This window comes from Acinonyx jubatus, chromosome B1 (assembly GCF_027475565.1).
Source record: "Acinonyx jubatus isolate Ajub_Pintada_27869175 chromosome B1, VMU_Ajub_asm_v1.0, whole genome shotgun sequence".
NCBI classification, from domain to species: Eukaryota; Metazoa; Chordata; class Mammalia; order Carnivora; family Felidae; genus Acinonyx; species Acinonyx jubatus.
The window spans coordinates 43683227-43749820 of NC_069382.1; the positions used below are offsets into that span (position 1 = coordinate 43683227).

The 66594-nt window shown below is 45.6% G+C and overlaps 2 protein-coding genes, 2 long non-coding RNA genes and 1 other non-coding gene across 7 annotated transcripts; 3 read left to right on the forward strand and 2 right to left on the reverse strand.

Moving 5' to 3' along the window:
* Window positions 1-473: 473 nt before the first annotated feature.
* PLPBP (pyridoxal phosphate binding protein) lies at window positions 474-19194 on the reverse strand. 2 transcript variants are annotated; one of them, XM_027070378.2, is made up of 9 exons: window positions 19036-19169; window positions 18594-18826; window positions 16712-16819; window positions 16598-16633; window positions 15893-15968; window positions 6082-6216; window positions 4031-4173; window positions 3534-3632; window positions 474-1916 (listed from the first exon to the last, which is right to left on the reverse strand). In XM_027070378.2, the coding sequence occupies exons 3-9, from the start codon at window positions 16760-16762 to the stop codon at window positions 1785-1787; spliced, it is 672 nt and encodes a 223-aa protein (XP_026926179.1). In that variant the 5' UTR covers window positions 16763-16819; window positions 18594-18826; window positions 19036-19169; the 3' UTR covers window positions 474-1784. The 2 variants fall into 2 exon arrangements, with proteins under 2 accessions (XP_026926179.1, XP_026926169.1); XM_027070368.2 differs by lacking the exon at window positions 18594-18826 and having other exon boundaries at window positions 19036-19194.
* On the forward strand, window positions 16207-16279 carry TRNAT-UGU (transfer RNA threonine (anticodon UGU)). The gene has a single exon. It is a non-coding gene; the product is annotated as a tRNA-Thr (tRNA).
* Window positions 19170-23524, forward strand: LOC113602666 (uncharacterized). The gene is made up of 3 exons (XR_003424134.2): window positions 19170-19831; window positions 20442-20552; window positions 23448-23524. It is a non-coding gene; the product is annotated as an uncharacterized LOC113602666 (long non-coding RNA).
* A 23-nt stretch (window positions 23525-23547) lies between these two features.
* LOC113602664 (uncharacterized) lies at window positions 23548-32900 on the forward strand. Its single transcript, XR_003424133.2, has 4 exons — window positions 23548-23627; window positions 29068-29146; window positions 30475-30917; window positions 32737-32900. It is a non-coding gene; the product is annotated as an uncharacterized LOC113602664 (long non-coding RNA).
* ERLIN2 (ER lipid raft associated 2) lies at window positions 24212-42214 on the reverse strand. 2 transcript variants are annotated; one of them, XM_027070349.2, is made up of 12 exons: window positions 42059-42214; window positions 40747-40868; window positions 39157-39238; window positions 37906-37952; window positions 35962-36023; window positions 35682-35807; window positions 31523-31596; window positions 31305-31363; window positions 30678-30769; window positions 29785-29874; window positions 28050-28129; window positions 24212-27657 (listed from the first exon to the last, which is right to left on the reverse strand). In XM_027070349.2, the coding sequence occupies exons 2-12, from the start codon at window positions 40851-40853 to the stop codon at window positions 27463-27465; spliced, it is 1014 nt and encodes a 337-aa protein (XP_026926150.1). In that variant the 5' UTR covers window positions 40854-40868; window positions 42059-42214; the 3' UTR covers window positions 24212-27462. The 2 variants fall into 2 exon arrangements, with proteins under 2 accessions (XP_026926150.1, XP_014931574.1); XM_015076088.3 differs by lacking the exon at window positions 42059-42214 and adding an exon at window positions 41779-42044.
* Window positions 42215-66594: the final 24380 nt, after the last annotated feature.

Consider the following 66594-nt stretch of genomic DNA (forward strand, 5'->3'; position numbering starts at 1 on the left):
GGCCACTAGCCCAGGTAGCAAAGACATGAGGCATCTGGAAGAACCTAGCGGCGCCGCAAGAATCAGTCACATCACTTGGAAAAATCGTGCTCTTTGGCCTCCACTCCTGCTCTCTGAAGGGGTGAGACTAAGGGTGAGGGGCCCCTCCCAGGAAATTTGCTGAGCTGGGAACCCCAATGCTTGCCCACAGGTTAGCCAATGTCGCCATCTAGAGGCCACTTAGAATACAGGTTCTTGCAGGAAGAGGTTAGTAAGCTCTTGATTTTGGTAATTCCTGAAATGCCAACATTTCCTTTTCTTGCCTTTAGAAGTTCAGAATTGCTCTCTCATCCACTGTGTGGCTTTGGCTGCATCTGGGACTCAAGGGAAGCCCTCCTCTGAAGCCAGGCTGGCACAATGTCAAGTGATGGGCACAGCTGCTACCTGTTGGTTCCAATGCCCCGCTCCTGTTAATACTCACTCGTTACACAGGGTCATAAAAAATAAATCTTTTAATTGCTTTGTAATTGGCACAGATGGTATAATTCAAACTCACATTTTTATTTACTAGACTCTGAGACATGTTATAGCTCTGACTGAAACAGTGCAGGAATCATAATGGTTTAAGTTTTACAAAATTACATTCAGCAGCAGCAGCATCATGTTCTGAAAGTTATTTCATAAAATGAAGACTGGGGCTTGAATAAATAAGGAAAAAAACATCTAGAAAATAAACCACCCAGACGGAAGTCATCTGTTATGGATATCTGAGAATTGTGCTTTCTGGTGTTTGAAGACCTTGCTGCTACTTTATTAACAATCAAGAAGTTGCCAAATTCTGGCTTATATATATAGCAGGGCAGTGGGGACGAGGAAGGGCTTTAGAGGTGCCCGGAAAATGCTCTGCAGGAACAGGAACCTCAAAGCCAGGCCTTGTTGGAACTGTGGGCCTGAACTGGCCTTAAAGGAGTTTCTGGGGAGCTACACTCACTGTGGGGCTGGTCTTTGAGGCTGCCTAGAGATTGAGGAGTCACTGGCCTTTGAGATAAGAAATCACCATTAAGAGGATTAGAGTGGAGAACAAATCATAGCATTTAATTCTCATTGAGGAGAGCCCTGTCTCTTCAGGAGGATATTCGAAAGGCCCAAGTCCCTTTATTTTACCCCTGTAGTTTTCAGGGTCCACAGGGACCACCAAGGTAACCAATGACATAACCTCTGATCAATGTGATTTGAGTTTGCAGCACTACCTTGAGCCAGCTCCTGAAGTTACCTGCACTGTCATTCCAGAGTAGGGACAAATATTTACTGAGTGGAGTCAAACCTGGGGGCAGAAATCACTTTGCCCCAGAGCAGCAAAGGTGATTACTCAGTAGGGGGTCTGCATGAAGGGACTTTCCATTAACGTGGATGACAAATGGGAATCCCTCTCACTTTGGTGATTATAGGCATGAGTGACCACATTTTAACCTGGGGAAGGCATTTGTGGGTTGGTTGGTGCTCCTGGGCAGGATTCAATACTGAACTCGATTCCTGGCTACTGATTTGATACCTGTTTTGCAGAAATGTCTGGATTTCTCAAACCCAATCCCAAGCCACTACCTGAAGTGAGCTTCTTATGACAGATCCCAAGTACACACAGTTCCCATCAACACCCACAATCATTAGCGCGCTCTCTCCAGGTCACAAGGAGAGCATGGCTGTGCTGTGACACGGGGAATACCAAAATGGAGACCAGGTAAGTGCATAGTTAGTGTTCCTGGACAGGCCCACGGGCCACGAGCCACGGCTGGCTGTGCCTGGGCTCAGTGTGCCTGGGCCACCTCCACTGGGGCCTTCAGGTCAGCCGGGGACTTGTCCAGGGCAGGTTTCTTGGAGTAATCTCGCTCTCCAAAAATGGTGCTTCCTATTCGGACATTCGTAGATCCTACTTCAATCTGTGGGAAAGAAGAGAGAGTATCAAGGGCTGAGTTTAAAATCATGCAGCAAATGCTGAAGTCCCGCCTCTCGTTCTGGCTTTGGAGGGGCTTCTATGAAGAACAAGGATGAGGCAGCTGAAGAGGGGTGCAGGGCAGGGGTTCCCTTTGGGACAACAGCACCTCCAGGGGTGTGTTTAAGAAGTCAGGATTTCCTTGGCTGTCACAGTGACTAGGGGACATGACTGCCATTGAGTTGGGGCTGTTAAGACGTGTCACCCTGTGTGACTGAGACACAGTGGCACAACGAAGGGTTGTCTGACAGCCCACACCCCTTTCTAACGTTCCACTGTCAGAAGAAAAAACCTCCCTGTAATTGTTTGAGCACAGGACCGAATTCCAGTTCACTTATAAACACAAAGCATTTTTGCACCGTTTTGATATATATGATTTTCCGAGACTGCAACTACTGGATACACACAGTGACGTTGACACTTTGGTTTTTAGAACTTGATCAAGTTATTTACTGTTCCAGAGCCACACATCTCTCTCAGCATATAGTTACAGCTGTTGTGAATCTACCCGTAAGATGAACTCCAGACTATTTCATTAGGACTCGCTGTCACACATCCATGCCCAAACATTTATACGGTGCGATGCTTTTTAAAAAAATTATAGTTTAGGGGCCTTTGGCTGGCTCAGTCGGTACAGCGTGTGACTCTTGATCTCAGGGTCATGAGCTCCAGCCCCACAGTGAGTGTAGAGATTACTTAAAAACAAAGAAAGAAAGAAAAATAAGAAATTAAACTATAATTTTAAAAAGTCTATTTAAAAAAAAATTTTTTTTTTTTAATGTTTATTTATTTTTGAGACAGAGAGAGACTGAGCATGAATGGGGGGAGGGTCAGAGAGAGGGAGACACAGAATCCGAAGCAGGCTCCGGGCTCCGAGCTGTCAGCGCAGAGCCCGACGCGGGGCTCGAACTCGTGAACCACAAGATCATGACCTGAACTGAAGTCGGACACTTAACCGACTGAGCCACCCAGGTGCCCCTAAAAAGTCTATTTTTGAGAGCACGCACGTGCGAAACAGTGAGCCAGGGAGGGGCAGAGAGAGAGGGAGACAGGATCCAAAGCAGGCTCTGTGCTGTCAACGCACAGTCCAGACTCACGAACCATGAGATGGCAACCTGAGCCAAAGTCGGATGCTTAACCGACTGAGCCATCCAGGTGCCCCAAAAATAAAGAAAGAAAAATAAGAAATTGAGCTATAATTTTTAAAAGAGTTTATTTGTTTTTAAGTAATCTCTACACCCACCATGGGGCTTGAACTCACAACCCAGAGATCGAGAGTCGCATGCTCTAGCAACTGGGCCAGCCAGGTGTCCCTTCTGATTTTTCTTTAGAATCCCCTTAGGGAATTAGATGGAGTTTAGGAAAGTTATGTGTCAGGCTGTAATTTCTATACATCTCATTTCAGAAAAGAAGGGGGTGGGGGATGTTGGGACAGTTGAGGGCCACTGCTGTTGGCTGCTCTATTGCCATGATGAGGCGTTTCGAAGGTTTCTCCGGCAAACATTGCTTTCCTGCGGCCTTTCGGGCCCTCCCCTTGGGCGGACAGGGCAAGGAGGACACTTACCGCATGCTGGAAGTCCATGGACATGCCCATACTCAGCTCAACCTGCTCAGTGGGGACGTTGAGCTTTTTACACAGCTCCTCTCGGAGGGACAGTAACGCCTAACAGAAGGACAAGTGTCACATTATTTCCTCCTGCCTTCTCCAAGGGTGTCTGAGAGTGGCTGAATCTGAACATCTCTGACAAAGACTATTGGTTCTTCGTGGTTTCAAGGCCTGTCCAAATTTCCAGAAGTTATCTAAAGTTTTTTAGCAAATGCTCCTACTTTCAAAACAATGATCAGTCACTGGAAAGGAGGAAAAGAGCTCATTTTCTCTAGAGACTGTGTTTTAGCCAGGTTCAAGGGGAGTTGAGGAGAGTTCAGAAGAGGGTCATAATACCCGACAGGCAATATCTGGGAGGGCTTTCAACTTTATTACAACAGCCAGCCCTGCAACAGCATTTCGTTCAGATGCTTCTCTAGTGCATGAGCAATCCCGCCATCCTTGGACCCCAGTACCTGGAAATCTGGGTTTGGTCCTTGACTAAGATCATGTCCAAAGCTTCCTATGGTCATCAGCCCCACGAACTCCAGGCTGGGGCACTTGGCATTTATGTGTTCCACCATGGCTACTGTCTCTGAAGGCAAAAGGCCATGTTTACCTTCACAAAAAGAAACAGAAGACACTTGTACCAAAATGTTTTAAGTAGCCAGAGGAAGGCTCAGTTTCCATCCCTTCCTTGTAACAGAGGAGGTGACTCTCGGACAAGAGGACTTCTTGAAAAACACATATCCTCAAGTCCTAAAGAGTAACCTAATTTTTGAGGTCTTTGTCTACGTTGCTTCCCTTCTGAATAATAACCATCTGAATCTCAGTGACATGAGCCGAGAACAGCTAAAGTACAGGGAAAAGAAAAAACACTGCTTTTCTTGGGACACCAACAAGACTCACATTGCCAAACACCAGATTTATCTGAGGATTCTTTTCCTAGTTCTGGTATTTCTGTTTCATTAATTTATTAGAATTGTAAACATTTTAAATTATTACTTTTTTTAAATGTTTATTTATTTATTTAGTTAGACAGCGAGTGCAAGTGGGGGAGGGACAGAGAGAGAGAGAGAGAGAGAGAGAGAGAGAGACAGAGACAGAGAATCCCAAGCAGGCTCCATGCTGTCAGCACAGAGCCTGATGAAGATTATGACTTGAGGCAAAATCAAGAGTCAGACTCTCAATCGACTAAGCCACCCAGGTGCCCCAAGACTGTAAACATTTAAAAATAAAGTATCTATCACACGGATTTCACTATATATTTTCAAAATTTAATTGAACTTGCCAATTAACAACTAGAGGAGGAATCTGCAGCAAATGATTATTTGTTATGCAGTTATAAGGAATATTGATATCCTCTTTCCCTCATTTATCAAATGGAGATGCTAAGAACATTCACTTTAATCTTTAACTATAGCAAATTATAGCTAATTACCAAGAAATGATGTCACAGACTTGACCTGAAGTCAGTTTCAGATTTACCTATATTGGTAATGTAAGATATAATCTAGATATGTGTAGAAATAATGATAATTATTAAAATTTACAGAACACTTCTCTGCCAGGTACACATGCCAAATCCTAAGAGCCTTTCACTTAATACAATAACTATGAAGTAAGTACTCTTACTATCCCCCTTCCACAGATGAGGAAACTGAGGCACAGGAAAGCTAAGTACCTTTTCCAAGGTCATACAACTAGAAACTGTGCAACTGGGATTTCAGTCCGGGAAGCCTGACCTGAGGGCCCATCTAGAAAATAGCCTTGGCACTGTGCTCCTTCATATTACGGTTTGATGAACACTGGTCTGATGGTCATAAGCAAACGACTAATCTGTAAACACTCAATCAAGTGGCTAACAAGTGAGATGGGTGGGGTTCTATGCCAACAGCTTTGCCCGCATTAAGACTTATAATCCTTACAACACCCTCTGAAGTAGGCATCATTATGACAGCACTGTCCACCAGGGAAACTGAGGTACAGAGAGGCTAGGTAACTAACCCACAGTTATGACGGACAGTGCTGGAGGTTAAACCCAAGATCTGATTTCAAAGCTCCAGTTCTGTTCACTAGGTTACAACGTTAACGCAAGCCCCTTGAAGGTATTCATTAACGGGTGCTCACGGGATTTCTTCTGTTCTCTCCCAAGATTATGCTAAGTAAATTTTTTTTAACACTGGAGAAGTGTTATACAGGTAACTATGCCGTCTCTTTTAGGAGTGATGGTGACTTTTGGGAATTTTCTGGATATCAAAGTCACAATCCCCTTCCTGCCTCGTCCAATTTTGGGCCACCAAAAAATTAAGAAATAACAACCCATGATGTTATGAAAGAATTATATGTGGATGGGCTTAGATGTCACTGTGCCTTCTAGATCCTACTTACAGGCATGAAACATCTTACTTACGGGCCCATGATTTCCTTCTATAACCTTAGCTATCAGATACTTAGGCCTGCCATTCTTGCTGACCTTCAACCATCCTAAGGGAAGAAAAATCTATAGTTAGGTCTGGTCACTTACTCTCCTCTCCACTGGTGTTAACCTGCACCATAACCTTTAACCTTTCAGGAGAACCTTTTTTCTGCCACGAACTGTTCACTTTGTCTGCCAACTTCACAGAATCCACTGTTTCCAGCATGAAGAGATTGGGCACAGCTGTAATGAGAAAGAGGCAAGGTAATTCTCTACTCGTCCCAGTGTGGCAAGCAACGCGCAACCAATATTTGCCTTGGCAGATGGGAAGACAGTTTTCCAGAAAAAGAACAAGACAGTTAAGTCTCAGTTCTGCTAAGACTCACGTGACAGTTTTACTAGATGTGAGTTCGGATGTCGGCCCATTGCTATCTAACCAGAGAAGACGAACAGGGGGAACGCCGACGCACCACAATCCGGCAGCGTGCCAACTCTAAGAGCTTCCTGAGGGTCGGGAATTGCAGAGATTCCTAATAGCAGGCTTGATCCGACTAAATCGCAGCTCACACAGCGAGAAACAGGTCAAGATGACAATAAAGAGAGGATAACCAATGGAGGCCAAAGTGCTTCCCTGGCATGCTAACACCATGTTCTTAAACTGTGCACTGGGGTGCTCTCATTCAACAAGGACATCAGAATGACCTCAATACGGAGAGCTAAGGGAGATGCTGATGTCATCAAAGCCATCTTCTTTTCCAGAGATGCATGTGAAATGAAGTATTAGTCTTGCCCAGATAAAGAACGACAAAGACAGAAGCAGCATCAGCAGCTTGCATTTATAAACACTGAAATCCCCCAGGCAATTTGCTAACTGTTGTATATGCATGATTTCTTTTTAATCTTTTTCTTAATTATTTTTTTTTATTTTTTAAAAAGATTTTATTTTATTCTATTATTTAACTTTTTTAAATGTTTATTTATTTTGAGAGAGAGACAGAGAGATAATGAGCAGGGGAGGGGCAGAGAGAGAGGGAGAGAGAACCCCAAGCAGGCTCTATGCTGCCAACGCAGACCCCGATGGAGGGTTCGAACTCATGTACCATGAGATCGTGACCTGAGCTGAAATCAAGTCAGCCACTTAACCGACTAAGTCATCCTGGCTTCCTAAAAGATGTTATTTTTAAGTAATCTCCACACCCAACGTGGGGCTCAAACTCACAACCCTGAGATCAAGAGTCACATGCTCCTGTGACTGAGCCAGCCAGGTGCCCATTTCTTTTTAATCTTTATCATGGTTCATGAAACACTATTATTACCTCCATCTTACAGATGGGGAAACTGAGGCTCAGAAAGGATAAAGTTTATTCCAGTTTACAAAATTAACAAATATTAGAGCTGTGACTTGAAATGATGGCAAACTGACTCCATGTTTTTCATACTGAATTTGAGTTCAGGCTACTTCACTTAAAAACTTACATATATTTTAAAGAAGAGACTGAAAGTACGCATGCTTGATGTTGGAAAAAAAAAAAAAGAAGAAGCAATATACAAGTAAAAGCAATATATGCAGTAAAAACTCCAAGCCTCTCACCCTAGAAACTATCACTATTACCGCTAGGATAAGGATTCTTCCAGATCTATTTTAGTGTATTTCCATCCAAACGAACACACACACACACACACACACACACACACTCCCCAGACATAGAATTTCCTGTTATTTTTTGAAATAACATACAAATTGGCTCCTACTAAACGTTTTATGGGTTGCTTGCTTCCAGTTAGCAATACATGTTGGAGATTTTTTACATCAGTACCATAAACCCACCTGTACTTTTAACAACTGCATCGTTCCCCAGAACAGATGATCACAATTTATTTAACATTGTTCTTGTTAATAGACATTGTTTCTTTTTCACTATAAACCCAAAGCTTACACACAGGCCTTTGCACACTTATACATGTTGCTATAGGCTGCATGAGTCCAAGAATTGAAATTACTAGTTAAAAGAGGAAGCACAATTTAAATTGTATGGGATATGAGAAATTCAAAAAAGCCCTACCATTTTAGAGTCCTCCTGGCAAAATGTGGAGTGCTCACTTACTCATGCTCTCAAAACATTGCATGTTAGCAGCTTTTTAATTTTTTTGCAAACCTGACTGGTGAAAGGTAGAATTTTTTATTGTGTGTTGCATTTCTCTTATTGAGGTTAAGCATTTTTCACTTGATTCCTGGATTTGTATTTTTTATCCTTGTAAATGACCCGTTCGTTTTCCCCTATGTTTTTCTCATTGATTAAAAATATATACACATGGTTCTTTATGCATTATGGACATTAACCTCTTTTGCTTTTAAAAACTATTATTTTAATACCAATCTGTGCTTTCTTTTTGCTTTAATTTTTGTGTAAGCAAATGTGCTAGTTGTTTCTTTTATGGTTTCCAGACTTTATGCTTTATTTAGAAAGGCCTTTCACCAGCTTGAAAAAATAAAAATATTTTCCTATGTTTTCTTCTAATACTTGTTTATTTTTAAAGTTTATTTATTTATTTTGAGAGAGAGAGAGAGAGAGGGAGAGAGAGAGAAAAAGAGAGAGAGAGAGAGAGAGAGAGAGAGAGAGAGAGAGGAGGTGCGTGTGAGTGCGTGAGCCCTGGAGGGGCAGAGAGAGGGGGGAGAGAGAATCCCAGGCAGGCTCTACACTGTCAGGGCAGAGCCCAATGAGGGGCTTGATTTCATGAACCATGAGATCACGACCTGAGCCTAAATCGAGTTGGACACTTAACCGCCTGAGCCACCCAGGTGCCCCTCTTCTAACACTTTCAGGGTTTTGATTTTTCACATTAGGATTCTTTAATCTAGCTGGAATTTACACTGTGAGGAAGGGAAGCTAATTTAATTATTTCTCAAATTAAAAAGCTGATTGTCTTGCTGCGATTTATTAAATGTAAATAGTCTCTCTACTTCCCCCATACCTAGTGTGAAATAGCTTTTAAGAATAATGTAGTAGACTTCTGCTTCCTGACAAGATGGAGTAAGTACGGGGACCAGAGTGACCATTCCACCTGAACAACCAAATGGACAAAATGTGTGAAACATATATGAAACAATGGTTTACAAGACCTGTGTATCATAGAGTGAAACATAGTGATCTCTGAGACATGAGAAACACATGAAGTGACTGCCCCACCTCTCTTTCCTGGAGAGTTTCTAGAATGTGTTGCAGAAAAGGGGAAGAGAGGAAGAGCGTGGGCCTTAGGATGAGGACATGAGCTAAGAATATGGAAAGACTATGCAGCTAGAGTTCACAGGACAGAATTTGGGAGAGGAGAGAGCTGCATACAGAGGCATCACCGGTGATTTGAAAAGGGCTCCCCTCCAGAACTCAGCTGGGTACAGACTGGCACGTGCATCACCCAGGGCTGGGGAGGGAACTATTTGAAAAGATTAGAAGAAACAGTACCTGATGTTCACAGAGGGCATGGAATAGTGCCCGTTTCCATCAGACAGGCTGGAACATTCAGGATTCATGGGGCACTGGCTAGAGTATACAGAGGGCCTTGCCTCAGAAATGGGGAATAATTAACCCTGAACTGAGCTCTCTCCGGTCACACCAACTAATCTTAAAAGCAAGACCTAAAAAGATCAAACTGTTCCCGAGTAACTTAACTGTGTTCCAAAAAAGCTCAAAAATATTTATAGGAATACAAAACTGACCAGCCCCCAACAAGAAAATTCACGTTTGGCTATCCCCCCCCAAAAAAGAAGGACTGAAAGACTCAAAGAAGCAGAAAATATGATATATTAAATCAATCTATTGAAACTGTTCCAGACTGTCAAAGATGATAGAATCAGTAGACAGCACATTAAAAGTTACCATAACTGTGTGGCATCTATTAAAAAATAGACAGAGACAGGGAAGATATTTAAAAAAGACCCAAATTGAACTTCTAGCATGAAAACCACACGTAGGAGATGAAAAATCCACTGATGGAATTAATGGCAAATTAGACAATGCTAAAGAAGATCAGTTACTTTGAAGATATTATCCAAAATGAAACAGGAAAAAAATCATAAAAATTAAAAGGGCATTAGTGAGCTGCCGAAACACCTCAAGCAGATGAACAGGTAACCGGAATCCCCAAAGGAGAAGAGAAGTTGTGGTGGGGAGGGAGTGGGGAGGCAGAACATATATATGAAGAAACAGTGATTGAAAATATTCAAAACTTGATGAGAACTATAAACTCCAGATCCAAGAAGCTCCATGAACCCCAAACACAAGAAATGTGGAAAATATTACACCAGGAAACATCATCATCAAATTGCTCAAAACCAGTGATCATGAGAAAATCTTGTAAGTAGCTAGAAGAAAAAAAAACACGTTACATACAGAGGAACCAAGATAAAGATGACATCCTATTTCTCACTGGAAACAATGTAAGTGAAGAGAGTGACATCTTTAAAGTCCTGAAAGAAAAAACCGTCAAGCTGGAATTCTATAGTTTGAGCAAACATTTCTCTGAAAAATAAAGGTGAAGGTGCAAACAGTTCAAAGGACAAGAATGAAGTTGCACCTCCCTCTTCCTTAGGCTATACATAAAAATGAATTAAAAAAATCCCAAAAGTGAGAGCTAACACTATAAAACTCTTAGAAGAAAACAGGAGTAAATCTTGGTGACCTTGGGGGCACCTGGTTGGCTCAGCTGGTAAAGCATGTGATTCCTGATCTCTGGGTAGTGACTTCAAGCCCCACATGGGGCATAGAGATTATTAAAAAAAAAAAAATCTTTGTGACCTTGGATTTCCTAGCTATAACACCAAAAGCACATGCCACACACACAAAAAAGAGACAAAGTACACTAAATGTACTTTAAAATGTCCATTTTACATTAAAGTGTACATGAAAATGAAAAATTTCTGTGCTACAAATGATACCATAAAGAAAGTCAAAAGACAATCCATGGAATGGGAGAAAAAAATCTGCAAATGATATACATCATAAAGGCCTGCTACCTAGGATATATAAAGAACTTTTACAACTCAATAATAAAAAAACCCAATTAAAAAATACACAAAGGATTTGAATAAACATTTCTCCAAAGAAGATGAACAAATGGCCAATAAGCACATGTTCAACTTCATTCGTCATTAGGGGAATGCAAATCAAAACCACAATGAGAAACCATTTCACAAATTTTTTTATTATTCCAGTTGATCTCCTTTGCTGACTTATTAGCTATCATTCTCTGTGTTACTGGTTGCTTTATTTTATTTTTTAAATAAGTTCTACATCCAATCTACACCCTGAGATCAAGTCATGGGCTCTACTGACTGAGCCAGACAGGCGCCCCTATTGGTTGCTTTAAAGTTGAACTTATGCATAGTCTACCTTAAAGTGGTGTTATACTACTTCATATATAGTTTAAGAACCTTATAATTGTGTACTTCTATTTCTTAACTTTCCATTCTGTATGCTATTGTTGCAATGCATTTTGACTTTTTCATATGTTATAAATCCCACAATACATAATTATTTTTGTTTATATAACATATACTAATAAAACAATAGAGAAAAATTAATGAAACTAAAAGTAGTTCTTTGAGAAGACTGATAAAACTGATACACCTCTAGCCAGATGGATTAGGGGAAAAAAAAAGAGAAGATACACATTACCAACATCAGGAATCAGTTGACATCACTACAGATCCTACAGATATTAAAAGGATAATAAAGGAATATTACAAACAACCTAATGCTCACAAATTCATTATTTTTTTTATTGCTTATTTATTTTTGAGAGAAAGAAAGAGAGTGCGCGAGTGTGAGGGAGGGGCAGAGAGAGAGAGGGAGACACAGAATCCGAAGCAGGCTCTAGGAACTGAGCTGCCAGCACAGGGCCCAGCATGGGGCTCGAACTCACAAACTGCAAGACCATAACCTGAGCTGAAGTCGGATGCTTAACCAACTGAGCCATCCAGGTGCCCCATAAATTCATTACTCTAGATGAAATGGACAAACTCCTTGAACCTTGAAAGCTCACCCAAGAAAAATCAGATTATATGAATAGTCTTAAATCTATTAATAAAATTGAAACTACAGTTAAAAACCTTCCTACAAAGAAACTCCAGGATTCACTGGTGAATTCTACTAAGCAGTTAGGAAAGAGACAATACCAATTCCACAGAAACTCTACCAAAAGACTGAAGGGTTGGGAATACTTCCCAACTCATTCTATGAGGACAGCATTATCCTGTTATCAAATCTACAAAAAGATATTATAAGAAAAGAAAACTACAGACCAATGTCCTTTGTGACTACAGATGCATACACTTTTTCTTAAGTTTAGTTATTCGTTTTTGAGAGAGAGCAAGAGAGGGGCAAAGAGAGGGAGAGAGAGAGAGAGAGAGAGAGAGGGAGAGAGAGAGAGAGAGAGAATCCCAAATAGACTCCACACTGTCAGCACAGAACCCAATTCTGGGCTTGAACCCATGAACCATGAGTTCATGACCTGAGCCAAAACCAAGAGTTGGGTGCTTAACTGACTGAGCCACCCAGGCGCCCCTAGATGCAAACATTCTAAACAAACTTAACAAATCAAATGCAACATTATAGTAAAAGGATAATACTGCATGACCAAGTGAGCTCATCCCTAGGAATATAGGAGTAGTTTAACAATAGAAAATCAATAAATGTAATTCAACATGTTAATAAACTGAAAGAGAAAAACTGTAGGATCATTTCAATGGATGCAGTAAAAGCATTTGACAAAATCTAACATCTACTCTTGATAAAGCCTCTCAGCAAATTAGGATTAGAAGCGAAATTTCTCCTTCTGATAAAGCACATCATGAAAAATATGCATGTAACACTCTTAGCCCTTCTACTCAATATCATATTGGAGATATTAGCTAGTATAATATGGCAAGAAAAAGAAATGAAAGGCATCCAGATTGGAAAGGAAGAAGTAAGTTGTCTTTGTTCATAGATAACATAATTGTCTACGTAGAAAATTATATGCAATCTGCAAAAAAAGCTACTAGAATAAGTGAGTTTAACAAAGTTGCAGGATACAAGATGAATATACAAAAATCAACTGTATTATATATTAGCAACACACAATCAGAAATTAAACAGAATCAATAACAGTATAATAGATAGCATCAAAATATAAGAAAAACAAAGATATAAATCAGGAAAAAGATGAAGAAAATCTGCACAATGAAAACTACAAAATATTACTGAGAGAAAATAAAGAAGGCCTAAAGAACTACTGAGCTATACCTTGTTAATGTGTTGGGAGGTTCAATATTTTTAGTATGTCATTGTTCCCCATATTGATCTATAGATTCAATACAATCCTAATTCAAATACCTGGCAGGGCTTTTGATATATAACATACATACATATATATATACACACACACACACATATTTATATATATAACATATATATAACATACATATATACATAACATATATACACACATATATATATAACAAATATATATATATTTGGTAGAAATGGACAAATTGGTTTATATGGAAATGGGGAGGATCTAGAATAGCCAAAATGACTTTGAAAAAGAACCAAGCTGGGGGCTAACAGTACTCCATTTTAAGAATTATTATAAAGCTCCATAAATCAAAATATCATGCTATCAGTGTAAAAGTAGATAAGTAGATCAGTGGAACAGAGTAGATAGTCTAGCAATAAACTCACAGATAATCGATTTTTGATAAAGGTACAAAGGAATGCAATGGAAAAAGGACAGACTTTCCAACAAGTAGTGTTGGAACAACTAGATATTTATATGCAAAAAAAACCCCCAGAAAACCAAAAGAACTTGGAATCATACGTTGCACCACATACAAAATTAACTCAAAGTGAATAATGAAGCTTAATATAAAACTGAACACTATAGAACTGCTAAGAGAAAATCTGTGACTTGAACTATAGAGAAATATTTTTCAGACACAACACGAAAAGCACAGTATTGATAAACTGGGCTTCGTTAAATTAGAAACTTGGGCCCTTCAAAAAACACTGTTAAGAGAATGAAAAGACAAGCAACAGAGTGGAAGAAAACACTTGCAAAGCATGTATCTGATAAAGGACTAGTCAGAATATATAAAGAATTCTCTTGTCTTAAAAGTGAAAAAATCCAATTAGAAAATGGCAAAAGACTTCAACAGACACTTCACCAAAGAAGATAAACAGATGCAACCATGTGAAAAGATGTTCAACATCATAAGCCATTAAGATAATGCAAGGACACTACCACATACCTACTAGAACGGCTAAAATTAAAAGACTGACTGTGTTAAGTGTGGGCAAAGATGTGGAAGAACTCGAGCACTGCTTGTGGGAATGTATGACGGCACAACCACTTTGGAAGATGGCTTGGCAGTTTCTTAGTTAAACATACACGATGGGTACAGGGTTTCAGTTTTGAGAGAGGAAAACAGTTCTAGAGGATAGAAAGTAGTGATGGCTGCAAACAATATGAATGTACTTAATGCCTTTAAACTGAATACTTAAAAATAGTTAAAGGTGATAAATTTTGTTATGTGTACTTTCTCAGAATTAAAAAAAAAAATTAAACATATACTTATTGTGAGATTCAGCCATTCTACTCCTAGGTATTTATTTTAAGAGATAAGAAGAAGTCCATATGGGGTGCCTGGGTGGCTCAGTTGGCTAAGCATCTGACTTCAGTTCAGGTCATGACCTTATGGTTCATGGGTTCAAGCCCTGCGTTGGGGTCTGTGCTGATAGCTCTCAGCTTGGAGCCTGCTTGAGATTCTGCGTCTCCCTCTCTGCCTTTCCCCTGCTCGTGCTCTGTGTCTTTCTTCTTCTTCTCTCTCTCAAAAATAAATATTAAAAAAAAAAAGAGTCCATACAAAGATGTTCATAGCAGCTTTTTTTCCGTCACTGCCATAACAATTTTATTTGTCATGGCCCCACATTAGAAGCAACCCAAATGTCCATCAGTGGGTGAATGGATAAAGCAATAAAAAGGAGTGAACTACTGATACACAAATCAACATGATGAACCTCAAAATAATTATGCTGAGTGGAAGAAGTCAGACAAAAAAAAAGTACATACTTTATATTTCCATTTATATAAAACTCTTAGCAAGGTAAACTAATCTACAGTGACAGAAAGCAGGTAAGTAGTGTTGGAGGAGGGGAGTGGGGAGGAGCGGAAAGAAGGGGTTATTACAAAGGGCATGAGGAATCTTTTTGGGGTGATGAATGTGTTCACTATTTTGACTGTGGTGATGGTTTTACAAGTACAAACATACATCAAAACTAATCAAATTGTGCACTTTAAATATATACAATTTACTACAGGTCAATTATACTTCAAAAAAGCTGCTTAAAAAAATACAGGTTATTTTAGAAACCTTTGAGAGAAGTAAGTATTCAGTTCCTCAGACAGATCACCACATGTCATTGTCATATGGTTAAGTTCTTTTGTAGTTAATTCTTAATTGTACTTTACTGTATATTGTATTTTATATACAATATATACTGTATTTGATTTACTGTATATTATTATATTTCATTTACCATAGTCTTACATCCAGAGGGAAAAGGAGAAAAATGTCTCCCTTGCCCACTGAATAATTTTATGGGCTACAATTCCTTATAACTTATTTGGAAGACTACCAAATGATACCTAACACAAAGTAGGGTAGGTTTCCAAGTACATACAACCCAGTCAATGGTGAATTCATTCTGTTCTTGGTATGAGGCTTTTTCCTTATACTAAGCACTTAACATTTTTTTCCCCAAAACTCCAAAACACAAACGGTGAATTAGGACTATTCTAAAAGCTGTTCTCTTTTTCACAGAAAGTAGTATAAGTAGTATAATGATAGAGAAATTTTGTCTTCATGTTTAGAATTTTATCTTACCCATCAATTTGTTGACATTTTGTTTCTGTAGGTGGCCAATGAAGTGCCATTTGATCTCAGGACACGAAGACAGAATCTGAAGGAAAAAAGGTAACCATGTCTGACTCAGAATTTATGAAGGCCATGCCGGCTCAAATACCTTACACACTCCCTTCTGACTTCTCATGTCTATGCAATAAACTGCTATCACCCTCTTCAGCTGGGCTCCTAAGGATACTACTACCTAAGGCTTCTGCTCTGTTCCTCTTCCTTATTCCCATTAGCTCCCTCCATCTTTTAGATATCATCCATTAAGGGCGAACTGATTATGGGGCACCTGGCTGGCTCAGTTGGTAGAGCATGCGACTTGTGATCTCAGGGTCATGAGTTCAAACCCCATGGTGGGTGTGGAGACTTCTTTAAAAAACAAAAAATGAAAAAAACCCCAAGAAAGATGAACTGAGTAAAGCTTTCCAATCTCAGAGGATCCAGGATTATAGCAAGCTCCTAAATTACCATATCCAAAAAGCTGCAAAGGAGATGACTATAGTCTTAGTTTTAATAAAGAAAGAAAATCTAGCTGAGATTTATTTGGAGCTCGAGGTGAATGGAGACATTTCTACTGCCAGTCAACCTTGCTATAAAACCCAACCACCAACAAGGGTCTAACTTTCAACTGCGGAGCCAAGATTAGATGCAAACTCAAGAATTCAGATATTCACTTACTTTGGGATTTGATGCTTTTTCTAACAGTTCTTGAACCTGAAGGGTAAAAACAGAACAAGTGAGAAGCCTGGCAATCACAACTCTTCCAAAGGGAGTTTGGAAAAGGGATCTTACGTAGTTCTCCCCGAAAGTGCGCTGGCCATGACTGTAGGCTTCAATCACCATATCTGCAGGTTTGGTTTTGCTGACTGCTACTAGTCGGGGCTGGATGGCTGGGAGATCCTGCCAAGAGAGAAAGAGCCCAATGGGTGAACGTTTAGGAATATTATTCCAGTGAGTTCTATAAGATAGTCCCTGTAGGATCAGTTGGCATAGGTCTTAACTTGACATTTGGTAAGCTCCATTATTCTTATACTGGAGGGGGACCAGTATCAAATAATGTTGATCAAATGTCTTTCAAATGCATGGCATCCAAATCTAATATGGTAGCTACTTTAATACCTGGCAAAACACAGTTCTCTCTCAGGAGACCTGGGAAGGTAAATAAAAGCAGTATTTCCTTAAAATGCGGTCTTTGACCAACTGCATCAGCATCATCTGGGTACCACTCCAGACTTACTGACTCTGAATCTCTGGGGCTGGAGTCTAAGAATTTCCTTTTTTTTTTAATTAAAAAAATTTTTTTTTTTTTTTTTTTAAATTTGAGAGAGAGCACAAGTGGGGGAGGAGGGTTAGAAGGACACAGAGAGAATCTTAAGCAGGTCCCATGCCCAGCATGGAGCCTGATGTGGGACTCGATCCTATGACCCTGGGATTATGACTGGAGCTGAAATCAAGAGTCGGACTCTCAACCGACTGAGTCACCCAGGCGCCCCTGAGAATCTCCTTTTTAAACAAACTCTTCAGATGATGCTCTTGCAATGCCAACGTTGGAGGTTTAAGAATCAGTTTGTTAAGGGAAGGCATTGCTCTCTGACTAGAGGGGATACCACTTCTGGCTTCTGAAACCCCAAGGTTAAATTTTGGAAACTCATTCTGGTCCTGGTATATTCAATAATATTGCCCCCCCCTCCAAAAGTGGCCTGTGTAGGGTAGCTATGTAATTTATTGTTCAATCTAATTAAGAACCAGCAGCAGAACTGAGGCAAGGACACCACAAACTCTGGACTGAGGGTTAGGCCCATATGACCCTCTTACGGCCATCACGTAAAGAGCAGGGCTTCCCTGAACTCTGCTGCAATCAAATCTATACAGAGGCAACAAGAGATCCACCTATCCTCACATAGCTCAGTTTTCACACAGCCGATGACCCTCTGCAATTTTTACAGAATCACTGTATTTTCAAAGGCTCTAAAGATTCAGATCCATTAGCAAAAAGTTCCAGCTTCCTTCTGAGGGATGATGCATCACCAGCCTTTTATGAGATCACGTCATAGCTCCTAGGATTACGTTGACGAATTGATGACTTCCAGAGAGAAAAGTGGAACAGGCGGCCCATCCACCTGTGGAGTTATGCTGGGAGAACTTCCCAGAGTGATGTTTATTAGGGAGATCCCTAGCTTTCCTTGGAGAATCGCCGAGAATCATAGAACATTAATGCCAAGGGTGGGCTTAAAAGGCAGTCAGAGCTCATTCCGTTGCCTATCCAGGAGAGGAAACTCCGGGCCAGAGCAGTTGAGTGACTTAGTTCAAGGTAAGCCAAGGAAAGACTACACTGATACAGATCTTCTGTCTCCAGAACAGCATTCTGAGTTCTGACACTATAAATGCTTGATGGGGGAAACTCTGACCTCTCTGTTCAGTTGTGTCTCACTCCACACCATTGGCTTAAACTTGCAGTGAGGGGGAGCAGACACTGACCCTTGATCTAATGAAATTCCCAGAGGAGACAAAATATATTAGAAGGGGCGGGGGGAATCTCCCTCTAGACTGCTTGGGATTGGATGTCAGCCCCCCTCGAGTCCAAACGTGCTATGCAGCTCTGGGGTCTCCAGAACCCGGCCCGTCCACCGTCTCTTTCACCTCCGGGTGGAGCTGACTGTTCCTGAGCACCTACTAGCAGTCAGACGCTGCCACACACGTGATCTGGGGATCTGGCCTCCTCTGGGTGCTCCTGCAGTAAACGTCTCCTCCTGTAGCCTCTGGGCACGGGACTGGCGCTGCTCCTGTCCGCTAAGGCTGTTGGCCACGACACGAGGTGGGACGGGCAATGGTCGCGCTGCTGGGGGACTGGTCATTTTCCCGGGTAGTGGATACCTTCTGCTCCAACTAAGCCAACCTCCAGAAAACCTGACAGACTCACGGCGAGGTGGCTGGCTGAGGACACCGTTCGCTAAGCGTTTTGGGGGCTCTGCAACCCGAGCCAAAGTCAAGGCGGAAGGACGGCTCCCGCCCCTCCGGGAGACCCCTCTGCGTCACCGTGACGACCCATTCCCACGCAGGTGTTTCCCCCTCCTCAAAGCAGCCGCCCACCGTCCCCACGCTGTCCCCTTCCTCACCCGCGGCCGCCGCGCCACCGCCTGCTGCACGCGCTCGTTCACTGCCCGAATCGCGAACCCGACTCCCAGCTCCGCCGACATGCTGCCAGCTCTCCACATCCCCCGGGACGAACGCAGAGCCCCAGACCCGGGAGCCCCCCCCCAGGCAGAGACCACCTTCCGGTCCCGCCCAGTTCACGTCTGGTGTGACCCAATCGCAGCTCACCACTGAGTCGTCTCACCCAATCGACACCGGGCAGCGCGGGGGCGGGACGGGGGCAGTGTGGCGGGAGGCCCCACCCCGCCGCGGCGGCCATCTTGGGGAGGTCGTCCCGGCCTTACTGGGGACAGCCTGGCTCCGCTCTGGAGGCGGCGCTCCGGAGGCGGGGGTGGGTGTGGGGAGGCCGGCCTGACGTGGTTCCGGTGCCCCCTGGCAAGCCTTGCCAGTCCTCCTGCCTGAGCCACGGTCCCCGTCCCCGCGGGAGCTTCTTGACGCAAAAAACGCGGCCTGTTCCGGGGTCCTGGTTCCTTTCTAAAAGACCCACATTTTTGCCGGTCCCTGGCGTTGAGAGAGCTGTGAGTTAAGATTTCTGTGCGCGGGGACCAGGGTTCGAAGCTGCTAGAGCCGGAGACATGGCTGCTGGTGTCTCAGATGAGGCTCGTGAGGAACCCTTAAGAGACAGAAAACAGTTTCTGGAGGAAACGGCACGATTCACTTATATGGTTATTCTTGTCATCCTTGTCACCAGTGCTGTCAAATAGCAATATGATGCGATCCACACATGTATTCAAAGACTTACCAATAGGCGCAGAAAAAGTAAGACATTTTAATGAATACATTAAACACCACGTTAAAACCCAGTACCTCCAAGGTAAGGTTTCGGTATGTAACCAATAGGAAACCTTACTGAGATCTTTTTAAGCGTACGTAATTTACAAAACCCGGTGCAGAGTTTTGACTTACCGCATGCCCCAGTTCGGGCTATCCATTATTTCAAGAGATTGGTGACCACCTGCGGTAGCGCTGCCTTATCAGAGGGCACAGGTGGCCTTGGACCGCCTAGCATGAGCTCCGCACACATTCAGTCCAGTCTTGAGTGTCCTTATGTGTCCAGCTCTGGGCAGTGTGAAGGTCATAAACATGGCGAGGAGCCAAACAATGTAAAGGCTAACACAGTAAAATACGAAGTTTAATAGATGGTGAAATAGTAGGTGCTGTGGGTGGGTAGAGAGAATTCTGTTACGGAAAGTGCTTTTGGCTGTACTGTTTAAAGATTCTCAAACGTTTCAACTGGCTGGAGTGGGACGCTATTATGTTGGAGAAAGAGCCAAAGGGCGTCCCCCAGGTTGTCTTGGGGTGACTGGGCTTACTTCAAATCTTCAGGAAATAAAGGGCAATATTCTTTCTTCTATTACCATCTCCCCAGGCCCCAGGAACTGAGATAAAATTTCATATGTTGTGTTCCGGAAAATCACTTTGAGCAGAACCGAGGGTGCTTGCCATCAAGAACTACTTTGGGGGAAGTTTCTGTTTACAGGTAACTGGGGGTATCTGTAAATTAGGGTTGTCAAAATGGCTCTAGACTTGATAATTTCTACTCCTGACAAAATGATAAAAATTTTAAAAATGACTAGAATAATTATTCATGGTGTGTATATAATAGACCCTTGCTCTAGAGAGATGGAGTTGAAAGGTCTGGGGCTAGGCAGCGGTCACTGGTGAAACAAAAGGGATTACAGTGATGGAGATCATGTTGAAGAGATGTATAGAGGAAGCATTGGGTGAACCTGACATAAAGTGACACGCTATTTGGAAAACATTTAAAAAACCATAAACACCTCATCAGAGCTAAAGGATGTACAATCCAGGTGATAGGTTATTACGATAACAAGTAGGAGTAACTTCATAGGTCAGGTGTCGTCTTTGAATTCTAAGGTCAACCTCCCCCACCCCGGCCTCCACTGTTGAATGTGTGCATGGCTCCCAAAAAGGCATCAGGAGAGTGATTTGAACTTTCAAGTTAATAAGGATAGTGGTGCCAAGATTGGGTAGTGGTGGCACAGGATTGACACACCGAATTTTGGTTTCATTGTTGAACTGGCATCTTGGATAAGTTACTGAAGTTCTTAGTTTTTCTTTTATAAAATGGAGTCACAATCTCCTTCAGAGCTGCAGGGGGGGATCAATCAAGATAACGTGTTAACACCCTTCGTAGAGTGCTCTGCCAAAGCGAGTGCAAAAACGTTCAACACGTGAGTTCCCCCACCCTTCTTATCTATTCAGTCAACATTTATTGAGGCATTTCTCTGTAAAGGTACCTTTGGAGAGACCAGGATGAGTAAGACAGGCTTTACTACGGATTCATTTCTAAGATGCTTTTCATCGCTAACCTTCTATAACTCTATGGAAATAAATGGAAGTAAAGGCAAAAAGATCAAGGTGACCCCGGTCTCATCATTTCACATTTTCCAATTTCTTTACTTCTTAGCTATGCTTTTGAATGAATTGTATTCCACTTTTTTCTCCTGGTTTTCCTTTTTAATTTCTTCTCTTCCTCTTTCTGGGACATCAACCATGTAATTTATTTAACCTTTCATTCTTCCCTACCACCTAATCCTTAAAAAATGGAAGTCCACAATCACATCATCACCAGCAACTGTCTTTACATTGCTCTGACAGTTTGCAAGGATAAAGGGGAGAAGAGAAAGATTAAAAAGCCAAATACCCAGAGGAACAGATTATATAATTTTATAAAAATCTAGTATACTTATTCATCCTAAAGGCCATCAAGTGTTTAAAAAATTCACCTCTATAGTCTGAGGCCCTGAATTATGGGAAATGCATTCATGGATTTTAAAACTGTTTCCTTCTGCGCATACTGTGATTCTTTCGGGGATAAAAAGAGATAAAATAATAGAAAATTAATGTTGCCTGGTTACTTGGCTCTAAAGAGAAATGGAGAAATAATGTCTGTGCCCCAGTTTAAATGAATTGAGGTAGAGAAACCATGACAACAATCCCTCAGCAAACATACTGTCACATTTGGCTTTTGAAATGTGAATATAGATTCTAGAACCACAGACCTAGGGAGGACCTTTAGAGATCATTTGATCTTTCATACAGAATTAGAATGACATTTAAACCCTCCAAACAGCATAGAATCTCCCCAATTTTTGAAAAGCATCAGAGAAAATGTTATTCATGTTAATCCCTGGATTTATTTCCTATTTGCACACAACTACTTTTCTGGATTTCAAATTTTAGCCGGTCTTATCTCAAGTAGAATCTTTTAAAAAATGCTTCATTCTACAAACTAATTTCCTCTTCTCTGGTCTCTGGCGAGCTAGAGGATACCTAGCCAACCATTATGCAACTTCTATGAATGTGAAGTCGCTGAATTCCCCTTATGCCTTTTATGGGGTCAACCCATGGGCTTTATTTTCTTACTTTTTACATTTTGGTCTTAGCATTTTGCTTTGCTAGCCTCCTCAACTCTTTTTATTTTTTATTAAAAAAATTTTTTAATGTCTTATTTATGAGAGATACAGAGCTTGTGCGTGGGAAGGGCAGAGAGAGAGGGAGATCGGGAATCCGAAGCAGGCTCCAGGCTCTGAGTTGTCAGCTCAGCGCAGAGCCCAAAGCGGGGCTCAAATGCACGAACCAAGAGATCATGACATGAGCCAGAGTCAGATGCTCACTACTGACCGAGCCACCCAGGTGCCCCACCTCAACTGTTTTTAAATCAGAGAACTGGGAGTTCTCCATAGGACCAAACCTACTTACTTTTTACATATGCCATTTCTGTAGAAGCTGTATTCTTAATACTGTTTGCTGCATTCTAATATTGTTCCCCTTTCCCTCTCTGTGCCAGGCAGTCTGTAATCTTATAGTGGTACCCACTTTATAGTTGTATGCTTCCTAGGCCTGTTTTTCCAAATGATTGAAAATGTTATTTCTGAGCACTTACCCACAGTAGGCACAGTGCTAACCTCTTCACATGCGTTATTTCATTTCCTCCACTCACCCCATTTTATAGATGAGGAAACTGAGGCTCAGAGAGGTTAAAGAATTTAAGGCCATACACCTAAAAAATGGTAGAGCAGGGATCTAAATCATGGCAGTCTAACGCCAGTAACTACATTCTTAACTTACCTGTTCAATTGTAAGTTCATAGTATTTGCGTAGCAGCTCTGAAACCAATAGAAAAAGTTTGGGAGCATCATTAAAAAAAAAAAAAAACTCAGAAAGCCTGGGCTAGGGTTGCCAAGTTTGGCAAATAAAAATATAGGATATCCAGTTAAGTGTGCATTTCATATAAATAATATTTTTTTAGTGTGTCTCATGCAGTGTTTGAGACATCCTTACACTAAAAATTATTAGTTGTTCATGTGAAATTCAGACTGAACGGAGCACCCTGTATTTTGTTTGGCAGCCTTAGGCTGGGCGTCTTTCCGGAGTAGAGACTGTGACTTTCTCACTAAATTGATATCAAAATGAGTTTTGGCTCAACTCAAGGTATCTCTTCCCTTTGGGGAAGTGCAGCCGCTATGGATTCTTTAAAATCAGCAACCTCTACAGCACCTACCCAGAATCATGCCAAGTTTACAGATTAGTTGTTTACTGTTTCTACATTGATGATGGGGGTATTCGTCTGAATATATTTATGTATATATATATTTTTTAAAGTTTACTTTTGAGAGAGAGAAAGCACGTACAAGTGAGGGGGTGGGGGGAGGGAGGGAGGGAGAGACAGAAAGAGAGAGAGAGAGAGAGAGAGAGAGAATATGAATCCTAAGCAGGCTCCATGCTCAGCAGAGCCAGAAGGGCCTTGATCCCATCATGAATCTGGGGTCATGACCTGAGCCAAAATCAAGACTCAGATTCTCAACCTATTGAGCCACGCAGGTGCCCCACTAGTTTTATTTCTTTATATCACCTATCCTAACATGAGCTATTGCTGAATTTCACTTTAACAAAGAAGTAAATACAGGGGCACCTGGGTGGCTCAGTCAGTTAAGCGTCTGACTTCAGCTCAGGTCATGATCTCACTGTGGGTTTGAGCCCCACGTCGGGCTCTGTGCTGACAGCTCAGAGCCTGGAGCCTGCCTCGGATTCTGTGTCTCCCTCTCTTCTTCCCCTCCTCTGCTTGTGCTCTGTCTCTCTCAAAAATGAATAAACGTTAAAAAAAATAAAAAGTAAATACAAAGACTTGTTTTATTTAGCAAGACTGAAAATAAAACTCAGATATAAATTCACACCTTTAGTGTTGTCTAAAACAATTCCTCCAGCTATCAACCTAAGGCAATTAATCCAGCATATAATTTATAGAGTTATTAATATAACAAGAATCATTTCTCATTTACAAAGGGGGTCATTAAACTGTTGGGGCTCTTTCAAAGTAGAGTTTGTTTGACTATTCAATTACCAGCTTACACAGAAATGGAAATACAAACACAAACTGATTGGCTATTAACTCTTTTCTAAGGAAGCAATAGCAACCGTGGCTAGAATCCTACTGAGCACTAAAGTAGAGGTTAAGTTCATGGACACAGAGCAGCCACTAGCCAAGATACAGGTTTATTTTCAACTGAGGGAGGTTTATCTTCAATCAAACTTAGAGAAGTCAGTAAATACGGTGATCTTACTTTCACTACTTACTCTCTGTAAATGGCAAAGTTATCAATGCTGAAAGATACACATACCCATAGAAATTACAACAGATCATGTATAAAACAACTTTTTTTGGATCAATATAGTGCTACATTTGTCAATTTTTTTCCTCCTTCAACTGAATATGACCACAGTTACCTTCAGATTTATGTTATTTTAGTCTTATAAAAATTATTAACAAACTTTGGCTTCCTTGCAAATATTCTGTCCTTATATTAAAAAAGTGATTAAAAACAGTACCGAATATGAACCACTTCTGTAAAGTTTAGTGAGAAACATTCAGCCAAGGTGACTTTTCCTTGGAAAATCCTACAAAAACTGAATTTTATAAACAGTTACTTATTTTGATAGAAGTTCCATTTATAAATAGCAGCCATGACTTTGCTGCCTACAAAATTGTAGGCTGTCACATTTTACATGTTTAGAACTCAAATGTTTTAAGATCGGATTTTCTAGTGAGTGTTAAAGAAACAAAGTCGCACAGACAGACTGGTTAGTCCCATGCTGAGGAAACCGCTGACCTCCATGATTTCACCATTTAGGCAGGTTATAGATAACCGTTGAATTTGAACCGAGGGCTACTGCAACATTTATACTTTGTGGTTAAAGAGGAAGCAACATTAGCAGTGAGGGGGGCAGGTGCAGCAGACTTTACTGAGGCTCTGTTGTGGTTAAAGTGTATCTAGTGCAAGGGACAAACTATCACAGAATGTTGGTATTAGGGAGATTTTCAAGTTAAGAACCTGAGCAAACGTACTGTTCAGAGGCTGAGACATCCTTGCCTTGGGTTCTGTTAAGGTAGCGTTTTCTGAGGCCGAGGCGGCAAGTCTCAGGGTAGGGGGAGCTGACAAATATGAAAACTGGGGATGCTGGATGTCATGTGTCCTGCTGCTCCTAACAAGGGATCAATGGCACCGAAATGGAGGAGGGTGAGTATATCTTAATGACGGTTACCCTGTTGGCCTCGGGAGACTGTCTGTCTTCTGCAAGTGCCTGTGAGCACGTTAAAACCCATCATTCCCACAAACATGTGGTTGCTTGCACAAAGTGTGACCAGGACCGGTGGTTTGAAAATTCTAAGTCCCAGAGATAAGAACAGAGAAGGGCAGCATTTCAGAGGAGTTCACATTTTGTTTCTACCTAAGCAGGCTGATTGTTCCCAGGACCCTAGACAAGCCTAGTGCTACTTGGGAGCAAGCTGGCCTGAATTTTGGGGCCGTTCGATAAACCAGGTCTGGGCATGGGATAAAAAATGAAGTGGGGATCCGTGCCAGAAAGTATCATTCATAGTATCGCTGAGGGGGTACAGTGGTAGTTTCTTTGGTGGCGGGGGGAGGGGGGGAGGCTAATAGCAAGGCTGAATCCTCAACCAGAGCTTGTCATGGAGAATACCAACGTGTTTGCAAGTTAACTCGAGACAACCTAACAATCTGGTGCACGACTCGTGGGCTACATAAGCTGAACGCCACCCCACCCCCCGTTTCAGGATAGAAGAAAACCTTTCTTTCATGTTTGTTCTCCTCCATCTCAAATCTCCCAGAGTGACTCAAATTTTTCCTACTTAGAAATGGAAAAACAAAAACAAAACTAAAACCAAACTCAAACATTTGAACAGATTTTGATGCAGCCCTTCCAACCCAGGGGCCGGGGCAGGGCCTCGGGCATGTACCCCCATCACTGTCTCTGGAGATTTAGCACTCAGTCTGACCCCTGTGTGGCTGTCAGTGACCTAGATTTAAAAACACGTGCTACTTAGAGAATGGGCTCCCTTTTTATCGCTGCATCAGACTAATGCCAGCACAAGCTAGAAGCATTATGACTAGGAGATCTTCCAGGGGACCGTCCTCCTCCCCCACAGGAGCTCTTCAAGGTAGAATCCCCACAATAGAAAAGACACGTGATCTCAAGGAACATACGCAGTTTGCCAAGCAGGTGCCACGGTGGCTGAGAGAGATGACGACCCCACGTCAGCAGCTATTAAGACACTTGGGTTGTTTGTTCCTGTCTTCCTGATGCCGAGTGGAATCAATGAACAGACGTGAGAGGAAAAAACCAAATCACAGAACACGTGAAAAGTTTTAAAAAGAAGCGTGTGGTGGTGCCCAAAGCCTGACTCTGGAATGTAGTTGGAAACCACCGCTCTTTGAGCCTTGGGGCAAGGAGGGCAGTGGACAGAAAGGTCTGCAGAGCCGACAGCTCAGGTTCTTCCTTAAGAGGACTCCGGAAAAGCGTGCCAACGTGACTCACAGACGCCCCGAGAGAAATGCCAGCAAAGCCCAACATCCCCTGCAGCTGTCCCCCCACAGCTCTGCTGGCAAACTCAAAAGCACACATTTGCTCAGCTGCTGGACCTCACCCCCAGGTGTCTCCCACCTTGGAGGCAGGGGCGAGAAAACTGGACCCCGTTTTCCCAAATAAGGGAAATCAGATCACCTGGAGGCAACACCCTATGTTTCTCCCACTCTGTAATGACTGAGTCCCTCCTTAAATCTGCTTCAAAGGGCTAAAATTAGTGTCTAGAGGGCAAAGGTCAAAGCCATGGTTTCCCAGTCTTAACAGAAGTCATCTGACCCACTTACCTGAATAAAACCCCAAATCATCAACCCCTTCCCGTCCTTCCCAGGGAGGGGATCTATTTAAATCCATTTCTTCTTTTTTTTCACCACTGAATGTGGGAGAGAGTCAAGGCAGGTAATGTGGGAGGGAGGAGCATCCTGGTTCATCATTCAAAAATAAAGATCTCTTTTAAGTGTCATTTGAGGTCGTATACAAAAATTTCAATTCTCCTCAGGGTCTGCTTCCAAGGGGTCATCATCGAAACTCAGCTTGTCAGCTAGCCCCTCGAACTGCTTGCCCAGACCGCCTGCGGAGTCCATGAACATGTTCGGGATGTCTTTGCCAAAGTAAATCTTGCTGTTGGAAGCAATGGCTTTGTACTTCATCAGCTGCAAATACTCAGGGGTCAGCTTCAGCTGTAAGAAAAAAGGAAAGGCGGCTATGTGGAGGCAGATTCGAGAAAACTCTGGGTGGCACCCTTCACTTTTCACAAGGAGAGGGTCTTTGTCGAAGAAATGTGCCTTCCCTACCCCTTCCTGGTCTCACTGTTCTGTTAGTAACGGGTACTGATTTCCAAGGTCAGAGCTGCAAGGGAGTTTTAGGGAGTTTCTGGGTTTAGCACGACAACTGAGCTTCTATTGAGGCACGGCTAAGGAACAGGGGAGCACCAGGCCCACACAGCACGGCAGCCAGCACGTCTGGCTAGGAGGGGCTTTGGTGGCAGTGGCCATCCAACATCACGAGCTCTCAAACCACATCAGCCCAAAGCCAAATATACCCTCTCGTCACCAGGTGCATTGGGCTTTACCTTGTTTGCTTCAGCGATTTTCATAGCGGTGTAGCACTCGGCATCAGCCTTTGCCTTCTCCCGGGCCAGAAAGGCAGCATCTGAGGGCAAGAACGCAGTGAACTGCAGTGTAGACGTTACCAGAACCCTGGGCCCTGTGACGTTCCCCTGGTTGCCTCTGTGACCTTGGGAGACTGCTCTTTTCTCTCTGTGGTTTGGTTTCCTGTTCCGTGAAATGGTGGAAAGAGGCATTTTTTCCTACTTCACAAGTCGTTGTGAAAATCAACCATGGGTGAAAAATGCTCTGAAGGCATCTCCGGGTAGTGGGGACCAACTCTGAGCACGTCTGTTGCTATGCCCAGCGACACTTACGAAGGCAGTCTCGGGAAAAGTGCTGCCAAGGGACACTTCCTGTGTCCACAGGCTGAGTCCTTGTCGCTCCGCGTCTGGGAAGACAGGGGTGGGGCGCCACTTCACCCCTCTTGTGCTGCACAGCAAGAGCGCGAGGAGCCCAAAGAAGGCTCTAAAGACAGCCAGAAGTGGCTCCCCCTAAACCTGGATGCCACGAACATGAAACAGCTCGGTCCCTCTCCACCTTCATTTCTCTTTTATTTCCACTGACCATTTCAAAAAGATTCTAGTTAACACTGGTTAAGCTGGCACAACTCCCAACAAGAGAAGTCCATGCCATGGTCCAGACTAACACCTGTTTGGATGAAGACCTACTTAAACTTCCACCATGCAAGCAAAACACTTCCTTAATCTGCTGAGACCAGCTTTCTGTCAAGCTGATGCAAAACTTTTGATGCTTGCTCCCTTGCCTTGGGAATGCGGCCAGCCTCGTGTAATATCTGTAGCAAAAAGTCTGGAAGAAAGGTCAGCCTGTGGGTGGGTTCTTACTGCACACCCCCAGCACGGCCCTGGGCGGAAAGAGCGCGCAGTCTGGCAGGGGCGCTGGCTGCATGGGGCCCACTCAAGTGGTCTTAGCACCTGATGACATGTTTTTATAAGGAATAAAAATGCGTTGTTTTGCAGAGAGCTCCCTAACAAGGAACTGCTGGCCTGTAAAATCCCAGCTGGCTCCTCACTGGGCCCCTGCAAAGCCTGAGAGCCCCATGGTGAGTACAAGTTGACATGGCATTTCGAAGCTGGGCCTCGAGGTCCTATTTTTGTCCTAGAATTTGCTTGATATAAGGCACCACGTGAAGGAAAGGGCAGGTGGTGGGGATGAGCTGAGGGCTTAGGGGCAGGGAACTGAAGGTGAATAATATTCAGAAAAGCCAGTCAAGAAAACACTTTTCTCCAGCTCCAGTGTTGTTGGTACCAAAAAGGTGTCTTTTTCAGACCTGCCTCAGTATCTACCATAGGGATACTGAGAACAGACTTAGAAGCCACAGCTGTGGGGGGTAGGCACGGCACAAGGAGGGGCTGTTCTGCCTAGCCTCTGAGTTCACTGCCACTGAGACCCTTGCCAGACAGCAGGGATTTACACAATTTCCCTTTTTCTTACTCCTCACCCGAGAGCACCTAACAGCACTACATGGACATTTGTTGAATGAATGAACGCTCTCTGAAGTGGAAAACGTATGCCAGCCTGGCCCAAATCTCCCCCAAACTTGAGTCAAAGCACAGAGGAATCAGGACATCTTAGAACAAAGGTTAAAGAGCCAAGGAAAGGGCTCTCCCGACCCTACCCCCACCCAGCCACACAGTGGGGTGTGAGGAAAACTCAGGCACTCATTTCAGCTTTGCTCACCTTCAATTTCCGAAATCTTTTTCTCGGTCTCCTTCTCCATCACCTTCTGCCCATAGGTGATTTCTGCCACCTGAGCCACTTTTTCTGCCTCTGTAGTGACGATATTGAGAAAAGGCTTAGAGCACTATGGATATCTCACAGGCTAGACTAAATCCCACCCTTCCTGTGATCAGAGTCCCTGATGCGGGGATGTGGATGTGTTCAGAGGGAGGGCCCCAGAGGGTGACCACGGCGGGCACGTGTGGACTGCACCCATGAGTGCAGTACCCCGACATCGGCACGAGACAGTCAGCCGGGAGACCTGGGCCCTCCCACGAAAGCGAGGAATGAGTCCCAACCTCTCTCCTAAGTCACAGGGGTGTTTCTCCCAAAAGAGTATTTTAAGGAATACGGTAGTGCCTAAAAAGGTTCTTCCTGCCACTTGACTCTGGGAAGCAGTCAGTAGTCGTTGATGATCTAGTGCAGAGGTTAGGAGCTGGGTTCTGGCCAGGGTCTCTGCGGGTGAACCCATTTCCACCACTTACTTGCCATATGACACTGGGCACGTTAATTAGTCCCTTCGTGCTTGTGAGGAGACAAGTCACATGTAAGTGCTTAGAAAAGTGCACGGCTCATGGTAGGTGCTTGAGAAGTATTAGCTACTACTGTTATCGATTAAGAATTAACTAGGAAGGGATCCTTTCATTTCAGAGATAGGGGGAGACTCAAAGCTCACCGGCCCTGCCCACCATCTGACAATTTCAGCATCGCTTCCGGGAGTACAAGTGCCGCTCCTATGCGCGGCCAGGGTTTGCAGGACCGTGTGACCTAACCGCGCCCGAGGCTTCCTCGCCATCTGCCCGCCTTCCCCAGCCCTTCCGCCCTGAGAGGGGATCCCAGAACCGCATCCAGACCGATCAGGGCCTTCTTGCGCTCTGTCTCAGCTTCCTTCTCCACCACCTTCTGTTTCTGGGCTGCAATGAGCAGCTTTGTCTTCTCGCTTTCCCTGAAGGGAAGAACAGTATGCAGCCGTGAGGCGGCTGCTGAAAACGCTTCCGAGGAACTTCACTGTCCCCTGGAGGAACCAAACTTCTGCTGAGGAGAGGCAAACCTGGCTTTCTCACTCTCGCCTGGAAGGCTGTTCCCTGTCCCAAGTAAGAGCAGATCTGTTGCAGGCAGTAACGCGGCTCTCTTTCTCCTCCCAAATAACTCATTTGTGAGAAGTAAAGCATAACTTACTTAGGTAAAATGCACCTGCCTGCCCACTGAACCGCCTCTCCCTCCCATCTTCTTTGGCACGAGCCATGAAGCACAAACAATGCCCCCTGGCCCTTTTCAAAGCATCGCTGCTTGAAAGGGCTTCTCTGGAGCCCAGGTGACTGTTGCGACACACCCACCCCATCTTATGGTGCAGTGGGCTGTGCCGAATACTCAAGGAGGGGAAGAAACGCGTGGCACGGCTTCGGTTAACTCTGGGATGGGATGAGGTGAGGGGTGTGGGACAGAGTGGGGGGTACAGGTTGGGCAGAGGGAATACTCACATCAACTCGTAGTTTCTGCGGATCGCCTCGGGTATATTGGGCTTTGTCACCCGCACAGCCTGGGGAAGGATAAAAATAGCACCTGATGGGAAGGTGAGGGTGGTGAGGGACCCGAGCAGCTGCCACTAGGCCTTGATCTGCTTGCACGAGAAGGACATCCCTTGGAAGAGCGGGTGATACACCTTTACCAGGGGGCGTCCCACAGTGACCATGCTTACTTGGATGACGAGCCCGGGGGCCATGGAGGTCAGGTCCTGTTGCAAAGCCAGCTTGAGATTTTCATCAATCTGATCTGGAATCAAGAAAGACCGAAAACGTTGTTGTTACGTTTTTTAGGCAGGGTGGAGGAAAGTGTGAGGGCAGAGTACAAACTAACACGCCAGCTCAAGAATGCACCTGACAGGCCAAAGGTCTTTCCAAGGCAGAGCCCAGAAATCTAAAGATACCCTGCACGTCTTTCTTGTTTTTAAAAAAAATTTTAATGTTTATTTTTGAGAGAGAGACAGAGCTTGAGCGGGGGAGGGGCAGAGAGAGAGGGAGACACAGAATCTGAAGCAGGCTCCAGACTCTGAGCTGTCAGCACAGAGCCAGACATGGAACTTGAACTCATGAACCAGAAGATCATGACCTGAGCTGAAGTCAGATGCTTAAATGACTAAGCCACCCAGGCGTCCCCCGCCACCCATCTTTCAAAGTGACATCCCTCTGCGGCCCCTCTACATAAGCTAGATGGGAGAGTGTCCTTTTCCTGTGGCCTCCAGATAAAATCACCGAGGCTGTTGAAAATATCAACCTTGCCCAAAAGGAAACTGAGCTTTCAAAAGAACAAGTACAAACAACAATTCTAGCACATTTCTTGAGTCAGGCAGCAGCCTTCCCCTAGACAACAGCAGCGAAACAGAGGGCGGGCCCCCATTTTCAAGAGGAAGGAAGGTGGAGTGGCTGTGTTAGGTATTTCGAAGGGAGCCAAGCACATTAAATCTGGTAATTTTAGAAGTTTCTACCAGAAAAACAGACTCTGACGTCAAGGAAAGCCCCAGGGAAGACTATTTCCATTAAGAACTCCCATCAAATAACACAAGGGGAAAATGAAAATTTACGGTTCTGGAAATGAGCCCAAGTCCTCTGATGTGTCGTTTGCTTTGGCCCTGATTGCTCTGTCAGAATTCACATGGGAGTTGTTTCATAAGGAAGTTTAGGAAGAGCTCTAACTGGTTGCCCCTTCTGGCTGTGACCGTGCGGGGCCACAGCTGCCCTCTCTGGCCTGGGCCTTCTCTTCCTGCCCCGCTCCACCCCCCCACCCCCCCCCCCCCCCCCCCCGACCACCTCCTGAGGTCTTCTATAAGACCCTGCAAGGCCCTGAGAAGACTCCATGAAACCTCGAAATCTGGCTGGGACATCGGAACTGAATCACCTCTCTTATTACTGTCAGCTGTCACCTGCTTGAAGTAGCCGTTCTTGGTCACCTGTGCCCAAAGAGGAGCCACTGCCATCTGCCTTTAACAGATGCCCAAATGGAGGCCCATGGAGGTTCAGTGATGTGCTCAAGCGAGTTAGCAGTCAAACTAATAAACGTGTTTGGTCACTATGCTTTAATTTTTAGGTCTAAAATGGCACTTTCTTCAACTGTCATATCGGTCAGCAAGGAATTTTAACATTTCTATGGACTGGATATGCTCTCATGAGCCTGTCAGCATGAGGGAGAAATGCCCCAAAGGCAGCACCTCAGACCTGATATGTGTTTAACAATTTGACAGATGGAGATAAACATCACGTTTCATATTTTCTATTTTAGATAGATCAACCAAATTTGAGATGTTCTGTGCCCTCCCTAGGTTAATAATAACATTGTCATTTATTAGTGGACACCTGTGGTCCTGGGCTAGTAACTTTCTAGGACAATCTGGAAGAAATATTTTGCAAGGTGGTTTATTATCAAAGCAATACTAATAAGTTTTTTACACATTATAGTTCTGCAGATAAATTCTGATTAGGTTATATTACACAAAGAGGTTGAATCAGGTCAACTTCTGAGCAAGTACCAGGTAATGTTTTTATAAAGTGGGCAGACTGGGGTGCCTGGGTGGCTCAGTTGGTTAAGGGTCCGACTTCAGCTCAGGTCATGATCTCATGGTTTGTGAGTTCAAGCCCTGCATTGGGCTCTGTGTGGACAGCTCAGAGCCTGGAGCCTGCTTCAGATTCTGTCTCTGTCTCTCTGCCCCTCCCCTACTCGCTCTCTGGCTCTCTCTCAAATATAAAAAATAAAACATAAAAAAATTTATAAAGTGGGCAGAGAGGATGCAGCAGGGTAAGCAGTGATGAGAATTAGGCCGCGAAGCTGAGTCAGGGCTGTCAGTCCTGAGAGGACAGAACCAGGAGAAAACCTCCATGCCTAACAAGTAGGATTTGAGACATGAATTTCTCCTTTACAGATGCAAATAGATTCTAAGCAAGAGAGTGATCTCCCAAGACTTAATTTTTTTAATCAATTGATTAATTTTTTGAGAAAGAGAGAGAGCATGAGCAAGGGAGAGGGGCAGAGGGAGACAGAGAGAATCTTAAGAATCTAAGCATGGAGCCTGACGTGGGACTCGATTCTACAACCCTGGGATCATGAGCTGAGCCAAAATCAAAAGTCAGATGCTCAAGCGACTGAGCCACCCAGGCACCCCAAGACTTAACTTTAAAAAGAAAAACATGGGGCGCCTGGGTGGCTTGGTCGGTTAAGTGTCCGACTTCGGCTCAGGTCATGATCTCACGGTCCGTGAGTTCGAGCCCCGCGTCGGGCTCTGTGCTGACAGCTCAGAGCCTGGAGCCTGTTTCAGATTCTGTGTCTCCCTCTCTCTCTGCTCCTCCCCTGTTCATGCTCTGTCTCTCTCTGTCTCAAAAATAAATAAACGTTAAAAAAAATTAAAAAAAAATAAAAAGGAAAAGAAAAACATTTCAAAGCAAATATATTTTGAGCTTCTCTGTAAAAGAAGCTTCACTAAGCTACTAAGTTTATCTCTATGAGAGTAAGTTTTCTTTCTTTCTTTTTACTTTATCTTGAAGATTTTATTTTTAAGTAATCTCTACCCCCAATGTGGGGCCCGAACCCATGACCCTGAGATCAAGAGTCACTTGCTCCACTGACTTAGCCAGCCAGGCGCCTTGACAGTAAGAAGTTTTCTAACGCAAAATGATGTCACATTTTCATTTTCTCTTCATGGAAATTAGACTCCTTTGCCTTTTGTTGTTTCAAATGCTTTAAAATGTTCATTTAATGGCACAAGTTCTAAAACAGTGGCTCTAGAGAAAAGTAATGATATTTTATAAAATGCTAATCAGTTTGAGGTAAAAAAAAGAAAATAAGGCAAACTTACTGCATTTTTTGTAAACGCATGCTGAATCCAAACCCTCTAAAGGGAATTTAGATTCACTTCCTACTGCAGAAAAATTGAAAGTGACTCTGACGATTTCCCAAATCTGGAACACCGTGTGCAGGGGGGCTCTGATCACGGTCTCTGGCAGCACCAGGCGCTCCTCCCCTGCCTACTCTGAAACGTCCTCATGCACGGTCCTTTTTCAGGAAGATTCCTGGGAAAATCACTGTCTAGTCCTCATAGCAAGACTAGCTGTACCATCGTTTACTTTCAGCACCGGCTACTAGAACACTTCCGGCAGCAAGCTGAACCAGAACGCTTCTTGCAAAAGAGCTTTAAGGATTACTGAACTGTTTCCCTCCCTTGCTGCTATAGTCACACTATGTTTATTTTGGTGGCCAAAGAGGACAAAAGGTATCCACTTAAGTACGTGGATTCTTTTAAGGATTTTCCTATTCATCCCTACAGGTATAGGGTTAAAAAGACCCACCACCACAAAGCTCTGGGAACTTTAAGTAGCTATGGTCCTTGTCCCCCTTCCAGAATTAAATGCGACTCCTGCCGTCCTCCTTGCCTTTCCTGGCTTCCCTGCATTCGGCGTGGTGTGGTGGGAAGCAAGGTGAAGCGAGAGTTCTAGCTTCAGCCCTGCCATTTGTCTCTTTGGGCCTCACTCAGTACCCTTATCTGAAAATGAGGCTGCTGGGTTGGATACTCTCTCAGGTTCTTGAGAACTGACCCTGTCTTATTACAGAAGGGTGTTTTAGGGACAGCAGGTGTTTTACGACTGCCATTCCAGCCCTGATGTGGACCAGGAGGCCTCCAGTCCACTGTCATCCGTGTGCCCAAACTTCACCTGCCTTCTTGACCTTCTGCTGCTATCAGCACAGACCGGTTCCTGAGCACTGGGCTTGCACTTCCTGTCCACCCGTACCCATCCTGCCCTACGGTGGCTCGGAAGTCGGTGGTGGGGGGAACAGCTGCCAAGGCATGCCATGGCCAGAAGAGGCTTCCTTACCAAAGAGCTCGATGTAGACCTCCTGAAGCGTATGCACGCTGCAGAACTGGTTCAGTTCGTGGTGGATCTTGTTGAAGATGAGGGCCTTGTCGTAGTCAGCAGTGTAGTTCTTCACTATGTCATACACTGGGAGGGAGGGTGGGATTGCAAGGTAAGAAAAGGCAGCCCCCCCCCCCCGCCACTGCCTGAGGTGCTGCAGCAGACCCTGGGGGGGGGGGGCACGCAGGGGGACATGCTGGGCAAAGTAAGCCGGTGGAGAAGGGAAACTGGAAAAACGTACCTGCGTTTGGGACCAAGAAGTTCACCACTTCAATTCTGTCAAAGTAGATCATTACACCACCACTGTTGGAGGAAGAAGGGACAGAGAAGTCACCAGTAGGCTCTGGAACATAGTGCAGTCCCAGGGTGATGGCGTAAGAAGTGTGACTCAGCAGGAAAGAGTTCGCGGGAGGTCAGAAGGCAGGAGGGATCTCCAAGTAGGAATCTTCCAAGTTTGGAGCAAGAACACAGTCTCCCAAGAAACCACACCTCCTAAAAATATCTCCAGATGGAGAAAAATGAAACTTTTGGGGGTACCAGTAAGAAAAAGAATAGTTTGTATCTTTTGAATCTGCCATGCCTTTTGACTGAAGCAATCAATTTCAGGGAAAAGTCAAGGTGTTCTCAGAACTTAAAGGTCACAGTGGGATTTTCCGGTCACCATTTCTTACGGTCTCCACCCTCACTTTGGTTCAGCCCTTCCCTTTCCCTGCAAATATTCGTTTTTATAAACAATTTTGGGTATACAGGAACGGTGAAAAGAATAGTACAACTAATGGCCATACACGAACACTAAACTTAACAACTGTTAACATTTTACCTTATTGATTGATCTTTTTTATGCTGAACATTTCAACGTTGCAGTCATGATACTCTTTACCCCTTCATACTTTAGTAAGCAACACTCACCTAGGAGTAATGACATTCTCCTATGTAGTCCTAACTCCATCCCCAAACCTAAGAAAATTAGCAAGAATTCCTTAACAGCCTCTGATACCTAGTCCTTATTCCAATTTCCTCACTCGATCCTGCTGCGGACTGAAGTGTGTGCCCTCCAAAAAGCCTAAAGTGTAAACTCCAAAACCCCCAGGTAACTGTATTGAGAGATGGCCTTTCAGGTGGTAATTAAGGTTATGAGGGCTTAGGGGTGGGGCGCTCACCCAATTAGAGTGGTAAACGAGAAAAGGCAGCCACCAAACATTTTCTCCCTGCATGTACAGAGGAAAGGCCGTGTGAGCACACAGCAAAGCCACCACATGCAAACGAGGAAGAGAGGCTTCACCAGTTTCCACCCAGTCTGTGGCGCTGTGTTATAGCAGCCCGAGCTGACGAATCCAGGCCTTCTCTGTCTTTCATAGCTGGTATTTTTGAACCAGGTTCTAATCAAGGCTCACCATCCATCACATTTATGTCTTTTAAGTCTCCTTTTCAACCCAAAGCTCCTCCTTGTGATGAGATCAGGCCCATTATCCCGTGAGATGCCCTAATTCTGGATTTGCTCCCATGTTTCCTTGTGGTGGTGTTTGTCACCCTGTCCAGTTTAGATCTCCTTTACTTTCCAAGCAGACCACTAGAGCAGTGTTCTGTTTGGATCACCAGACCCTGAGGTCTCCCCCTACCTTTTTATTTATTTTTTATTATTATTTTAGATGTTTGTTTATTTTTGACACAGGGAGAGCACAAGCAGAGGAGGAGCAGAGAGAGAGGGAGACACAGAATCCGAAGCAGGCTCCAGGCGCTGAGCTGTCACCACAGAGCCTGATGTGGGCCTTGAACTCACGAACTGTAAGATCATGACCTGAGCCGAAGTCGGCCGCTTAACCGACTGAGCCACCCAGGCGCCCCTCCCCCTACCTTTAAAACATTCTCCATAGCTGGTTATGCGAAACCTATCTTCTTGTATCGGGTCATTTGCCTGCTGAAGGCCTTTAGTGGATCTTCACTTGCAACAGAAAAAGTCCAAATTTATCACAGCATTCCAGGCTCTCCCAAACCTGTCTACCTCCTATGATTTTCCCCGATGCACTGCACCACCTAGTCAAATTGGAGCCTAGGGAGCTAGGAGGTGGGGAACTTGGTAAAACTACCAAGAAGGAATGCATCCCTTTTCACTATCTCTTGCTGCAGTCAGCCAGACAGCCCTTCTGTTGCTGCAGGTGTAACTGCTTTACCCCGGGGCCCTTACCTAGTCCCGCAAGGCACGTTCTTCACCTCATCTGTCTGCAGTGTGGTCTAGAAATGGAGGAGACATAAAATGCTGTAAAATGGGCAGTGACAAGCAAAGTAACTTCATTTTAGAATCTCAAATGGCCTGGTCCTTGAAGTTATCTGGGATGAGCTTTGCTCTTGTTAAACATGAATGTTTCACCTAATCCTCCTTACTTATAGGGTGTGACACCCAAACAAAGGTACCTACCCCCCCCTTCACTGTAAGTGAATCACCATACAGGTGAGCTTAGTAATGACTTGGTAAAAAAGACCCTGCATTAGGAGTCCTAAGACCTGTGTTTATCTCTGTCTCTTCCTTTACCAGTCTTGAAACAGCGGATTCTTTATTTGGCTCAGCCCATTCTCAGCCTTATTGTAAGACTCGTGAGGTCATGTGCACAAATGCACTCTAGAAACCATCGAGCAGAGGAAATAGCAGAAGTGATGTACAGGGAGAATGCTGAGGAGGTATCCTGGGACATTTTCCTGGGTTAGTTTTAAAGTCATTCTCTAAATCTTATTCCTCTTAGCTGGACATACTTCAAAGATGGCTAGTCTAACTTAGCCAGGCTTTTAGATCTGTCATAACTAATCCTACTTCTACTTAGATGTCATTTCCCTTCACTGAGTCCAACTCCCCCCCCGCCCCCCCCACCAAATTATGTTCACATCTATGAATTTCAAATAAGAACCAGCAAGTTTACCATGTTTTATTTCTATTTATCTTGGTAGCCTGTGATTTAAAACACACAGATGCACGCACCCTACTTTTCCTTCTATACATTCAGAACATATTCTTCTTTGGTTTTACCTTGAAGTGAAGAAATAATTCCCAGCTGGGGCTGCTGGGCCAAGGCAATGACCCCATCCAGCTATTTCAACAACGAAATAAAGCTCTAGAGTACATGGTTCATGGAGCCTCATTCTCCATTAGATATATATACATACACATATACATATATATGTACACATATACATGCATATATGCATATGTGTATATAAATAGGTGCATATATATATACATACACGTGTACGTATGTATGTATACACATATATATGTGTGTGTACGTGTTTGTGTGTATGTTTGTGTGTGTGTGTGTGTGTGTGTGTGTGTATGAGATTCCTTGGAAAGGCATTATACTGACCTAATGGTAAGCAATTACAATCACGCGTTTGTCAACACCCCAAATCTGCAGTGGTCCAAACATACCCCATAAGCCAAGTATACCTGCACAGACTTATATGATGTGATGAAAGGGAGCATGAGATGGAAACCAGGGCCACTGGTGGAAGTCAGTAGGGCACCGCCTCTGCAGAGGAAGAAGAGAAAGGCAGTTTAGCAAGAGGTATCTATTACATCAATACTATTTACACCGGCCCCATAAACGTTTCATATAGAGTGCCACGTGCCTCAGCCATGTCCACAGACCCCTTCCTCTCAACTCGACCCTAATATTCTAGGAAGTCTGATGGTAAAACATAAAACCATTATTTATGCTTTTGTGGCAAGAAAAATAGGCACATGGGCCAAGTGGAATAAAGATGGCAGAATCCCTGGCAATACTTAATGTAAGAGGAACTCTGTCATATCCGTTGAGCTTGTGGCAATCCAGGAGGGCAGTTAAGTCCAGTAACACATTTATCAATTAACTGCACTGATGCTGGATCCCAGTGACATGAACAATCAAAAGAATAATTTTAAGAAATGCTTTAAAAATCATTTACAAACAAGGGGCGCCCGGGTGGCTCTGTCGGTTAAGCATCCGACTTTGGCTCAGGTCATGATGTCACAGTTCGTGAGTTTGAGCCGTGTCGGGCTCTGTGCTGACAGCTCAGAGCCTGGAGCCTGCTTTGGATTCTGTGTCTCTCTCTCTCTGCCCCTGCCCCACACACCCCCCACCATACTCTGTCTCTATCTCTCAAAAATAAATAAAAATGTTTAAAAAATTGTTAAAAATCATTTACAAATATTTTTCAGGCGGTAGCGTTACTTTATAACCAAGTTGTACATAAAGGGTAACAAAGTTAAAAGCCTTTTTTTGGTGACACATAAGCAGAAGGTGGGGAGAAATAAAGGGGAGAGTGGATCCCAAGGAGACTTTTAGAACTTGCTATCAGCAATCCAGGAATAGGCGTCTTGAGCATATATAAGAAGGAGTTCATAAAGACTTAAAGCAAAAAACCTGGTCATGGAGGTTACTGAAAGGAAAGCAACCCAAGATTTGTAAGTGCTTCTTTGCTTTATATTATGAAGGAAAAAAATACATTATTATATTTTTTAAAAAGAGCAATAAAACAGCTACCCAATGGAGCTTTCTTGTAAGAACCACTATCCTAGCGCTTGCCTGAATGGTTATGTATCAATCTGCAGGATTTCTCATTTTGCCTGAAACGTTAATTTTAAAGAGTGGGTACAAACTGGCAGATGAGGCTAGCTCAAGTTGCCATCAAGAACTGGTGCTCATCGGAGGTAACCGTGTGGCACCAAGATGCCGGGAGGGGGATATGAGAAAACGAGGTTTCAGAGATAACCTGCAAGCACTGGTTTCCTGTGGATTTTAATTCTAAACCTCTATACACATTTATCATTCACCGTCCACAGCATCAACTTGAGACTACTAAGTTTCATATTTACATTTATGTATGTATATAAGCGTGTGTGTATATGCCCCCCTCCCCTGGTCACTGACACAACAGCTCAGTCTAAAAGATTCCTCTATTCAATGTACACAGATATTCAACAGAATCTGCTAGACAGTGAGTAGGAAAGAAAGTCATTTAACAGGAAGTTGCAAGCTTCTCCCTGTCCCTTCCTTACCTGTAATACACCCCAATATGTCCCTCTTCTATCTTGTGCACAGCTGAGAAAAGAGACGCACAAAAGAAACTGGAAGCCACAGCCACAACTGCTCCCAACTGAGCCATCAGTGAGCCTTTATCCTAGGGAAAAAGATGCAAGAAAATGTGTGTGGTCCGACATGCAGGAGAAAAGCTATGACAAGCAGAGAGAGCACCTTACTAAGCTGGGCTCCCTGTAAGTGGCTCCTATCCAGCCCGCTGTAGTATGAACACAAGGCTAGATCTACAACTCTCTTCATCCCTGTTCCCAGGCAACATTCCCACTCCTTCCTTAGCTGTGGAATTATATTCCCCACCTCGCTGGAGAGGCAGTGGCTCCAGATACAGCCGGGCCCCAAGAGAGAACCAGTGCCAATTGGGCAGCGTTCAGAACACAGCCTTCTCTTCCTGTGAACACGAATGTGCTGTCACGGGAGCCACTCACGCTAGTAAAAGGGAAGAGAGGCAGCTGCAGTATGTTGCCCAAATTACAGAGGATGTCAAATGACAGGCAGTTGTGGCTATGTAATTCTGGTCAGAGCCTCCCAGTCCTAATTGCCTGCCATTTCAAAAGAAACCATTATTTAGTCCTTCCAGATGCTGGAGCGACAGACACAGCATGTGAGCAGAATTCCAAGATGGGATTCTCTGGCTTTTCGTCCACCTTCCCAGTTATTCCTCTGGATCTAAAGGGGGGAGGGCTCTACACTCCCTCCCATACACTTGACTGGCACTTTGCACCCGACAGGTCCCCAAGCCCCACGGTTAGAGAAGAAAGAGGGTTCCCAAGGGTGGGCAGATGGGCTCCTGGGTCCAATTGGGTCCAGGCACCAGGATGAGAAAGAGCTGGCATCTAGAGACTCATTTTCTGAACACCGAAGGATCTGGAAAAACGATGGTAACTGACAGCAAAGTTCACAGGCGTGCCCGGGCCCACCCGTGCAGGGCGTGGATTCTGCCTCCCAGGAATAACATAGCTAGGGCTCAGACATCTGCAAGGCGCTTATTTTACCGTAGCGGACTCCAGCTACCGATCTGCAGCTGTGTCCTTTCTGCAGATGCCCTCCTCCCCGCTCCCAAATCGCGCCCCTTCCCTGCCCTCTTCCGAGAGAGGGTCGCGCGTCCCAAGCGCCCTGGGGTTCAGGGGGAAGGGACGAAACAGAAAGGGGTTGCTTTCTAGCTCCAGAGGGAGAGAGGCTGCTGGGGTTCGAGCCCGGGAGAACGGCTGATCAGCTCGGGCCGGGAGCCGCAAAAAGGCCCAGTGCGCACACTAAGGGGCGGGGGCCGCGTACCAGGCTGTCCCTCCAGGCGCTCCGTACTCGTCCGAACCCCCGTGCAACCGTAGAAACCGCCACGCCCCTCCACACGCTACTTCCTTCCGGGTCCGTCGCCTCGATGACGCCTTTAGTTCACGCGAGAAGACTCCCGCCTTCTTAGCTCGTCAGCCCCGCCCCCGCGCTCCCCGAGTTCGGTGTCCGCGCGTGGGCGCCAGGGGGCGCCCTCGGCTTGGTCCGGCCCGTTGGGACCTCTGGTTACGGTTTCCAGGGCGGGGACGGTGCGGAGCGCCTGGAGAGTGACGCGCGGGAGGACGCTAGTAGCGGCGGGTGCTGAGTGACTGAGCGTGTAGCTTTCCGAGGTTTTGACTTTGGAATTTGCCCTGGATTCCCCCCCGCCCCCCTCCCCCCCAGCCCTGCCATTAGGTCAAGTGTATTTTTCGGGGCAGGTACCAGCGAGTTGCAGCCATTCTAGCCCTCTGCTCGCGCTTTCCTGTAGCATCGGTGAATGAAACACGTCTTTTAACGCGTGGATTAGCACCTTTACGTCGTTCATCAACAAACAGTCCCTATTTTGAATTGCTTTCCTAGGAGCCTTGGCCTTTGAGGTCCCCACAGCACCATACAGTAGACAAAAAAGGAGTTATCCCAGTTTTAGTAAATAGGATCCTGAGCTCAGTGTGGTGCGGGGGTAACGGTGGATGAAAGCCTCCCTTGCGCTCCGTCAACTTCGGGAGCTTAACTGCCTTTATAACACCTAACTGCGGTACACAGAGGCTGGTGCGCTCTCCTTGGAGGGACTAAGTTCCCTGAGGGCAGCTTAGGTACTCAGCAAATGCAGACTGAAGGCATAATGGCACCAGGATCAGGATCTAGAGCTTGGGTGTTCTGGTCTCAGGGCCTCACGTTGTCCGCAGCTGTGGCTGTTCAACAGCAGCACATCGGGACATTTCTCATTCAGCCACTGAACTTATTTTGTTTGCAGAAGAGAAAAGAGTCCAGTTAATTGCAGCCCCCAGTAAATGAAAAGCTTTTACACAGAGAGGATGGCAAGATGGTGCTGTTAGACAGATTTAGGACACAGGGAAAGAAAAGCGTAGGTTTTCCGGGCATGTCTGCTTGGAATTCATCCTGGGTTTGCCCTGGATGAGTCTGTGCTGGGATGTTTCAGCATTACATGGTTAAGCCCACAAGTGGGCTGCCTGGTGCTGCCTTGGGGGCTCTGTGCCCACCTCCATCAGCGAGGACCTCTTCTCTCCCCATCCTGTCACTGCAAATCCCCCCTCCTCCCAGCTGGTCAGTCTCCTGATGGATCCTATCAGAACTTAAGAGCTTTTTATAATTCACCAGGGCACACTTAGTAAGTTTATTAAATGGTTGAGTGGATGAGTCAGAGAAATAGAAATATTGGGGTTTATCAGCCCAAGGAATGGGGCTTAGCCTGTAGTATAAAGGATTTGAATTTGTTGTAATTTAAGAATATCTTGACTGTTAAGTTTTGGATGAACTATGAGTGAAAGCTTTGGGATTCTGTTCTCAGGAAGTTTTTTTGCCAGACCTGAGTAGTTTAACTTTGGCCCTGCCTAGAGGCAGCAGGTGGACTTCAGATGATCTAGCATTTCCGAAAATCCCTTTCTTAAGACTTCTGTGGTTTTTCTGACAATATCCAGTATTATCCAGCAAGTACATCTGTAATGATTTGTTTAATGAAAGTATTTAAAAATCCATTTTTTAAAAGTTTTTAAATGTTTATTTATTTTTGAGAAAGACGAGAGCAAGCAGGGGAAGGGCAGGGGGGGACAGAGAATCCATGCTGACAGCAGAGAGCCCTGATGTGGGGCTTGAACTCAAGAACCAGGAGATCATGACCTGAGCTGAAGTTGGACACTTAACAGACTGAGCCACCCAGGTGCAGATTAAAAATCCATTAAAAAAAACCTTGCAGTGTAGAGTAGTGGTTAAGTGCAGGTACTCCACAGTCAGACTGCCTGGGTTTAAATCCTGCCTTTTCACCACCCTCCCCCTCCACCCTGCCTTTTGTTAGCAGTGTGACCTTGGAAAATGATTTAATCTGTGCCTCAGTTTCTTCATCTGTGAAATGGGAGTAATGATAGTATGACCCTTATAGGACTTACAGGACTGTCATGAGCATCAAATGACAGATCAAGAAAAGCACACACACACACACACACACACACACGCACACAACGAGGTAACACCTCGCAACTGTCAGAATGGTTAGACTAAAAAAGACAAGAAATAACAGGTGCTGACTAAGATGTGGTGCAAAGGGAATCTTCGTGCCCTGTTGGTAGGGGTGTAAGTTGGTAAACCACTGTGGAAAGCAGTGTGGAGGTTTCTCAACAAATTAGAAGTAGAAATGCCATATGATCCACTACTGGGTATTTACCCAAGAAAATGAAAACACTAATTTGAAAAGATACATGCACCTCTATGTTTACTGCAGCATTATTTATAATAGCCATGATATGGAAGCAGCCCGAGGGGCTGTGTGTATGTATGTATGTGTATGTATGTGTGCGTATGTATGTATACACACACACACACACACACACACACACACACACACACTCAGTAATGGAATATTACTCAGCCAAAAAAAGAATGAAATCTTACCATTTGTGACAACATGGCTGGACCAAGTGGGCATTATGCTAAGTGAAATAGGTCAAACAGAAGAAGACAAATCCCATATGATTTCACTCCTAAGTGGGATCTAAAAACAAAAAATGAACGAACAACCAGACTTTTAAATGCAGAGAACAAACTGGAACTTTCCAGAAGGGAGGTGGGTGGATGGGGGACAGGTAAAATAGGTGAAGGGGATCAAGACATACAAACTTCCAGTTATAAAATAATTAAGTCATGGAGATGAAATGCACAGCACAGGGACTATGGCCAATAACATTGTAATAATGTTGTATTGTGACAGATGGTGACCACACTTATTGTGGGGAGCACCGCGTAATGTATAGACCTGTCCAGTCACCGTGTTGTGTACCTGAAACTAATATAACATTGTATGTCAACGACAATTAAAAAAGCACACACAATGTTTGGCACGTTTTAAGTGTTCAATAATGTTAGCTGTCACTGTTTTAAATAACAAATCCCTGTAATGTGTTCTTGTCTGTTTGCGGGTTTGGATTATTAATGTGGCAGAAATTGAGAAGGATAAGCTTAAAGTTATGTGGCATTGAATAATAACCAGATGAAGACTTGTCAGAAGGAGAGATAAGGGACTCTGGAATTACACTTCAATGGATATTTATTTACAATACAAATTTCATAAAGCACGATCTAGTGCTTTCCATGGACCAGGCCCTATGCCACTCTCCTTTTATTTAATCTTCAGGTCAGCCCTTTGAGTTCAGCTCCACTTTAGAGGAGGAAGTTGAAGCTGAGAGAAGTCAAGGGATTTCCCAGGAGCACAAAGCTTGTAAATTGCAAAGCAGAATTCAAGTGATCCCAAGTCTGTTTCTTCCTTACAGCAAATGATGAGAACATAATGATTCAACTAAAACACATTCACACACACACACACACACACACGCACTCACTCACACAGTCACACACTCACACTCACACACAGAGTTACCACATTTATCTCTCGCACGTAACCTTTCAGGAATGTAGACCAATGGTCAGAAATTGCAAAACTTTACATCAGGCCAGTTCCTTTTATAATTGTAGGTTGAAGCAGGATAAGAAGGTGCTCCCACCCCAGCCACCCACATCTCCCTATCTCTGGATTGTTGTTTGTTTAGTCCTCTTATCAAGCTCCTTGTTGGTGAGAGAGCCACTCCAATGAGAGAAGAGACCCCCTTTTTGCACAGTCAGAGCCCTAATTATTAATAACCAGGTTAGCCCCAAAGGAACCAGGCAACTCTTAAAATCTTGGCTTCACTGCATTTGCATCACAAGACTGGAAGTTGCTGGAAAAAACTTTTAAAAAACGTTTTCTTCCTCATGCCCTCAAACAGGGAATAGAGGTCTTCTTTCAAGACATTTGATCCCAGTAAGATTTGGGTGAGCTTGGTAGACGAGGAGTGGAAAACTATATCCTCAATGATAATCAAGGGGGTTACTTACAATATTCCCCTCTTATTTTCAGTTGGAATAACCAGGATCTGGGTGACTTTTTTTTTTTATTAACTTGTTTTATTTTTATTTTTTTTAAATTTACGTCCAAATTCGTGAGCATATAGTGCAACAATGATTTCAGGAGTAGATTCCTTAAAGCCCCTTACCCATTTAGCCCATCCCCCCTCCCACAACCCCTCCCGAAACCCTCAGTTTGTTCTCCATATCTATGAGTCTCTTCTGTTTTGTCCCCTCCCTGTTTTTATATTATTTTTGTTTCCCTTCCCTTATGTTTATCTGTTTTGTGTCTTAAAGTCCTCATGTGAGTGAAGTCGTATTATTTTTGTCTTTCTCTGACTGACTCATTTCACTTAGCATAATACCCTCCAGTTCCATCCACATAGATGCAAATGGCAAGATTTCATTCTTTTTGATTGTTGAGTAATACTCCATTGTATGTATATATACCACATCTTCTTTATGCATTCATCCATTGATGGACATTTGGGCTCTTTCCATACTTTGGCTATTGTCGATAGTGCTGCTATAAACATGGGGGTGCATGTGTCCCTTCGAAACAGCACACCTGTATCCCTTGGATAAATGCCTAGTAGTGCAATTGCTGGGTCCTGGGGTAGTTCTATTTTTAGTTTCTTGAGGAATCTCCATACTGTTTTCCAGAGTGGCTGCACCAGCTTGCACTTCCAGGATCTGGGTGACTTTTAAGAACAAAAGTCTATTTGCTTGGGGCTAAAGTTTTTTTTCAAAGGACAAAGGGATCAAAGGGATCAAAGGGGAGTCATGAGAAAAATGGGAGTTGGGAGTTGGTTGGAAGTCACCTGAAGATCATGTTGTGATGATGTGTTTTTACAGCCTTCTTGAGGTATAATGGGTATAATAAAGTGCATATAAAGTGTATAATTTGATAAGTTTTGACATGTCTACACCTGTGAAACCATTACCACAACCCAGACAATGAACACATGCCTCATACCCCCAAATTTCCTCATGCCCCTTTACAACTCTCCCTCTTACCCCTCTCTCTCTGTGACCCTGCAACCCTGATTCCCAAGCAGCAACTGATCTTGTCGCTATAGATTAGTTTGCATTTTGTACAATTTTATACAGATGGAACGCATACCGTATAGGCTCTTTTATGGGGGGAGCCATAATGCTGGCTTTGTTTTTCCCAGAAAATTTAGAGGCTCATCCACGTTGTTGAGTATATCAACAGCTCATCCCTTTTTTACTGTTGTGTAGCACTCCATTGTGCCATGAGACAGTTTGTTTACCCATTCATCTGTCGATGGACCCAGTTATTGCCTGTGATTTTAATACAGCCTTCTATGTCACTCTTGGAAGAACAGAAGGCAAAGGGGAGGAAGTCTCCAGAGCAGGGACTCGGTCAAGGTCCACACCGCATTCGGGGAGTGAGAAAAAGGCCCTGTTACTCTGGGAAACTGCCAAGACGCCTCATGGTTTGAGGTGTGGCTTGGCCTCTTTTGCTGGGATGACCATTCTTTTGACATCTCTGAATCCATAATAATTTTAGGAATTAAAGAAAAAGACGTTATGGAATTTTGTATGCATATATTTTTCTAGATATCTCTTTGTTTCACCGATAGATTCCTTTTTGCATAGACAGATACCTTATATACTTGGTGTGTGCATCTCAAAGGATAAGGGAATCCATGTTTCATTCTCGGCCAGTCTGTTTCCACCTGGATTCCTAAATTCATCCCTCCTTTCTCCTCGGGGACCAAGAGCCTTCCATGACCTCCTCACTCCACCATCTCTTTGGATGTGGGATGGGGCCAAACCAATCATGTTGCAAACACGTTCCCCCCAGACATACTCCTCCCATGAAAGGCGTCACCATGCACTCAACCATGCAGACCACCCGGCCTCTATCTTAATCTGCCCCCTTCATTTAGATACGAAGCTCTAATTGTTCCTTTATGCTGCCACCCTCCTCTTTACGCATGCCAACCCCATGCATTGCCCTGGTTCGGGGCTTTATCATTTCTCACTTGGATTATCGTGAGAGTCTGCTGTTAGTGACTTCCTTACTCCGCCTAAAAGCTTACCCTTAAATCAGTGCATCAACCACACTGTGTTCTGTGTGATCTTTGTGCACCTTTTCTGCTTCGAAACCTGATCATATCGGGGGAACAACTTCCCATCTCTTACCTCGTCATACGTGGCCTTCAATGATGTGATCCCCTACCTTCCCCTCCAGCTTTTATGATACCATTCCATTGTGTGTTTGTGTTTTGCTTGACCAATTCTTGCTCATCCTTTAAGAACCTTCTCAATGCTTCTTCTCTGTGTTTTCACAGAGTCTTGTGCATTGTCCCGCACACGCTTTTCTCATATGGCACACCCTTTAATATGCCGAAGTATTCTGGTTATGTCAGTATGTGCCACAGGAGTGTAAGCTTTGGGAAGGCAGGGAATTCTTTTACCTGTCTTTGTGTCTCCCACACCCACCCCAGAGAGTCTAACATAATTCCTAGTATATAAGTGGCACTCAATAAATGCTTGTTGAACAAAATAATAAACATCGTATGTCCCTTTAGGACATACATGAGCTCACGTGATCCTCATGACAGTCCACCAGGATTTTATGACAATAACCCCGTTTTACAAACAAGGACACGCAGGTTAGATGGGTAAGTCACTTCCTCATCTGATTGTTGATCCAGTATTTCCCCTCTCCCCCATATTTGTGAATGTGGAAAATGTCAATGCACCAGGACAAATATTTAGTTCAATTCAATCAACCTTTATTAAACACCTCCTAGCCATGAGCCACAGTCCTAAGTGTTGAAAGAATGGAAGAGTGAGAGAGGCCACCTGTGCCCGCTAAGTTCCAATGGCAGGTTTCTCAGCCTTGCTGCTATTAACATTGCAGGCCAGATGGTTCTTTGGGGATTCCTTGGTGGGGGGAGGGCTATCCTGTGCATTGTGGGATGTTTAGCGGCATCTCTGGCCTCTATCCCTAGGGGTCAGCAGCAGCCCTCTTCCTCCCCCATACCCAGTTGTGACAACCAAATGTATCTCCAGACATTGCCAACTGTCCCCTGGGGTGGTGGTGTGACAAAATTGCCCCTAGCTGAGAACCACTGTTGTAGAGCAAGACCTAGCAATGGGGATCGAGAATGGAAGAGCAAGCTTTTCCAGGCATTCCAGGCACGACAGATGTGCCAATGCAGTTCTGTGTGGGCTAAGAGAGTCAGGGGAGTGGAGCCTGGAGGGAGAGGTCATGAATGTGGAGCCCAGGAGTTAAGCATGGGGGGGGGGGCAGGTATTGCTGGTGGGGTCCTAGGGAACCTACCAGGATCACCCCCGCTGGCTGTGGGATGGGAGAGGTGGAAACATTCGTGTAGATGTTGGAAATGTAGATCTCAGCTGACTTACTGAACCGAATTCCAAAGAGGGAAGCTCTGCCTTGGGGAGAGGCTGGGCTGTAAATCCTAGAGGGGAGGACTTTAATGCCACTTAGAAATCAGGCCTGAAACACCCGTAATGTTTGTCAGTCCACATTTTAGTGTTCTTAAGTAAGTGTGCAGGGTGTGGGGGATGAAATATGGCAGGTATTTGATTTAAAAAGCCTGCACAGATTTAATGTCCTGATAAAATGTATTAAATCTTTTAAGGTTTTAATGAATCTAGTATGTGTTTCATAAATCAAGAACTCTGCTAAGCCGTCTCCTGGTTTAATAAGAGTAAACTAGGAAATTGCTCTGAGCAGAAGCAAAATACATTTATATCACATTGAAAAGTAATAGAGTTTTAAGCTGAGGGGGTCTTTCTGGGCCTTTTAAGCTGTTTGCTTATTACATTGCTCCTACTCCTTCAAATATTAAACCCCAGGCAAACACGTGCTTAACCGTATCAAGATGTGAACTAGCACAGAGGTAAGGATTATTTGTAAGAGAGCAGAAAACAAAGCCAGTATATTTCCTTACCCTGAGACCTCGGACCAAGTTGATTTCTTCTCTGAAACCTGGCTTTGTGTATCTAGGTTCGAGGCAGTTGGTTAAAAATCATTATTAACTGTTATTAAACCCTTCTTCCTAAATTCCTGCACCCCTCCATCCTGGCCTCCTCGACACATCTGCTGGATTGAAGTGGTAAGTGTGTAAAATTCTTGCAGTTTACAGCTGACTGTGGAGTGGCTTGTGAAGGCTGCTGGTCAGACGGTCCAGAGCAAGCATGCAGAAACGTCTTCCCCCTTGTCTTAAACCCAAGGGCTGTAATGTTTGCTTTTGTTCCTTTCCCTTCCCTCCACCCAGTCCCACGGCTCACCTCTAGCAGGGCTGGGGAGGAGGCGCTTAGGGGTATGGTATAATAGATGGATCTCTGTGAGCAGGCTGGAGATCGGAACCCCGTTACTCTGCTTCCTTTGTGGATGGGGCAGGTTCTGGGTGAGATGGGTGGTTCAGGGCACTGTGGGGGGGGGGAGGTAGTGATGGAGGAACAAAGTTGGGGTGGGGGGGCTGGAACATTCCTGTGCACAAAAGCTGGCAGGGCTTGTGAGCTCTGCAGGGGAGGGAGCCGGCCCCATAAAGCTCAGCGTGGAGAAGCCTGTCCAACCTCATTAGCTGTCACGGGCAACAATACTGATCTGGCAATAAAGGCGATTCCAAACCTGTTGGTCATTAATCACTCGCCTGACAGTTGCGAATGGAAGTGGAAAAACCTCATCCCCCTCTACCCTTCCCCTCCTCCTCTGGCCCAGCTCCGGGGTTTCGAGTTACCTCTCTGTATATATGGGGTTCGCTGCTGGGGCGGGTTTCTTCCCCCTTTGGCTTTTCAAGGGAACCTTTTCAGTGTGGAGAGGCCACAGGTTGGCCAGAGCCTGGCAGGCCGTGGCTCTACACAGAGATGGAAGACTGAGGAGGAGAAAGGAGGTGGCCTCAGAGGTCAGCCCTGGGCTGTGATCCCTGTGGGATCCAGGGCTGGGCCTTGGCAAGACTGCGGAGTTGGGGAAGCTTGTCATCAGCTCTCCAGCTCCAGCCTCGTCTTTCTACACCCTCCACCTCGTTCCCTGGCACTCTCCTCCCTCCCTCCTTCAGCCACTAAGTGCCAACATATTTCCCTGTGCATGTTCCTTTACCCTCCCTTTCCTGCCCACCCACCCCCCCTTCCCGAATAAGCAGATCTAGCACTCAGGACAAATTTGCATCTAAGACCTTTACATCCTACCTGAATGTGAGCGTGCGTCCTTTTCCAGAGGCACGGGTATTGTTAGCTTCATCCCTAACAGTGGCAGGTGGTGAATAGTGACTTCCAGTGACTGGAACTTTTTAAAACATTTGTTTAATTGTTTAAGTTTTATTTATTTTGAGAGAGAGGGAGAGAGAGAGAGAGAGAGGGAGAGAATCCCAAGCAGGCTCCACGCTGTCAGCACAGAGCCTGACTCGGGGCTGGAGCTCACTCATGAACGGTGAGATCATGACCTGAACTGAAATCAAGAGTCGGAGGCTCAATCCACTGAGCCACGCAGGCGCCCCTGTGCTGTTTTGTGGGTGGGGACTGGGGTCCGGGACGGGGGTGGGACGGCAGGCGCGGGTGGGAGGGCAAGCCCAGGCTGCACTGGCGCCCCTGCAGGCAGCTCCCAGGAAGTGCACCTCGGTTGCTGGTCTGCGTTTTGTAGGTCAAGGGAATGAAAAGAGGAGAGAAAGCGGTGTGCCAGAGAGCATCTACCGACCAGAACGAGCGAGGACTCACATAGCCGCCAAGTTCCTGGCATGCTCTTCAATGCCCTTGAGCCGGGCTGCCTTGTAGAGTGAGGAGGTGTAACTTCTGCTCGATTTCAGAGGATGTGGGGAAGAGGGGTGTGAAGAATTAGGCAAGAATTTCTGAACCGGCAGCCTGAATATAATTGGCGTGCTTCTTGGCTCTTTGGATGGGCAGGCACGAGAGAGTAAACTGAATTCTAACAACCTGGGAAGGGAGACATTGCAGTATAAATTTCTCAGTGATCGAAAATAAGTCTCTAGCTTCCCCAAGCTTTTCTGATTCCCGTGGGTACCCACGGACCCTGGCTGGGCCCACGTATGTCACTGCTGCCTATTCTCTGCGGGGCAGGGGGCAGGATCATCTGGCCACAGCGCTGATCCATCCGGACTACTCCGACAAAGACAAATTCCCATGACAAATTAATAGAAACAAAATAGAGAGCGAGAGAGAAAAAAAAGGACAGGCACAAGAGGGTTTTTTTGGGTCTGTTTTCCAGTTTCCTTGACACCTCTTTTACTCATTCCCCGCCCACCCCCTGCCGCTGCCCCAATAGTGTGGTTGTTCTTAACTCTTGCTCCAGAATAGAATCACTTGAGGACATCTGCAAAATAGTGATGCCTCAGCCACATTCCCTGACACTCTGATGAAACTGTCTGGGATCAGGCCTCCGCCTGGAGATCTTGGTTAAAAGCCCTCTTGGTGATTCAGATCTCAGCCAGGCTGAGAACTACTGGCGTAATATCTTGAAGCTCATCATGTCAATTCACGCCACTCTATCTTTGCTTCTGAGGTTTCCCGTGCCTGCAATACCTTCCCCTTTTCTCTCTGACTGTTGACCAACCAATGGGAACCACTTGGGTCAGGAGCTACTACCGGACAGGGCTGGAGTTGTTCAGAGAAGCAGCCAAAGATGTCCTTAGTAATACCCACCTACACAGAGCGTTTCTATTTAAAGACTAAATGGTCTGATACAAAAGATGTGTGCCACGGGAGCTCAGAGGACAGAGATTTCAGGGAGGGCTACAATAATCAAGGAAGATGGTATGGAGGAGAGGGACTGGGGCTAAGCATTGATGGGCGGGTAGGGCATAGGTAAGGGGGCAACAAGGGTAGAGGACTTTAGGCAGAGTATTCCCAAGGCTGAAATGATCCAGGCAGGTGCTGGGGACAAGGACAAGGTTTGCTTGACCAGATGGAAGCCTCAGCCTCCTTGCACCTGCACCGACCACTGCTCCTGCAGCCTGACTGAATCCCATGTGCACTGTTCAACTGCTTTCATGTACGTGCCTCTCATTCTCTCCATCATATCTGTCAGCAACTGGTAGGCAGGGACTATACTTCATATAAGTTGGGACCTGTCATTCAATTCAGTTGAAATCAGTTCAATTCAACTCAACTCAATTCAATTCTCTATGTATGTAGTGAGTACCAGCTAAGTGCCAGTTCTAAGCTTTTGGGATTCAACTAAATAGGCAAAGACATTGGGCCTTCCTGGGCCTGGATTCTAGCAGGGGGATACAAACAACAATAAATATAATAAATAATACGTAGGTAAATTACATACTTTAGTGAAAGGTGATATGTACCACAGAAAAGAGAAACAGAGGAGTAGGATAAGGGGATCCTGTGTGTAGCCGAGTCTTCATCTGTGTCTATGTGGTAGAGTTATCACCTGGAAGGTATTGAATAGAAGGTTAGGGGCGCCTGGGTGGTTCAGTTGGTTAAGTGTCCGACTTCGGCTCAGGTCATGATCTCACGGCTTGTGAGTTTGAGCCCCGTGTCGGGCTCTGTGCCGACAGCTCAGACCCTGGAGCCTGCTTCAGATTCTGTGTCTTTCTTTCTCTCTCTGCCCCTCCCCTGCTCACACTCTGTCTCTGTCTCTGTCTCTCAAAAATAGATAAACGTTAAAAAATTTTTTTAGAAAAAATAGAAGGTTAGACTAGGTCTCCAGGAGAAAGTGAGAGTTGATCAAAGGCTTGAAGGAAATGAAGGAGTTGGCCACGTGGATCTGTGGGAGAGAAGCTTTCCAGAGAGAGGGGACAGCTAGGGCAAAGCCCCTAAGTGGAATCCTGCCTGACAGGCTTGAGGGATGGCGGGGAGGTCTCCTGACTGGAGCCCACAGTGGTGGGAGAGGAGCCGGGAGGGAATGGGAGCTGGCTCACGTGAGGTCTCAGAAGCCACCCTACAGACTTTGGCCTCTACTCTAGATGAGACAGAAGACTTTGCAGGGTTTCAAGCGGACGAGTGGCATGATCTGACTCTTGGGTGCTGTGTTGAGGGTAGAGGATGGGCGTTGGGGTGGGCTGTAGGGCAGTGACAGAAGCCAGGAAGTCTACCGCGGGATTGACTGTTACCCACACAGCCAAACGCACACAACTTGGTCAAAGACCTTCAAAGTATTTGCAGGCAAAGGCTGCACAGTATTCCTGTATGCTCATTAAGAGCTTTTTTTTTTTTTTTTTTTGTAAGTGGCTCCTGGGTGGCCCATTCGGTTAAGTGTCCAACTCTTGGTTTTGGCTCAGGTCATGATCTCGTGGTTGGTGGGTTCAAACCCTGCATCGGGCTCTATACTGTTAGCTGCTTGGGATTCTCTCTCTCTCTCTCTCTCTCTCTCTCTCTCTCCCTCTCTCTCTCTCTGCCCATCCCCCACTCACACTCTCTCTTTCTCTCTCAAAATAAATAGGCTTCAAAAAAAATTTTTTTGAGGAAGCTTTTTTTTTTTTTTTTTTTTAGAAGATGCACATTATTTAGATTTTTGACCTGACTGCATAAGCCTGACCATCCAGCTTATTCACCAGGCTTGGCTTCAAAAGACATTTCTCTCACCTAATCAACACATTAAGATTTGTCATTGTCAGTAAAAAATGCAACAGGGTTTGGAGATGGTTTTCAAAGAATGCCAAATTGGTTAGAGCAAGATAAGGTATTAGAATGAGTATATATCCTTTCCAAAGTAACTGTTTTGAATGGGACGGTATGGATTTTGATACCTAATTCCTGCTATGTTTGTTGCAAACGTTCTCTGACTTGATAGTGTTTCTTCTGTATTTCCCCTACTACTGAGCGGGGGCTTGGCACTCAGCGCACAGTATACTTAGTAAGAATGGAATTAAGCCGCTGGCATGCTGGTTTGTGCTAATTTGCAAGGCGTTATTAAAAATTCCGCTTGAATTTCCAAATCCAACTAATTTTAAGGGGGCAAACTACCTTTTTCCCTCAAGAGAAATGAGACATGCCTATTTCAAGGTCCTTTACCTTCCCCTCCTAAAAAGCGAAGGTGACCACTTTTCTGTTATTTTCTTACAAGTCCACTTAAGCGAAGGAGCGGCCTGGAGGGTAATCAGTCTGTCACCCAGTAAGCAATGCTGGTGAGTGGCCTCTGTGAGCATTAGTCACTGAGAGAGCATACAGAAGAAATCGAATCCGCCAGCTCTGCCCTCACGTTGCCCCCAATCCGTGGAGAAAAACAGGAACCACAAGAACAATGGGACACTTGCAGGGACATGCCGGTTGGCGATTGGAGGAAAGGAGACTCTTTATTACGCTGTTTGGGGATCATTTTAAACTTTTCAATCTATCATAGTATCTATTATCTCATTTCATTGGGCTCTCACAATAACTCTCTGAAATAAAACCATGGACGGTTACAGTCAAAAAGGGCCTTAGGATCATCCTTTTTTATCCAATCCCTTCGATCCCTTCACTCTGCTGGGAGGAAACTGAGGCACAGGTGTGTGAAGTGCTTTGCCCCGGGTGGGGGCCCAGAGGGGCCAGAAGTGAGACCCAGTTCTCCTGGCTCCCCTAGGCTCCCCTCGCTCCTACATTGTCAGCGTGGGGTCGAGTTACAGGGTGGAAGGTCATGGGAGCATTTAATGAAGCTGGGGGAACAGCCTAATTTGGCAAGGGGGAAGAAAAAGCAGCTAGTGGGAAAAGCCCCTAACAGTTTGTTGCTGAAAAGAGGAGAGGCCTCGGCAGGGAAGATTTGGTGGCTCCTGGACAGGGTTTGGAAGGTCGGGTCACAGGAGGGGCACCCCTAGGCACAGAATCACAAGAGGAAACATTAGCTTTTAGTGATTATTTTCTGAGGTGTTGCAGCCGTGGTTCAGAGGGCCACAGGGCAAGGGCACGGAGGGCCACAGGGCAGATGCTGTAGTCCTGGTCTCCTTCCAGGCTGAGGGGGCCCCAGGGGACATTGCTAGGTGTTGCAGTACTATCAGTGGGTGAATGTCAGGGGACTTCCGGGCATATCGGGTTCTGGGGCCAGGGCTGCTTCTGTGTGTGGCTTCCTGCCCAGGGCATTTAGAGCTTTGCTTATCAAACTTCAACATGCATGCAACTACCTGGGGTCTTGTCCTAATGCAGACTGAGAGCCATAGGTCAGGCCTGGGGCCTGAGATTCTGCATTTCTAACAGGCTCCAAGGCCATGGTGATGTTGCTGACTTTAGGGTCACACTTCGAGGAATAAGGCTTTGAAGGGGAATTAATGAGAATTCAAATTTCCAAAGCCCTCACCTGGATGGGGGCCTTGCCACCTCTTTCTGCCTGAGGACTTCCATCTTTCAAACATCGTAGGTATGTTTCCTGCCTTTTCTAGACATTTCCAGCCCCGGACTCCGCCTGACCCTGAACCGACCTCTCCTTTGCATGCTGGCGGCACTGACCCCCTCCGCCGCTCCTTTGGCCCTTAGCGTCCACTGTCCGGGCTGTTCTTATGTTTGTTATTTCCCCAGCTAGCGTGCTGGCTACCTGCGTTCCACCTACTTCCCTCCGTCCAAGCCACAGCATCGTGACTGTAGCCAGGATTCCATGAGTGCAGACGCCTTGCATTAGATCCGCCCTTTTGGAGCCAACATCTCCTTTTCCACACCCGTTGTCACCTTGCTCAGCTGGCCTACAGCATCCTTGCTGGGCCAGTCCCTCTGTCCCCATTGCCGGGGACTCTTTTTCCAGAACAATAAGATGGATTCCGTTCCTCTCCTAAGAGAGTGTTGAGTTCCGGAATGGGGGTAACAGTTCTCTCTTGGCAGGGGAGGAGCCGCCCAGGCAGGCGGGCCAAGGGGCCATTGATCTGAGTCCAGTGAAAAAGTGGCTTCTCGGGAGCCCTGGATCCAGGCCCGCTTCTAGACAACTTCTTCTTTCAACTCTCTTTCATGTGTTCTAACTTCACAAACATGCCAGTTCCCAGCTGCCCCTGAGAGACAGCGGTGATGGTGGTGGGTGGTGTGGGGGGACCGCAGCAGGAGTCAGATGCGTTGGCGGGGTGGGGGAGGGTGTGGTGGCCCGTTCCACCATATCAGAGACTTTTCTGCTGGGGGCTGCGGTTGCATTTCCGGTCTGCGGAGACAGTTGTGTGGACTCGCTCCACCTGACTTGGGCGATCGCACACGTATTAAAATAGAGATGTCCTTGTAGGGCAGATTCACCCACCAACATCTCATCCCTTTCTTCTGCCCTTTATACCTCCCTCCCCCCCCCCCCCTCACACACACACACACACACGCACACACACACACACACACAAATACTTAACCAATTAAATCTGTTGAGCGCTATTTGCAGATGATGGTGTGGAATTGTGCTGGACTTGTGTCCGGCCTCATTAAATGTCAGCATTAACAATACGGCACTTGGCAATCAAGGCTGCTCTGTGGCTGTTAGTCATTAATCACCATCTGACAGTCCTGAATTGGAAACGAGGAGCCTGTTCACATGTGCTCTGTGTACCTAGTTACCCTCTTGGTAATCGGTCTCGAAAAAGTTTTCTTTGACTCCCTGCCTGCGAAGACCTCTGTCCTGGCAAGGGGGCACGGGGTCATTAGGCTCTGCTCCCCTCTCCTCCTCCTCCTCCTCACTGGCAAAAGAGGTTGAGGTCCTAAAGAAACAGGGGGGAGAGGAGCATATTGTTTTTGGCCTACTCTTTCCGTCTTAGGCCTGTTTTATGTAGCCTTGTTTTTATATTCTGGCCCAGTGGCCAGGAAAATTCTCTTTCTCCCGGAAGAAATCCCGAAAGACAGCAGGGAGGTCGGTTCTGTTCCAAAAGCCGGTGGGGTAAGTGTGCAAATGCGTCCTTTCCAGGCTGCTCAGCTGTGGACCTCTGTCTGCTAGATGGGGGTGCTTGGCTAATTTCAGGGATTGCTTCCCGCAACGTGGGTCTGAACTTCCACAGGTCTGCTGGATCCCTTTGCAGAATTGAGAGCAAGGACCAGCTTCCCCTTGGGACCCATCCCCAGCACCTTCCTACAGCCGTATTAATTTATTTGTTGATTCAAGAAATACCTGTTGAGGGCCTGTTGCGTGCCAGGCACGGACTGGACACTGTGGGTACAGCAGTGAGCACGGGGTGGGTCAGCACTGAGACAGGGAAGGGAAGTCCTTCTGGCAGCATTCTGGCTGCCGGGTCCGGGTGCTCCCCAGGGACACCAATCCTGGAGCTGCCATTCGTGGGGAAGTGTTCATGTTGCAGAGCTTTTTGGACCTGGCTCCTTCCCACCCCTCTATCTTCTGACGTCTCATTCCCGGGAGCCCTGCTCTCTGTCTACTTTGGTGTGGGCTGCTCTCAAACAGGTTTGGTGAACACTGATGTATTAAGGGGGGGTGTCTTCTCTCTTTCCCCCATTCATAGAACATTGTTATGATTTTTCCCCCCGGGACTTTGCTCCTTAAATCCAAGAAATGAGTTGAGTGGGAGAATGCCAGCCACCATGGCAACTGGGGAGAGGAAGGAGGGTCTCCTCTGCCTGCCTCTAGGGTTTGCCGCCCTACCCCAAATCCTGTGTCCTCAGGAGCACCTCTCCTGTTCTGGGCATGGGGAGACAGAGGACAGAAGGGAAGACTTCTGGCACAAGTGGCCACTGGGCCACTGGTAAAGGACGTGCATCTTTTCTCTCTTGCCTGATTTCCTTTTTTGTCTCTCTTGTTCCTTCTTTGAGTTTTACCTCCCGGGGGGTCTCTTCTCTCATCAAAGTAGTGACTTCAGTTTAAAGATGTTGACAAATGCTTAAGCTCTTTAGCTCTTTTCAGATTAAATGGAATTTGGCAAGCATTTATGGATGGCCTGCCTCGTGCCTGGCACTGTCCTAGGCACACAGGGGGCATGAGTATGCATAAGAGATCCTTCTTGCCTTTAAGGTACTCATGGTCCAGTGAGGGTGGTGAGGGGTCCTCACATAGACAAAGACTATCAGAGAGATAAAATAAGGGGCTCAGAGGATTCAGGGCAACCGGTTGGGGTGAAAACGAGACCAGTGAATTTGTGAGAGGGGGTAGGCTTTTTAGGAGGAAGGAGCAACTGGATGCAAGAGCTGGGTGTCTAGGAAACAGTGAGCCGTCATGCTTGGCTCCTGTGAAGTTTCCAGCAGGGACGGGTGGAAAGGTGTCAGGGCCATTCCGTGGAGGACTTGATTTTTAGGTTAAAGGTTTGGCCTCGATTAGAGAGGGGCCGCTCAGCGGGGGAGCCAAGGAAGGCCTATGGGTTTCCAAGAGTAAGTAACACACTCTCCAGTATTTCATTAAAATATTATCTTTCTGGAAGAGAGAAAGCGGAGTCACCCTCAAGCTTCCCTCTTGGGCAAGAATCTTGTAATTATGTATTAATTTGTGTCATCGTTCATTTAATTTCTGTCTCCATCAGCCGTTGCCCACATCACAGCTCCAGGAGCTGGCGAAGCTCAAAGCTCGGCCTGAGAGCATCCCTGAAACCCTCCTGAGAGGTCCTGTCAGCCCCAGACCAGTCTCCAGTTCCCCCTCTTGCTTGCCGAGGTAACCACCTTAGTGGTGCCCTGGACTGTGGGGTGACTGGGTGGTCAGTGCTCTCCCTCCACACCCCTTCGCCACCCTTCTCCTCCCAGCTCCTCCCCATTCCTGGTTTCTCCGGGGCTCTGGCTGAGTTACTGAGCTTTTGTCCTTCCAGGGAGGCACAGCTGCAAGGGAAAAGGATCTCCATGACAGGAGAATTTGGCTGATGCCCGGGCATGAATTTCCCCAGCCTGAGACACTCTTCCTTCTTTATCTGGCTGGCCGTGCTCAGCCTTCTGGTCTCAGCTTCACGGTCATGGTCCCAAAGAGGCTCTCTCTGACCTTAGTTCTAAACGAGCGTTCCTTGTTACACCCTCTCTGTATGCGCGGTAGAACACTCTCCTTTTCCTTCATTGCTACTACCACGATGCATAATCCTACATTGAATTGTTTAATTTTGTTCTCCTTATTAGTCTATAAGCTTCAGGAAGGCAGGGGCTGTGTGTCTTTTCGCTCACTATTTTACTCCGAGAGTTGAGCCCAATTCCTGGCGTGTAACAGATGCTTAGTAGATGGTACTGAAGGATCCTACAGATGGTGCTAGGTCCATCTAGGGGCTGGATGATCTCAGAGCTCATTGGGCATCTACCCAGTGGCCTGGGGTGGGTAAACTATGGTGTTTTTTCCTTTTTCTTTTTCTGTTTCAGAAGGAAAGGGGGAGAAGAAAATACAGAGTGAAGAGAGTACGTATGGCTTGGTATTCTTGGAAACCCTCTCTCATGGACTGGCTTAGCCTACTCCACAGGAGATCGTGGGTGGGTTGGGGTTAGGACCCTGCTTCTCCTCTGATAGAGTCCCCAGACCTTGGAGCCTGGCTTGAAAACAACAACAACAACAAAAACCCCTATGGATGTTCCATAGGAAAAAACCATGTTCCATGTTCCAAAAAGGAACAGCACTTTTCTGACCCCAACTACCTTTCACTGGCCTGTTCCTGAACGATCCTGAGCTTGGAAAGCCCAAAGAAGTTTCAGGCAACATTTTTTTTTTTCACCTGAAGCATGCGTAAGCTGTAATCTGCTAGGAAAAATAGGACAGCAGGAGAGGAAGGCAAGAGGACAGAGGTTAAAGCAGGGCCGGTTTGGGGCAAGCAGTGGAGGAGAAAAGTTAGTATTGTGGTGGGTGGGAGAACCTCCTTCCTTCCTTCTTTCCTCTCCTTCAAGGTGTTCTCTCCACTGAGCGAGCTTGAGGGTGTGAGAGCAGAAGGAGGCAGAGATGAGGACAAGGCCCTCAAAGCACGAGGGAGAGGGGAGACTCGTCCCTCTAATGGTGGTTCTCAAGCAGGGCTGGACCACCCCAGGGCTGTTTGGAGGTGTAGGGGATAGTTTTGATTGTCTCCATGACTGGGGGGTGGGGGGGATGCCAAAAACAAGTCATGTCTTGAGACCAAGGATGCTAGACCTTCTGCCCTACACTGGAGGGTCCTGCCCAATAAAGAACTCTCTTGGTTAAAATAATCGTGAGAAACAGTGAGATGAGGAAAAACAAGGACTTGAAGGCTTTATCTCTCTGGGGCATTAGACACCCCATGGGTCTTGTCCCCAGAATTCCTGAAGTCCATGGAGAAAAAGTGGAGAGGCCTACCCTGCCCACTGGAGCATGTGACGTGGCACTCAGGGGTCACTGTCCTGTTTGGTCCCCTCTCAGCACTCCCTCCATGCCCCTCAAAAACCTGCAAAGCTGTCCAGCGGGCCCTGTTAGCTCAAGCCGGGCCTCCCTCAGCTGCGACAGTTAACTTTTTCCATATGCCGGGGCTGCTCCTGCATCAGACGAGGGAGGATGGGGAGAGATACGCGGTCAGAGTGGTTGCAGGTGGAGGCGAGGGGCGGCCCGCGGGAATGTCCAAGGGTTGGTGGGAGAAGTTTTTTGGGGGGTGTCGCCTTGTGGGGGGAAGTGCTGGGGGAAGTCAACGGCAACACGTTCTAGCCTGTTGGGGGGACGGCCGTTGGCACCAGGAGAAATCCATCCAGCGGAGCCAACCCTCATTAATCATCTGGGCGGCTGAACTGCCAGCTCCTTTCAAGATCTTTCAAGAAGGGTTTTCACCCAAAATAGAGTTGAAAATGTGCTGGGCCCTACTCAGAATCTCATCAGTCTGGGCATTATGGGAAGTGTCAGGCAGGCTGTGACAGACAAGGCCCACTCTGTTCAAGGGGTCCTGACTCCCACGGCCTGTCATATCAAGCGCCTGATCAAATTTGACAGCTTCATTTGTACCTACAGAATAGATAAAAGGGGCTGTTCATTGAAACAAATGGAGGGGAAGGGGTGGGGGAGGGAAGGGAGGTGAGAGGGAGTGTGTGTGTGTGTGTGTGTGTGTGTGTGTATGTGTATTGGGGGGAGGAATGACATTGGGGGTAGGACAGGGGAGGGTGATGTTGGGAGCAGGGGTGCAAAGGAGGATGCTCTCCATGAGCATTTGGGCCAACACCCCCAGAAGAGGGAATAGGGGTCAGGGAAGACAGGTGAGTATCAGGAAGGGGATGGACATGAAGGTCCCACCTATCACCGTCACCATCAAGAGGCTCCTGAGACCCTCTCTGTGCTCTGGGTCCTGACACTGTATAACTGGAGCCAGGAAGGTGGGCCCTGGGGGTGAGAGAGCCCAGGGTGGGTGGCCGTGACTGAGAGAGCAAGGCCAGCACAGGTGATGCATGTTTCAATTCCAAGCCTTGAGCTGAATTTTGCAAAGAGCCTTCCTTCCCTCGGAAGCAACCCCTTCACTGTGCTGTGTCCGCAGTGAGGCTGTCGTCCTCCTTTGACTGCTTGCCCACACCTGCGCTGGTGGCCCCAAAGCCCTGGCTCCCTTAAGTTACTCTTGCCTTCATGCTCCCTGCAGGTGGAAGCTGGTTGGTGTGCACCGGAGGGACATCCTCCAACACACTCTGGCTTTGGGCTTTGCTCAGGCTGTCCCACTGGCCTCAAAGACCTCTCTCCTCCTTCCAGTGGGGGACTGGGTGAACGAATGCATCCCTCCAACTCCCAGGGTGCTCTGAACGCCTGGCACTTTTTAGGAGTCCCCTTCATGAGTTAATGTCATACTTTATTTCACATTGTTAGTAGGTGTTTATACAGTCTTCCCTAAGAGATTTTTACTTATTTATTTTTTTTAAAATTTTTTTTCAACGTTTTTAAATTTATTTTTGGGACAGAGAGAGACAGGGCATGAACGGGGGAGGGGCAGAGAGAGAGGGAGACACAGAATCGGAAACAGGCTCCAGGCTCCGAGCCGTCAGCCCAGAGCCTAACGCGGGGCTCGAACTCACAGACCGCGAGATCGTGACCTGGCTGAAGTCGGACGCTTAACCGACTGCGCCACCCAGGCGCCCCTAGTCTTCCCTAAGAGATTTTAAACAGTTTGATGTGAGGGGCCATGTCTTCTGCATCTTCTCTTCTTTGACAGCATTTAGCACAGGTAGCAGGTTCTCAGGAAACATTCCCACAAGTACGCGTACACTGCAAAGTTCAGCTGTGACCAGCAGGGGGTGAGCTGGGGATCAGGGGATTTAAAGTTCTTTTCTGACCCAGTCTTTAGAGGAGAGGGTCTGAGGTTGACAAGGCTCCGCCTATCCTGCCCCCACCCATTTAGAGCCATTGGGAGATTTAGAGAAAGGCCCTCTTGGACACGGATGCGGCCCAGGCTAGGTGTCCTGGGGCCGCCACGGAGACCCCACGCGCTCCGCTTGGCCAGATGCTCTCGTGCAAGGCACCAGCCTCACCACAGTACATGGTGGCTCCTGTGGCAGGAGTATAGGTTTTTGGAATCAGAGAGACTTGACAGGGATCTTGCTTCTACTGTTTACTGGCTTTGTGTCCCTGGGCAAAAAGTGTTCAATAATAGACTCACTGCAGAGACTTGCTGCCAGGATGAAATGAAGTCTTGTATGGAAAGTGCTTAGCACGGTGCCTGGCACACAGCAAGCGCTCCGTAAATGTTAGAGAAGGAAAAGAAGCCACGTCTGATCCCTGTTGCCCAGACCTTTCTCGTCTCAAATGAGAGTACATACTGTTGATGGCACTTGTTTGTCAGTGACCATTGATCACTATCACTTTCGGTCCATCCTGAACCTTTTTGTAAGTTTCATGGATGAAAGCATTCCTAGAATCCAATACATGGGAGGTCTCCACCCTTCTTGTAAGGAGGGCTTGTTAATACACTGCCTCGATGACCCGAGAGGAGGTTCTTTGCAAGCCACCTGGTGGAGATCTCGGGACTACAAGGTATGCAGAAGGTCACAAATCTCTTTGAACTTCAGGGTCTCATAGCTCTGAGATGTCCGCCCTAACTGCGAGGCCAGGCTTGTCTGGCTAGAGCATTCCATCCCCAGAGGCACCTGTTTCCTGTGATTTCAAGTGTAAACTTTCTCCAGGTAAACAGAGCTCAGTGGGTTTGGAAGGAGTTTCTGTTTGTTGAGGCCCGAGGAAGCAGGGTGGAGGTGAGCTGGACGGAGGGAGAGGAGAGTTCTGCCTCACTTACTGTGGCCGTGGACAGTCACGCATGCCTTCATCACACCGAAAACTCAGTTTCCACCTGTGTAAAACGAGCATGGGGAGGGCGGGGTGGAAGCTGGTCAGAGTGCCCAGACAGCACCCTCTCCAATTCTTCTCTCCTTCCCGGGAGGGTCAGTGTCCTGCCCTTGGCAGTTAGGAGAGGCTGGGTGATCAGTTCTAGCCAGAGGAGTATGAACAGATGAACAGAAGTGACATGTGTCATTTTGGCCTGAAATGTTGTTTGTACAAGATTCTTCAGTTCTTCCCCCGCTGACCACCAAGGATGTTCCTGTTAGTCAGTGGGCCTGGTAAATTATGTGCAATACTGTGATGCTTTCTGATGATGGGTCACCTTGGTTAGACTGAGTGACAGTTCCTGGTTAGCTAACCAAACATGAATCTAGGTGCTTCTGTGAAGGAATTTTGCAGATATGATTCAAATTCTTAATCAGTTGACTTTAAGTAGATCAAAAGGGAGGTTGTCTGGGGTGGGCCTGACCTAACCAGGCAAGCCCTTTGAAAGAGGGCTCAGGCCTTCCCTGAATTTAGAGACTCCAAAGGGCTCATGCCAGTATTTCCAGCCTTGGATCTTCCCTGCCTGCATGTCCTACAGACTTGCTTAGCTAGCCACCACAATCGCATAAGCTGATGCTTTGCAATAAACGTCTTACTATATTACTGGTTCTGCTTCTCTGTTCAAACCCTGACAGATACAGAGATCTTTGTCAATGATGGAGATGTAGTATAAACGAGAAATAAGCCTTTGTTGTTAAGCCCCTGAGATGGTGGGGCTCGTTTGTGAGCACAGCATACTCTGGCCTGTACTGACCATCGCAACACGACTAGAACTGTTGGTCCATCATATATTTCAGCTCACACGTCTGCCTCCTACTGGACTGGAAGCTCCCTGAGGCAAGGTCCGTGTCTCTCCCGTCTTTCTAGTCCCAGAGAAGACCGTGGAACCTAGTATGTAGTGGGCACTTTGTTAATGTTTACCGAGTTGCAAACCCACTGCACCGAGCAGCATCTTGGCTCTTGGAAGGGAGGGAAAGGACTGAGGTAGTCACCCCATTTCCTTATGGGCTGGCTACAAACCTGTGTGCAACCCACACTACACACATGTACACGCTCGTATGTACACACACCCAGGAGAGCAAACGGGACGCAGGGAATGTGCCCTGACAGGTTCCAAATTACTGTTTCCCCTCTAAAATCTGGCTCTGATTTAAACTCCAGAAGGATCACTTGATTTTATGTTCCAAAGAGCTGTGGAGATACCCGCTGCCCACTCAGAGCAAAGGTCCCCCCAACTCCTCCATGGTTTGATTTTTATCTGCTTTTCACTTCTTCTCTTGCCAGTTCCATTTTCCAAAAGCAATTGGCGGTAGGTTATGAAACAGGATTCTTTCTGTAGACCTTGATTTAACCTCACGGGATTCTCAACGTTATTTTCAACCATCATTTCTGACCCACTTAAGTACCCAATCAGTCTTTGAAATACCCGCATCAAAACTAACCTACACTCAGGATCTCGTCAAATTAAAAAAAAATATTTTAATAATTCATTTTGTTGAAATGGAAAAGAGAGTCCCTTCTCTGGGTGAAAATTCCACATTACAGTATTTTTCTTCTGTATGCTCCCCTGCTCCCCGCCGCCCCCCCCCCCCCCCCCCCGCCATTATTGAGGTAAAGTCATGACATTTCTTCTTCTGGACCTTTCACACTCACTGTCTTGATAGGAACTTTAGAACCATACTTGACTGGGGATGAGTGATGGAGCATTTTAACCAGCTCTGACCTCCATAATGCTTTACTCTAAACATTTTATAAACTCATAGAATATTCCAGTTAGAAAGGGCTTCAAGATTAGAGGGCCCAATAGCTTCATTTCAGAAATAGAAAAATAGACTCAGAGATTAAGTGACTTGTTCAAAGTCACACAGCAATTGAGTTTCAGAACTAGAAGAAAATCCCAGTTTTCTGGCTCCCATTTCTATGCTCTTTCTCCCCAATATGCAATGACTAGACATCCTGGACTTTCCAGGACAGTCTTAAAGTACACTTTAAGTGTACTTAAACTTTTATCTCCGTTTTGAAGTTTATAAAATACAGTCACTTCATTTCTCTCAGCCAGTAGGTTCAACTTCTTTTCTCTTAAGAGAGAGTTTTCCCCGTTCATCTGTGATCCAAATCCACTGACAGCTTTTCCTGTTTTAGTAAGTGCTAATAGTGCTTGGAAGTCTTGGGAAGTCTTGGGAAGGCACCCTGGGAAGACTTGGAAAGGCCCTTCATTTAGGAAGAGTACAAACCATTTCTGTGCCGCGAACGCTCTCTGGCAGGTGCAAGTTGGTTAGGAAGAAAGGAATGGAAGAAAATTCAGACGTGCCGTATACAGTGTCAGTAAAGCCTCTTCCTT

Bases quoted from the DNA above. Each gene is read 5' to 3' on its own strand.
- ERLIN2 (XM_027070349.2), bottom strand. From the start codon at position 40,853: ATGGCTCAGTTGGGAGCAGTTGTGGCTGTGGCTTCCAGTTTCTTTTGT. The intron at 31,364-31,522 runs GTAAGCATGGTC...ATCCTTCCCCAG, and splicing joins CCCCCGGGCTCGTCATCCAA to GCTGTGCGGGTGACAAAGCC. The intron at 27,658-28,049 runs GTAAAGCCCAAT...TTTTTCTTACAG, and splicing joins AAATCGCTGAAGCAAACAAG to CTGAAGCTGACCCCTGAGTA.
- PLPBP (XM_027070368.2), bottom strand. From the start codon at position 19,134: ATGTGGAGAGCTGGCAGCATGTCGGCGGAGCTGGGAGTCGGGTTCGCG. The intron at 16,634-16,711 runs GTAAGATCCCTT...TTTACCCTTCAG, and splicing joins GCACTTTCGGGGAGAACTAC to GTTCAAGAACTGTTAGAAAA. The intron at 1,917-3,533 runs GTAAGTGTCCTC...TCTTTCCCACAG, and splicing joins CCATGGACTTCCAGCATGCG to ATTGAAGTAGGATCTACGAA.